Source organism: Diadema antillarum, unplaced genomic scaffold (genome assembly GCF_040938485.1).
Source record: "Diadema antillarum isolate AM-2024a unplaced genomic scaffold, OU_Dant_1.0 seq00001186_RagTag, whole genome shotgun sequence".
In the NCBI taxonomy this organism is placed as follows: Eukaryota; Metazoa; Echinodermata; class Echinoidea; order Diadematoida; family Diadematidae; genus Diadema; species Diadema antillarum.
In genome coordinates, this window is record NW_027271985.1 from 534,363 (window position 1) to 595,285 (window position 60,923).

The following is a 60,923-nucleotide window of genomic DNA, read 5'->3' on the forward strand; positions in this document are numbered from 1 at the left end:
CGTAATGTATTGTAGTCCCATTATTGCTCACGCACACACGCACAAGCATACAGACCGTCAAAATTAATTTATGGTTCCCCCCATGTTTCGACCCACCGTTCGCCACTTTACATATTATATATATATATATATATATATATATATATATATAACAGATGTGTGTGCGTGTGTGTGTGTGTGTGTGTGTATGTGTATATTGTGTAACATAATATGCATGGTCTAATCTTGAGCCCCCTCCAATGTTTGCCCCCCCCCCCCCCAATCCAAAACTGCTTCCGGCGCGCCTGACCATTACACACTGCCAGTGGACCAACCCATCCTATAGTCTAGGTGCGTTACAGCCGCTATAGGGATTAAGTACTTCTTCAAAACTCAAGACAATGGTAACGGTTTCCTATTAGGTGAATGGATTATCACATGAGCTTACGAATGCTTGATGCTTCCATACTACACACTTCATTTCTTATCTCAAACTATCACAAAGATTATTGTGACTTGTTGAGCGCATTGCCCTGTTTTATTTACTTTAGCAGAGCCATTTGTGAAACATTCCACCCTTGTTTAACTCCATAATACTATAATATACCTAAACAACATGTAGGAAAGTATGAAATATTTGGCCCATCCTTTTCAAATAACACAACATCAGCAGCAGCAACAGCAAGAAAAAAAAAACAAGTAAATAAAGAATAAATTAAAAATAGATTAAAAAAACAATGACAACAACAAGCACACACACACACACACACACACACACACACACACACACACACACACAAGCACCATAATGTTGGTTAACATAGTGACTGCGCAGATTCGTCGTTCACTCTAGACTACTCGCAGTTTGACTACGTTTTCCTTGAATCCCTCCCCCCTCCCCCATGTTATATCTATTCTCATAACTTGTGTTTTGGGTGGTATTGGTAATAGCTTTCGTGTACGACAACATCAGATGGTATGGTGTTCACGTCCTTGCAGCCTGTAGTAAATGATAAAGATGGAAATTAAGAGAATATATAGAAATATCTGAACGAGCATCTTTAAATTGCGATTCTACGTTATGGATGGTCAAGTTCTCTTCGTTAAATTGTGTGCAAAGTCAGACAAACAGACTAATACAAATTAGATCACAATCTAATACAAAGCTAAGAAAAAAAGTTTTGGACTTTTGTAGCTTCTAGTGAATGGAACGAGTATATATGACCATGCATCACAAAACGAACAAAATACCGCACACCCTGATTTTACACGAAGACTCAAAACAGGTACAGTGAGTCAATAATCAACCTACAGTAGTCAATATTGCATTTTTCATATTTTCTGAAAGAGCAATTCTTGTTCGACATTATTCTAAAGATAAGGATCATAAAACGAACTGGAAAATGTGTTTGTATCATTTTTTCCAGGACACTTTTTGTTGAATAGTGTGATAAGTGTGTCTTGAGACCCCTTTTATTTCCCTATACAACCCTTTACACAACCATTATTTTCAAGTCTAATAACTTTTGAAAAGATGACGCCACTACTTTGAGAGTTGGTATTAGTCGTAAAAATAGAGCGTGTATCAGAGCATGCTCAAGTGCAGCTTTATCTGATAATTCTTTCATTGTTGTTGCTTTGGAGTTTCACATCCTTTTTGGGGTCCCATTCATTGCACATAGCACGGCGCTTACATTCTATCAATGCCTATACTTACACATTTTTCGAGAGTATGTGTGCCTTCTTTAATGAGAGTTCGTTTGAAGTAAGTTTACATCATTTTGATGCTTAAAGTCTGTTCTTTCAGGATCTGCCCTTTTTAATTAAGAATTATTTCTGACGAGTTTTTGTTGGCTTTGTGGTGCAGGGTCAGGGGATCTATAATGTACGGAAAAAGTACGCACTGATCATGATGAGGAATCAAGCTGTTCCAGAGTATGAATCACGAGAAAATTTACCTTGATAACAATATCTGCTGAGACCTACGGGCATATGACAGGAGTTTTAATGTTTGCAAGAGAAAACAAACACAATCACTCTCAACGATGGTTTCTCTTCATTTTTCGTCCAATACATGTATCAAGTTTTGAATATGTTTAATATGCTATCAACAAACGAATACCATCGAGATGAATGAACAGAAAAGTGTTTATTGAACTACTCCTACTACATGAAACAAAAATCTTGCTCTTAGATTTATTGAATAACCCAAATCTAAGAAAATCTTATAAACAAAGAAAAAACAGAAGGCATTACCACATAAAGCCATAGCGTAGTCTAGTTCAGATCGTAGAATATCCAGCACGTGCTTCACCCCAACGTCTCCCTGTAAACAAGTCACGAAAGACAGCTTTTACAAATACAGTCAAAGTGAAATACCTCGTGTTGAAATTGTACGTAAAGGTTCTCTGAAATACAAATATAATGCATGTTGATTTGTGTTGATTTATGTTATCCTCAACATCACTTTTGTGGTGAAACGAACACCTAGAAACATTCGATATCTTTTAAACTAATTTTCTTCTATTTTTTTTCTTCAGGTTACTTGGATACGCCCACACACACACACACACACAAAAATCCTTGCACACCAATCTTCATGTTGTGACCTCATCTGTCAATCATTGATAAAGTATTGATATGTTTAACAAAAGACATTGGACTGCACCTTCCCCTCGACTCAGCATAACTTGCATGTTCCCTCGCCATGTCTTTTGTTAGTCACATTAATATCACAGAAACCTGCAAGTTATGCTGACACTCACGAGTCGTACAGCCCACAAGCTCGACAATACAGGCAAATAATGCCTATGAGTCAGACACTATACACACACAAGACCCGCGAGTTTGACTCATAGGTAAAAGCCCATAAGTCCGACACTTGGCAAATAAGGCCCACAAGTCCGACACTCAGTACATTAGGGGTACGTCGTCCGACTAGACCGACACCCACGAGTCATACAGCCCCCGAGTTTGACATTGAAAACAGGTCCATGTACAGCTCACGAGTCATACGGTCCATGAGTTCGACACTAGGCAAATAAAGCCCATGAGTTCAACACTAGGTAAAAACAGCCCATGAGTTCGACAGATACATCACGGGGCTTGATGTGTCGGTCTCGTGGGCCTTGTTGGCTTAGTGTCGAACTAATGGGCAGTATGACTCGTGAGCTGTATAACTCATGGGCTGTATCATGACTTGTGAGCTGTATGACTAGTGGGCTGTATGATTCGTGGGTGTCGGTCTCGTGACGTGCACTCGTACATTACGGGCCTAATAAACGCAGTGCCATTCTCTCTTGGCCCTCTTTGCTTTGTGTCGGACTTATGGGCCTTATTTGCCAAGTATCTAGCTTATGGGCAGTATGACTCATGTATTTTTTTTTTCATTGTCAAGCTTGTGGGCCATTCATAAGTCTTGAATGTCGCGACCCAGTTTGGGGGCATTACAAACTTCAATTTCATATTTAGAAATCGACGACAGGGGTAGCATGGGGATGTGTAAGACATGCTACGAAGCATAGCATTGACACCGGCTGCACTCACTTTGCAAGCTAATCCCCAAAGTATCGGTCTGCCAACAAACACTGCTTTTGCTCCTCTAGCTAGAGCCTTTAGTACGTCAGCTCCCGTCCTCACTCCACCATCCATGTAGACCTCCACTTTGCGACCACGGACCGCCTCCACAACCTCGGCCAGAGCGTCGATCTAGACGACATCATACAAAAACGTTTTCTCATTATCACTATTAAAGGCAGTTGTAACGGTCAATCATGAAACAAAAGAATCCATAGAGACATCACTAAAGATAGAGTGGTTTTTGAACAGCCACACGACACACGATGGTAGCAATAGGATCACAAAGTACATTATTCACCCAATTCATTTCAGTTCAAATTATACTATCATATCTTTTTTTTTTTCTTGACAGAATATACGACGTAACGATTGAAATCAGTCATACATTTCAATACTAGTACTGTAATAAACAGAATTGACAGCAGATCACATCTGTAATGATAAAACGAAGCACTTACATCTGCGAGAACCAAAAATATATGGGCCCAATCAGTAGCTAATACTTTTCCATCCGAAAGAAAAGTGAACAATAGTACAAGCAAAAAGCGCGGGAAAAAAGAGGGGGAGGAGATAACAGAGTAGAAGATGAGGAAAGCGAAAAGGGGAGAAGAAAGAAAGTGGTGGAAAAAAACTCACTGGAGCAGGCAAGCCGTCGAGTAGTCTACCACCGTGAGCGGATACCAAGATACCGTCTACTCCAGCATCAGCCGCCTGTCTAGCTGCCTTTGCTATTTGAAACCGATAAATATATATATATATATATATATATATATATATATATATATATATATACATATACATACATATATATATACATATACATATATATATATATATATATATATATATATATATATATATATATATATATATAAATGCCTGCACAATATTTAAAACCCATGAAAACTTTGGGGTTTTTTAGTGTGTTTTTTTAATAAGTGAATGATGGAATGGTCGTATTTCGATATAACTTTGATGTATTTTGTTGCCATCTACATAATTATGTAGATGTACCATCAAAATAAATTGTGGGTATGACTTCATTTGCATAGCAATAGAAACATTTGGATTTCTTTTTGGGGAGATTTATCTATTTGACTAAGTTATTGGAATACATGTACAATCCTTGCTGGGAAAGTGGTGAAATCCACTGTGTTGAAAAGCTAAGTTACTAAAGAAGAAAACAAATTAAAACATGTCTTGAGATATGTATATTATACGAATGTCCGCGTTAGGATAGAATCTGTATAATGCCTTTTGAATGAATATCCTCACATTTCTGTTGTTATGCTATTCGAGATGAGACTGGAAATGTAAGGATTTTCGATATGAAAATTAGCTGCGCTCAGACTGGCAAACGATCAAGTAGTTTAAGATGGCGAAGTCTTCGCGATCTTTTGTTTTCCATTCACACTGGCAGCAAATCTTGTCGATCTTTGGATCGAGAAGTATTTTTCCCATAATTTAAAACAAGTGAGGGGGGGGGCAATAAATTTAGTGTCAATTTCTTTGGTCTCTGGGGTGTTGTTACTGTGCTTGTTGAGGGATTCCACTAGAATTATTCTATGGCTTTAAAATGTTTGTATATAGTAGTGAGTTGTTATATTACATGTCTTAACTTGCCTTTTCAGGGGTTCTTATTATACAAGCTTGCTTTTCTAAGACCCCTCCACTTTACATCTATATGCATCTACATGCATTGTCAATTTATATTCAAATATTCTGCAAATTGTTTTAAATCGCATATATTCAACAATGTATTCCCTGTTACATATTATCGTTCTTATGTAATTTTTGTATTGTGGAAACTTTGAATAAACTTGAACTTGAGCTGTCTTTCTCTCTCTCTCTCTCTCTCTCTCTCTTGTTAAGTTGAGACATTCATGATTAAAGCTGCTAAACACAAAGAAAATGATAAGAAAATACAGGATATTTTTTATCATAACTTCTACAATATTCCTTGTTTTGTCACAAGTAAGGTATTACTGGAAAGGTCAAATTTTGACATGTGTAAAAGAGGCGCTTAGCTCATTTTGCTATAAAGCATTTCATTTGGCTCTACAGAAAACCACTACTAACTGGAAGCTCACTTATTAGACTGTTTGTAGTTGCCAGTCAAACTGTATTGTTTTATATATCATATTATGTTGCATTTATTTGTACCTGAATGTTGGTCAGCGAATAACATTTTTGTAAAAAAAATAACAATAATCACGATACATGATTAAACGTGACCGTGCATCTCAAAACAAACAAAAAGTCGCACCCCTTGATTTTACGCGAGGACTCAAAAAAGGTAAAATGGTGTAACTAAGTCAATCTTGATTTTTTCATAATCAATCATTTTCTGAAAGAGCTATCCTTCTTCTACATTATTCTTCAGTTTGGTATCTTAACATGAATGGGAAAGTGTGCTTTTAGCCGTTTTTCTACAACCCTTTTTTGGGGGAAGAGTAGAATGATCAGGTATGTCTTAAAGGCCGCTTTTCATGTCTTGGAATCCTTTGCACACTCTTCACTTTCAAGTCTAATAACTTTTGAAAGGATGACGCTACTGATATGAAAGTTAGCATTAATTATGGGCAGAATATGCTTATAAAACATGTCCAATTTAAGCTTAATCTAATAATCCCTTTATTGGTGTTGTTCCGGTGGTTTACATCCTGTGTTTTGTCCCTTTCAGGGCACGGCTATAGCACGGCTTGGTAAAGATTAAGCTCTTGAATAGACTGTGTAGTTCAGAGCCTCTTTACTCAGTTCACACTTGTCAAGAGTGTGTGCATTCTTTCCAGTATTTAGGTAGGTTAGAGGAGTCCATTTGAATTGAGTTAGACTGCTCTTTCAGAATCTTTCAGAATCCATGTCTGGTGACTTTTTGTTGGTTTTGTGGTGCAAGGTCACATATATAATGTGAGTGTATGTGTGTGTGTGTGCGAATGTAAAATAATGTACTTGTTATTATTGTCAAGAGGAAGGGGAAAGGTATGTTTTCCAATCACAGACATTACAGTTGGAAGAAGTCAAGCTATTACTGGTTGAAGAGGGAGCGTTGGGTATTTTCGTCTCCACCAACATTAAAAGAAATACTCGCCTGTTAAAATACCCTTGCACACAATTGGAAGGGAGGTGATTCTGCGGAACCATCTGACGTCATCCCAGGTGAGGCTAGAGTCAAATTGCTCGTTATAATAATCCATGATACCAGACAGCCCCCTCTTTTTTGCTTCCTCAAACTCGGCCAATCCGAACTCAAGGTTATTATGTCTGAGTATAATGATCAACGATAAACTTCGTCAGAGGACGTGCGAACTATATTGAACTATAATGACAAATTAATATTAAATGAGAATGACCTTATGTCTAATTTTCAGACCCTCGAGTGGGTTGCAAAGAGCAAAAGAATCAAAATATTTGGCTGGGGCACGATATAGTGAAGGAAATTAGAACTTTTTATTTTCTCCAATGTTATGCAAATTTGGGAAAACATGCAAAAGCTTTTTGATGGAGACCTTGAAGACTCCACAGTTTATCTCTTCCAAGCTACTTTTTTTCATAATAATGAAGCTGCAAATGGTACAATTCATTCCCATTTTCATCAAAACTTTTGTCAAAGCAGAATGTGAAAAACAGCTCATAGCTAGATGTATAAGTATTTGTAAATGTGTGGAAAGTGCAATTTAAGAACAACAACAACAAAATAATTTATAGGACTGTAGGACGTGTCATATTTGCAGAATCGACAAAATATGGGCAAAAAAAGGTTTATAAGACAATGAAACTATAGCAGAAATTATATATATATATATATATATATACATATATCAAGAATACAAAATAAGGACTCCAATAAAAAAAAAAAAAAAACACCGCAGGAACAAAAAAATCCTGGCTCCTGCGGTGTTTCTATAATATAACATTTGTACTCCTGATATTATACACACCAAGGGCGTACCGGGGGGGGGGGGGGGGAGGGGGGTGTTTTGGGTGTTCAAACACCCCCCCCCTTTGCCAAAAGGGGGGTGTTTGAGGTGTTCAAGCACCTCCCTTGGGCAAAAGGGAGGTGTTTAAGCTGTTCAACACCCCTCTTCAGCAATGTTTAGATGTTAACAAATGAAACAAAAGCTGTCTTTACCGCTTTTATTTCCGTTTTGAATTCCGCCTTTCCTTTCTTTTGCGTTCATTTTTTTTCTCTCTCTCTCTTCCTTGTTTTATCTTAATGTTTGTGTGGACGATGACACTTTATGGAGTTACATAATATACGCACTAAAGAACTCGTGTACAGTACGTGTTAATACTACGTTACCGCACCGCGCGCGAAGCTGACGCGCAAACAGTAGACATTCCCGATCCCTGCTTTGCTTTCTGACCGAATCGCGGAGATACACGTACATTGCGCATAATGTTCAGCGTTTACCGGTATTATACCGTACGCGGTACCGTAAATTGTATATGATGCATAATATTATGTGTGTACAATGCATGCTGCGCTGCAGCCTATTATAGGCACATTGCATGCTAAGTTAGTAGTATCAACTACCAACAGTGGCCATGGTGGCGTATCTAGGGGGGGGGGGGGGGCAAGGGGGCACGTGAAAAAAAAACGAGAAAAAGAAGAAGAAGAAGAAGAAGAAAAAAAGCCGACGAAGAAAAAGAAGAGGAAGAAGAAGAAGAAGAAGAAAAGAAAAAAAAACCCTCGCCCGGACGGGGGGAAGGAGAATGGGGGGGGGGGGGGGGGGGGGGGGGGCAGAATACCAAATCAAACAAGATGAAAACAAAACATTAATTCCATGTTTTGTAACGCTGAAATATAAAAATTTTCGGCTCGCTCGCTGCGCCCGCTCGCCAAAATTTATCAAATAAAAAAAAAATAAGAAGAACAAACGTAATGATGACGTGGAAATATAAAAATTTCGGCTCACTCACTCGTAGTAATTCAGAGTATTTTTCCAAGTCCTTAGTTTGTTGGCATAAATCGTTATCTATGAAGCCGTCACTATATCTTGATTAGAATTGTAAGATTTAATAACAAGAAAATGACAAGAATTCCATATTTTGCAAGGTGAAATACAAAAATTGTCGGCTCGCTCGCTGCGCTCGCTCGCCAAAATTTATCAAAATTTATCAGATTTTTTTATATCACCCTCAAAAAAACCTTTTAAGTGCTCGAAAAGCATATCAAGTGGACTTTTTTAAGTCCATACCGGGATGGGATTGGGCTTGAACACTGCTAGTATAAATCGTTATCTATAAGACCGTCACTATATCTTGATTAGAATTGTCATTCGAAGATTTAATAACCAAAAATGACAAGAATTCCATGTTTTGTAAGCTGAAATACAAAGATTTTCGGCTCGCTCGCTGCACTCGCTCGCCAAAATTCTTCAATATCTATTACATTTAAATCACCTTCAAAAGACCCCTTCTAAGTGCTTGAAAAAGCATATCATGTGGACTTTTGTTAAGTCCCTATCGGGATGGGGTTGGACACTGTTGGCATAAATTGTTATCTATAAGGCCGTCACTATAGTTAGAATTGTAATTCGAAGATTTAACAACCAAAAATGACAAGAATTCCATGTTATGTATAAAGCTGAAATATAAAAATTTTCGGCTAGCTTGCTGCGCTCGCTCGCCAAAATATATCAAAATTTAGGGTTGCCTATTACATTTAAATCACCCTCAAAAGACCCCTCTTAAGTGCTTCAAAAAGCATATCATGAGGACTTTTTTAAAGTCCCTACCGGGATGGGGTTGGGGTTGAACACTTTTTCAGAAATTAGGGGCGCAATTTTCGCGCTTGCCCCGGGCGCCGTTTTCCCTATATACGCCACTGACTACCAAGTACAGTCAGTATAGTAGCACGTGCCTCCCCCCCCCCCCTTCTCCCCCAATCCGCTGGTTAAAAAAAGAAAACAAAAGAAAAAAAAGAAAAAAAAGGGAAAAAAAGAAAAAAAACCTACGAAAATGGTAATTCAAGGGTTAGTAACCTGCTTTTGAAATCGACATGAAAGAATGATTAAGAAAAAAAGATATTTTTCTAAGCTTTCTTTTAACCATAATAAAGAGGTATAACATTGTTCAAAAAGCCCGGAGTCGACAAAAGATTGTGATTCAGCGTGATTCCTGGTTGGCATTTTGAATACAAGCAGGATGTGCGCAGTGACTCAGAATATCGGAATGGCGAAAAGAGTCGCTGCAATGTTGCGCAATGTGATGTTTGATAGGTTGTACACATTTGCTATCAAAGCTTGATCATTGATTATGCAGTGTTGCTATACATACTAGTCTACTAGTATATTAAAATGCCTTGCATTGCCAATAATAAAACTTGACCTTGGCTATTTCCTAACTTTTCCATCTATATGAAACACACACACTCACAAACACAAACAAATTAGGGGATGCTCTATATAAAGTACAGATTTTGGACATCCTTCTCCCGCTTGGTCACTTCGACGCCCCCTCGCTGGTCATACCTCCCCCAATCATGAACATAAACCGACACCCTTGACTACCAGTGGCGGATCCAGGGGGGGCACCGGGCGCCCCCTCCCTGCAATGCGAAAAAAATATACATGTAGCTACAAACGACAGTTTTTGGACGGTAAAATGTCAAAATTTTTAAGCTCGCTCGCCTCGCTCGCTCGCATTTAACCGTTATATGCCATTCTCCTGATATTACTGCCAGTAATTGCCAGCAGTTGCGCCCGGTGCGCCCCCCCCCCCCCCCCCCCCCCACCGAATTTCCAAAGCGAAAAAAATATAGCTACAAACGGCAGTTTGGGGACTGTAAAATGTCGAAATTTTCAAGCTCGCTCGCTTCGCTCACTCGCATTTAATCGTTATGCAATTCTCCTGATGTTGCTGTCAGTAATTGCCAGCAGTAATTACGACCGGTGCGCCCCCCCCCCCCCCACCGAATTTCCAAAGCGAAAAAATATAGCTACAAACGGCAGTTTGGGGACTGTAAAATGTCAAAATTTTCAAGCTCGCTCGCTTCGTTCGCTTGCATTTAATCGTTATGCAATTCTTCTGATGTTGCTGTCAATAATTGCCAGCAGTTGCGCCCGGTGCGCCCCCTCCCCTTAATTTCCAAAGCGAAAAAATATAGCTACAAACGGCAGTTTGGGGACTGTAAAATGTCAAAATTTTCAAGCTCGCTCGCTTCACTCGCTCGCATTTAATCGTTATGCAATCCTCCTGATGTTGCTGTCAGTAATTGCCAGCAGTAATTACGCCCGGTGCGCCCCCTCCCCTTAATTTCCAAAGCGAAAAAAATATAGCTACAAACGGCAGTTTGGGGACTGTAAAATGTCAAAATTTTCAAGCTCGCTCGCTTCGCTCGCTCGCATTTAATCGTTATGCAATTCTCCTGATGTTGCTGTCAGTAATTGCCAACAGTAATTACGCCCGGTGCGCCCCCTCCCCTTAATTTCCAAAGCGAAAAAATATAGCTACAAACGGCAGTTTGGGGACTGCAAAATGTCGAAATTTTCAAGCTCGCTCGCTTCGTTCGCTCGCATTTAATCGTTATGCAATTCTCCTGATGTTGCTGTCAGTAATTGCCAGCAGTTGCGCCCGGTGCCCCCCCCCCCCCCCTCCCCTTAATTTCCAAAGCGAAAAAATATAGCTACAAACGGCAGTTTTGGGACTGTAAAATGTCAAAATTTTCAAGCTCGCTCGCATTTAATCGTTATGCAATTCTCCTGATGTTGCTGTCAATAATTGCCAGCAGTTGCGCCCGGTGCGCCCCGTCCCCTTAATTTCCAAAGCGAAAAAATATAGCTACAAACGGCAGTTTGGGGACTGTAAAATGTCAAAATTTTCAAGCTCGCTCGCTTCGCTCACTCGCATTTAATCGTTATGCAATTCTCCTGATGTTGCTGTCAGTAATTGCCAGCAGTAATTACGACCGGTGCGCCCCCTCCCCTTAATTTCCAAAGCGAAAAAATATAGCTAAAAACGGCAGTTTTGGGACTGTAAAATGTCAAAATTTTCAAGCTCGCTCGCTTCGTTCGCTTGCATTTAATCGTTATGCAATTCTTCTGATGTTGCTGTCAATAATTGCCAGCAGTTGCGCCCGGTGCGCCCCCTCCCCTTAATTTCCAAAGCGAAAAAATATAGCTACAAACGGCAGTTTGGGGACTGTAAAATGTCAAAATTTTCAAGCTCGCTCGCTTCGCTCGCTCGCATTTAATCGTTATGCAATTGGGGACTGTAAAATGTCAAAATTTTCAATCTCGCTCGCTTCGCTCGCTCGCATTTAATCGTTATGCAATTCTCCTGATGTTACTGCCAGCAACTGCCAGCAGTTGCACCCGGTGCAACCCCCTTAATTTCCAAAGCAAATATATATATATATATATATATATATATACATATATTATTATATATAGCTACAAACGGCAGTTTGGGGACTGTAAAATGTCAAAATTTTCAAGCTCGCTCGCTCCGCTCGCTCGCATTTAATTGTACAGTTATGCAATTCTGATGTTGCTTCCATGAGGTGCCCCCCCCTCAATGTTTTGACCCACGGTACGCCACTGCACACCCCCTTTAAAAAATCCTGGGTACGCCTATGATACACACCCACGAAGAACTTTCATATTTTGATATATTTTAAACAGGGGGGGGGGGCATGTTCTTACATTTGTTGGTCCTCGGTGAAGAACGAATAATCATCTTCGAGTCCATAATTCGGCCCAGGAACTGGAGAATCGATAGTGAAAACGATAGCCTTATAGCCAGCTCTCTCTGCTTCCTTTATGAGGTGTTCGGTTATTCGGCGGTCTTTGAATAGGTACGCCTGAATCCAGCGTAGTCCTTTCGGGGCAGAGGCGGCCACTTCTGATACGAGTTTATTGGAAAACGAGCTCTGGACCAGAATGGTGTTTGCCGCAGCCACACCTTGAAAGTGTTAAAGTAGAAATTTCAGCATATGGTCTATTATACATGTAAAATCATTTCTTGTTCCGGCCATATCAGTTTATGGAAATTGTAACTACACGAGTGCTTTCGACCTTGTCCTCAAGCAATTATTCGAATAATTTTGTAATCATTTGGATAATCAAAACAATTTGTATTAGTCCATAGTTGGACATCTGAGTTTTTCATTTTTCATTTCTTCTTTATATTAATGATATTTGCAATGTCACAGATAAAATACAGTTCATTTTGTACACGTTGTACGCTGACGATACCAGTATGTTTATCTCTGAAGATAATACTGATGTTTTATTGTTACGTTTTAATGAAGAGATTGAAAAAAAAATATGATTGGCTTCTTATGAACAAATTAATTTTGAATGTGAAGAAAACTCAATGTATGATTTTTACTAATGAGAAATTATTTATATACAGAATTTAGCAGTTTATATGAAAGACAACCATACAAGAATTACGAGTTCGCTGTCATTTCTTGCGTCACTATCGATAATGAATTATCTTGGCATAAACATATTGACTCAGGCTGTAAGATTTCAAAATGTATCGGTACTTTATACGAACTACGAGATTCACAATAGTTTACGTCTGTTTTATAACGCTATCATATTTAGTCTATTTCCGTAATTGTAGAATTGCTTGGGCAAATACACTGAACTATTGTAAGATCATATTTTTTCGTCTGCAGAAGAAAGCTGTAGGAATTAAACTTATAAACTCAACTGTCTACTTTATAAAAGTTACACGCCACGTAGTACCACGGGATGTAACCTCTGTGGGCGTACACGTAAGTGTGTGTGTGGGGGGGGGGGGTGGCGTGAGTGAGAGAGCGAGAGAGAGAGGGGGAGAGAGGGAAGTAAGACAGAAGGAGATTTATTAATCACAAGGAAAAAAACTTACAATTCTTCTAAATTTGGGGGAAAAACACAGGTTTACATTGAGATTCTTACATTACACTATGTTTTCTATCTTCTAGGTATTTTATATTCGCCTGTAAATTCAAGAATAAAACCCTTATTTTGGAATCTTTTCAGACATACCTAAACAATAACAAAGAAATATACTATAGAATTTTCAAAGAGAAAGGTAAATTTTCCACTCATGGAGGTTTAGAATTTAATTTGATACTGTATAATTTACATACATGATATTTTTTGTCACAATTTGTTGTGCAATATTCTATGTAGGCCCTACTTGTTTTGTTATATAGTGCATCTTCTATCCTTTATTATGTGATTTTGTAATTCACTTACTTTTTTATTCTTTGCAGTAAATGTCATTCATTTTGACCGATGAATACTAAATTAAGAAAAAACAGAATGATTTTTCTTATCTGACAGAATTACACAGAGAGAAAAAAAAAAACCCACAAAAACCTTTAGCTGTCGCAATCTCGCCATCTTTATGGGCGAGAGTGTGAAGTGCCGTGGGCGACGCGCCTACTGGAAAACTGATCGTTTCACCCAGCACTGTGGTCGAGAGAGAACGGGTGGACACGTCAGCCAATACCTGGGGCCGGAATCTGTAGCTGCAGAAACCAACAAAATAAAACAAAAAGGCAAGATATTCCCAAAAGTCACCGCCGAAAGTACACAGTTGGGGGAAAACATCACTTTTTGATTTTCTTGATTTAAGAAAGAACATTGCAACCAATAAAAAAGTTTCCACAATTACGATTATGCTACGATAATCATTCATTAAGCAGGCATGGACTTTGCACGACATATAAAGCCTGCACTCTTTGACGTGAATTCAGGAAATAGTAGTATCCTTAACATTTTTGATTTTGCAATGATCCCACAGTTGTTACTTTGTGGTCTATAGGCCTACTAGTTTATGACTGCTGTATCATAAAAAATAAATTAAGCTGTTTTTTTTTTTCTACACGCTCATTGGAAAAATTGTGATAGGATGTCATCATTGTTTTCCTAATTTACAGAAGTTAGTTACTGCGATACATTGTAACGCGAAAATATGTTAAAACTCAAAACTGTAATAGAAGATACGGACATTTTTTCATCAGTTGGGGATGGCCGTACAATAACACCCAGAATGATAAGAAATTAAGGTTTCTACCAACCTCAGTGATTTTGCAGGAGAGCTTCATGAGTTCACTTCTGTGACCCTCCTTAGATAGGCCAAGTGGACACACCGTTTCTCTTGCACTGCCTGCTTGTTTCCCAATCATGGCTAAAAAAAAAAAAAAAAAAAAAAAAAAAAAAAATCACTTTTAAAGGCTAGTACTGGGACATCATTCCATTGTGTCCTGTGTTGAGGGCGTGTTCAGGTAAAGCTGAATGGGACGGGTTGTTTAACAATGGGTCCGCTGTAGAAGAACTCTGTTGTGTTTCTTAAAGCCGTGGTCACAACTCGCCGTACTTGCAAGTGCGCGTTGTCTACTTACAAAAACGTGGACAAAACTTGGGGATCCGTAAGTAGTAAGTACTGCCTCAGTACGGATTTTGAAGCACGCAGACACGCCGTATCACTTTTATGTTACGAGGAACTTTCGCTGCGTTCGGGCTACGGATTCACCCCAAGTACGGGCAACGTATGTGCCCTCTACAGTAAACGTGCGTACAACGCTCTGACTCCGTGCGTCTTCCTACCGTCACTTGCTCGACGGACGGCGCACGTAGCACTTGCGTGTTGAGCACGTGATAAGTGCGTAGTCCGTGCTTATTAGGCACTTCGTGAGTTCAACTGTTCAACAGAGCACGCAGATCGTACCGAATAAGCACCTGCTCCGCACTTACAACGCAAGTTGTGCGCACTGATTTCTGCAAGGCACTCAAGCCAAGTCGACGGACGAGTGTCATTAATTTTCGTCTCCAAGATGTTGGCAATTAGATATTCGTAATGTTCTACTTCAACTTACAAACTAGGGGGCAGAAATGCCCCATAAGAATCGTTGCCTCGAAAAAAACAATTGCATGCACAGAAAAATGATTGTTATATTACATGAAAGAGCTTTCAAAACTCTATCGAATTGTCATCATAAACCAAAAACCCATGCTATAGGACCTTTCTGCCTGGCAGGCGATGAGTAATGACATATATATAAATATTATGTTTTGCAGAACATAAGAGACAGTCAAAAACTGCTTGAAGAAGAGAAGTCTTGAATTCTGAGTGGTCAGTGCATGAAGTAACCAGGTTTTTGGAGTTCTGAAAAATTTTTACATTCAAGGCTTGCACAAGCTTGGTTAAAATGCATTGGTCATCATTTTTTTTTTTTTGAGAGCAGTGATAGTGTCAGTACAATTTCAGTTGAGCTGAAATTGAGAATGTGTATATTTTGAAATTAAGCAAGGAAGAAATTACTATGATGACAGTATTACCTTATATGAATTGCAAACGTGACACCTTCAGACTCAGAGAAAATGAAAAAAAAAACCCATAAATCTACATTCATAGTACCAGCAAGATGCTGTTAATCTAGCTCAAAATATGCCTGGATGGATGAAATAACCACTGGTCACCTCTGAAACTGGGTGTAAAGATGGCAGACCTCATAACATCAAATCATATGCATCTGAAATAACAAACGAATATTCTCAGCTCATCTCCAGTACATTATAGATACAAATTATTGTATATTACAGATACAAATTGGAAAAAAATGAGCAATCAAAACATAAATACACTTCATATAAAAATACTCTATGATTTTACGTTCCGAAAAGAAAAAAATATTATTTTAAGCAATTGCAAGGTTTGATATGAAAAACACTTGGAATGTTTTAAAGCAAGCTATGAATATTTCGAGTAAACATTCAGCCGTTGATAATATCAAGTTGAATGATGAAATCATCAGTGACCCTGTTCACATTGCAAATGTTTTCAATTCTTATTTTTCAAAGATAGGTGAAAATTACGCTCAAAATATTACTGTGTCAGAGCATCATTTCACTGAATATTTAGGTCAGTGTAATCCCAATTCTGTTTACTTTACTCCAACTAATAGGCATGAGGTTATGGATATTGTATTTTCCTCTAAGAATAAGAGGAGTTCTGGTTATGATGATATAGATAATTGTATTCTTAAAGGTGTTATATCTTCAGTTGCCGATCCACTTGTTCACATTTTCACTTTATCAATTGCTAATGGTGTGTTTCCTGATAAGATGAAACTGGCCAAAGTAATTCCATTATCTAAGAAGGGTGACAAATCTGAAGTCAGTAATTATCGTCCAATTTCATTATCATCATCGTTGTCCAAAGTTTTAGAGAAACTCATTTATAAGAGAACTATTAATTTTTTGAAGTTGCATAATATTTTGACTAATTCTCAATTTGGTTTTCGAGAGAAGCATAATACAACTCATGCTCTTTTATATTTTGTTGATAAAGTAGCTCACGCAATTGATGATCACTCTCATTTAATTACTATTTTCTTGGACATCTCCAAGGCCTTCGACACAGTTGATCATGATATTCTACTCCACAAGTTATCACATTACGGAATACGTGGGAAGGCCTTGGAGTGGTTCAAGAGTTATTTAGGAAATAGAAGACAATTTGTTACTATTAAAGATGATTATTCCGTAATAAGAGAAGTGATTTTTGGCGTTCCACAAGGAAGCTTATTAGGGCCACTATTATTTATTGTTTATATTAATGATTTTTGTCAGGCATCTGATGTATTGTCCTTTATCCATTTTGCAGACGACACCATTGTATTTTTTGCCCACAATGATGTTAATTTTCTTGTTCAAAAAGTCAATACTAAATTACAAAAAGTGAATAATTGGGTAAGAGCCAATAAATTATCGTTGAATGCCCAAAAAACGAAATATATGATTTTAGTAATATTGTTGACACTTTGAGTACAGCTATAGTTTTGAATGATTTTCATTTAGAACGAGTTTCACATTTTAGATTCCTTGGAATTATTGTTGACGACAAACTTTCCTGGAAGTTACATATTGATTTTATATCCAACACAATCTCACGTAATATAGGTGTTATAAATAGAATGAAATTGTATATTCCACAAAAATCATTACTTATGTTATATTCGTCATTGATATTGCCTTACCTTAATTATGGTGTTTTAGTTTGGGGCAACACTCACCAGAACCTACTGGATAGAGTGTTCCTTCTTCAAAAGAAAGCTCTCCGTGTCATCAGTCATCCTTTCATACCCTCCCACTCAATTATGTTATTTGCCGCTAATAAGCTGCTAAAAATTAAAGATTTGTATTTATTTAATTTGGGGCAATTTATGTATACGTACAGCAACAACTCACTCCCCTCCATTTTCGATTCTATGTTTCAAAGAAATCAATCATTCCATGACTATCCCACTCGACGTTCCAATGAATTTCACTTACCTCTTTTACGAACAATTCTTGCTAAGAACACACTTATCTATACTGGCCCAACTTATTGGAATTTTCTGAATAATGACATAAAAATTGCACCCTCTATATTTTCATTTAAGAGGAGATTAAAGTCTTTCTTATTGCAATGTTATGTTCCTACAGAATTGAATCAGCCTGTTGGCTCATTTTAATTTCTTTTCGAAGAATTTTGATTACCAATGATATACTGTCACATATTTTCTCGTCCTTGGTGTCCTGAGACACTTACAGAGTAGATTCGATTCTACTTGTATTACTTCCGCATCTATTTCTCTCTGTTTTTCCATAATTCCGTATCCTTTCCACGCATCCCATTATTCTTTCGATATAATTCTGTCGAGGATCGCTGGATCTGTTTTGCCTTCCTGTCCGTTGTATCGTCTTCCTATTATGACAGTCTTGTCTCGTTCTGTCTTGTATTTAAGTCCCCCTTTATAAGTTTTGTCGTCCCAGTCTCGTTTAATGTTCATTCGCCTGTGTATGTGTGTCTGTCTGTTACTCTGTCTTCTTATTGGGCTTCCAGACTTTTTTTTTTCATCTGACTCTATTCCCAATTTTTCCCCTTTTTGCATCGGTTCATTTTCTATTGACATTCTGTACCTGAGGGGCCCACATTCTACAAGCATTGCCTTTTTAGTGGGTCCCTCCATTTTTCGATATTTTGTGTAATGTTATATCGTCTATATCACTTCAGTCAATTTTCATTACAACATTATTTGTTACCCCAAGGTTCCACAATTATGTTTTCTCAATTTACTCTGTTTTGATTATATGTAACCTTATTCTCTGTACCAAAGAAAGTGAAATGTTTATGTTCTTTTCGAAAAATGAAATAAAGTTTGAATTGAATTGAATTGAAATGTGTTAGGCTGTTTAAACCAAAATAATTACAATTTTACAATGTCATTGTATACACTGTAATATGTTTATACGTGTACCTGGGCCCCATTTTATAAATAAGTTAGGATGGCAACTATTGCTGGAATGGCAACTTCCAATAGCAACAGCCAATCAGGAAGCTGGATTCTTGTCGTTACTATGACAATTGCCATTCCAGCAAGAGTTGCTATCATACAACAGTTTTTTATGAAATATATAGGGCCCATGCAGATGTATTAACCCTTTCTCTGTCAGTGAGTCATATATTCACATATTCCACATATAAACGTATGGACATGAAATAAATATGGTACACAGAAGATTAAACTGCCATGTACACGTATGGAGAAGACGTGAGATTATACATCAGAAGAATCTCGGAAGGTGGTCCTATATAGGCCTATGGATACCCCCAACATCTGACGGGGGAAAAAAAACACCGCACTTGCACGCACTTCCAACATGCGAGAGAGTAGGGGTATCGTACGTGAGCAGCACGTGTAATTACAGTCTCCGTAAGATAACGTGGCAATTGCACGGAGATTGTACGTTGTAAGCACGTACAACGTACGATGCACGTAACCCCTCACGGCCAGACGTGGCGTGCGGGCCACGTACTTACACCCTACGCAACCGTGCGATTGTCGTGCGTTGACGTACTTCCTCCCTGCTCTAGTCGCTCCCTCCCCACGTTTTCAGAAAAACGTGAATGCCGTGGCCTCCGCCAAAAACGTACGGACTAAAAGCACGCACGGCGAGTTGTGACCAGGGGCCTGTTGCATAAAACTCCAACCGGACTTTTTTCCGGTTGAAATCACAAAATTCCGGTTGGAAGCTCCCAACCAGAGTTTTTATGCAACGGATTTTACATTCTTAGGTTAGCAACCTTAAAAAATTCAGGTTGGGCAAATCCCAACCTGAATTTTTTAAGGTTGCTAAAAAAGTTTTATGCAACGGGACCCAGGGCTTTAGTCGGTCATGGAGGGTTCTGCAAGTCTCCCCAACATTGTGCTAGAACAATCTTAGAAGCGAGTCACCTTACAGATGGTGCCTGTCGTACGTTTGCTCTACCGATTCTTTGGATGGAAAGATGCCATAATACTCGCCTTTGAAATGAAGTTTTGGCCAGGAAAAGTGAAAGAGTCCATCTGGATTTAGAGAAGCCAACCTTATGCTCTCAATAGGAATTCGGGGTGCGCTTTATTACCGATCTTCGGTCTAATGATCAGGAAACAAGCAGGCAGCGCAATTAGAGAATCCATGTAAGCCATTGGCCCGAGGTAATTTACAGGAGTGGACGACAGCTCGCCAGCAAAATTACCAAAGGTCGGTAGAAGCTTTAAAGTCCTATTGTGTGACAGGAGATGTTGAAGATGATGCGATGATCCACTGCAATACATTTCAAAAAGGAACATGATTGTAATATGAGGTGCAACAGAGAAGGTTTATACTTATGTAAACTAACATGCAATTCAAACTTAGGTGCAAAATTGAATTGAATGGGTTTATTCATTATCAAACTTGGCAGCCCTATGGCTGAATTGCGCCTGATTTATATGCAATGATTAAAATGCAAAGAGAGAATAATAATGTACTATATACACAAATGGAACGAAACTGCAACTGCATGTGTACGAATGAAAAAAAAAGAAGACCTTATACATTATGATAAAAAGACAGTTGCATTCTGTTGAAACAAAAATGACAACCTGATTATAAAACTGAATACACATCATTATTAATGGTTATCCTGTTGACAGTAAGATATCTCAGCTAATGGAAGATGAATACACTGTACTTCTTTTTTTACCCTTTTCTATTAAAAAAAGACATGCAATTTTCTTTTTTAATCGAATAGATACAAATTAGTCTGATTTCTGTCACGTTTGTGTATAATGCTTAATTTTCATGTAAAAAATGACATGTAATTGCCACAAATGGCGTAGCAATGTAATTAAGACTAAAGAAAGAATCAAACTTGCAAATTGTGTAATAATGTGAACTCGAAATCAAAGTCACCACGATTTTCCAACAAAAGACATGTGAGCATTAATGTAATATTGTGATTATCTTGCACACAAGACAAATTATATACATTGTATATCTGAAAGGTCGCAATGGTCGCAGCAGAAACTGCTCAATGGTTTCATCATTCTATGTTTTATACGGGCGGCTAGATTGGAAGCTGTCTCACCTGTTAATTAAGTAATTTTCTCCTTCCGAGAAAACTCGCAAGATTCGTAATCTGCACACAACAGTAATCTCAATCGAACATGTTTGCGTAAAACACCATAAATACATTTTATCGATATGGATTACATGACATAATTCTTAAAATGCTTGATTAACCGTTTACAACCTTCTTGAGAATTTACATTCATGCAGAAAATCATATCAGCATGGGGAGCTATGCAGGTCCTTTAATTTTTTCACTCCATACAAAGTATGATCTCAACAATATCTTCTGCACATATTGATAACAATAATAACGATAAGTGGATGTTTGTATAGCACAGTCCAACCTTTTGGTGGATCATTAGGTTAAAGTGAAAACTAAGTTTCGGTAAATGCTTGAGAACCCGTCTAGCACCATTTCATTTTTGCTTGCAATATATCGAAAGAGTCCACTAAGAAACTTACCTGGCTGACGCGGTTTGCCGGAATGATGAGTCGGTTTGGAGTATTTTGAGAAAAATAATAATAGTAGGAAAACCGACTTTTATTCCAGAAGGCTCCAGACTAACTCGGTCTCGCGAAAAATTCGACCCTACTTCAGACAATTCATACGCAGTAAGAGATCGCCACATTCTACTGGCCACTGCATAATACCAAATGAGGCCTAACTGAATGGACAGGAAAGTGCGTGCTAACGTAATCCTGTACAAAACAAAACAAAAATGACAGCGCGCGGTCCTCAATTGCTGAGACGCGCGGTCTTTGGAGTTTTTGTTGTTGTTTATCAAGCGCCTTGTTTTAGAGGTGCTTGATAGGCGCACAATAATTTTGCATGCGCGCAAAAGCGGTTTTTGATGCGCGCGTTGTAACAACTCGGACCATTACTGCGAGTAGCCAGAACACGAAGCGCTAGTTTATACAGGCCGCTCCCATAGGACAACATTGTACAATCAGAGGGACAACCATTACAACTCATCCCGCCGTCAAAGCGAAGTCGAGTTATCCCCGAGTCCGAGTTTAGCCTGACCCCGTTCGGGTAAGTTCTGAGACTGAACGTTTTTGGTTAATATTTCCCATTTTCGTCGTTACCCATCGAATATCTTGTAATAACATCGCTATCCTGCACATTTCCTAAGCATACGTTCACATTTGGGAGCGAAATTTGACAACTTTTGCAGGCGTACCAGTGCTTTGTTTGGGCTGTAACACTACATATATGTCAACACTACTTTGTAAATCGCCAAGCCTGGTTGTACGTGAGCACAGTCTCTTGTATGGTCTGCCTGATGCGCAAATCAACAAACTGCAGAGAGTTCAAAATTCAGTTGCCAGGCTTATTGCTAAACGTCGTTCACGTGAGTCGGTTACCCCACTACTGAGAGAACTGCATTAAGTTAAGAATCCGCGAACGAATAAACTTCAAGATTCTTTTGTTAACTTTTAAATGTTTGCGAAATATTGCACCGGTTTATCTTCAACAGTTGATAACTGAATACCTACCCTCCCGGAACTTGCGGTCTAACAACAAATCACTTTTAATACCTCCTCCTGTCAATACACAATCTTATGGTTCTAGAGCTTTTCAGTCTGCATCACCTCAACTCTGGAACAGTTTACCTGAATGCTTGAAACAAACAGACTCAGTAGACAAATTTAAATCCATGTTAAAAACGTATTTGTTTATTGAGTAGTATTATGACTGTCTCATGTCTTATACTGTTTCTGAAACTGTACCTTCTTCTTCTTTCTCTCTTTTCTTTCCTCTTCTTCCCTTTCTATTGTTTTCTTTTTCCCATAGCGCTTAGAGACATTTTATGTAATAACGCGCTATATAAATGTTGTGAATTATTATGGGAGAATTCATTCTGTGTTTAGCAATGTTTTAGTGTAAATTGTTAACTCACACGCCTTTCCTATAACGAGCTCATGCAGTCTTCAAGTTCTTTTATTTCTCACATAACACACCCCCAACACACACACATCCTCACACACACACACACACACACAAACAAACAAACACACACACAGGCATATAATTATATACTGTATACAACAATGTTTGTGAGTTTAAGCCCCATGTTGCCGCTATATAATGCTCATGCATGTCTATATTGATCACCTATATTATTCTTCTTTATGAATTTGCATATGTTTCAAGTATAGAATATTCGAGATATACATATTGAATATACAAAACAGCACAATTAATGTGACCCTGCACCTCAAAACAAACAAAAAGTCGCCAGACATGAATTTTTAGTTGTGACCATATTCTGAAATCTATTGAGCAGACTTTAAGCTTCAAAATGATGTATAACTCAAATCAAATGGACTCTCCTAACCTATCTAAAATATTGGAAACAAAGCACGAACTCAGGAAAAGTGTGAACTGAGAAAAGAGGCTCTGAAGTACAGTGTCTAATCAAGCGCTCAATCTTTACCAAACCGTGCTGGCTGTGCGATGAATGGGACAAAAAACAGGAAGTAAAACCACCAGAGTAACAACAATGAAGAGATTATCAGATTGAACGGAAATTAAAGGACAAGTTCACCTTCATAAACATAAGGATTGAGAGAATGAAGCAATATTGGTAGAACATATCAGTGAAAGTTTGAGGAAAATCAGACAATCCGTTCGAAAGTTATGAATTTTTCAAGTTTTTGTGCAGTAGCCGCTGGATGAGAAGACTACTGCAGTGTATGAATAACTTAGATGTCACATGCGTACAACAATATAAGGAAAATATAAAGAGAATTTCACAAAATTCCATCTTTTGAAAAAAAAAATACACATTCCCCCTGACTCGTTACCGACAAATGTTATGGGTAATATTATTCCCCCTGCCTTTAGAAAGAGGCAAGTCAAGAGCTCCTTTATTATGCGAGAAAAGTGAAAATATGTTGAATTTTCTTTTACATTTTCTTTATACTGTTGTACGCATATGACTCACAAGCTGTAGTAGTCTCCTCATCCAAGCGGTTCCAACACAAAAAATTTAAAAGATTCATAACTTTTGCATCGATTGTCCAATTTTCGTCAAACTTTCACTAATGTGTTCTACTATTATTGTTGCATTCTCTCAATCCTTATGTTTATGAAGGTGAACTTGTCCTTTAAGCATGCCTCATTAACACATTTTGTCCATAATTAATGCCAACTTTCAAAGCAAGTAGCACTATCCTTTCAAAAGTTATTACAGTTGAAAGCGAAGAGTGTGGACAAGGTTTTTCAGAAATAAAAAAGGGATTCTAAAGACGGGTCTAGGGCAATTACCCCCCTGGGCAATTACCCCCGCACCCTTCCCCCTGAGCCCTAATCCTAATCCTAATCCTGAACCTAATCCTATCCCCTAACTCAAACTCCTAACCCTAACCCTAACCCTAACCCTAATCTTTACTCTAAGCTTACCACTAACCAGTATTTAGCCGGGGGGGTAATTGCCCTCTGGGGGTAATTGCCCCGGATACGCTAAAGACACACCTAATCACACTATTCTACCAAAAATGTTCGAGATAAACTGCTAAAAAAACACACTTTCCTGCCCGTTTTATGATACCAAAATTTTAGCATAATGTAAAAGAAGACCCGCTCTTTCAGAAAATATGAAAAGTCAATTAAGTTCGGCTAGGTTGACCCATTTCACTTATTTTCAGTCCTCACGCAAAATCAGTGTGTGCGACTTTGTGTTCGTTTTGAGGTGCACGGTCACAAATCATTCTCCAGGCTGTGCTGCCAGGTGGGCCTACCTTTCATTACGATCGCTTTGTTTTTACCTTTTCTTTTGGCTATTTCAGCCATTTCAAAACTGATTTTCATCAAATAAACTTTGAATTTCTCTTGGAATTGTATGCTCTTTAACGTGTCTTAAAGCGGTTTCTAAGTATCTCGCAAAAAAAGTCCAAAGCTGAATTCTCATCTCAACCAATTCTATACTTTCCCTTTAAAGGTATATTTTGTAGCGAAGAACCGACATTCATATCACAATTTAATCATTTGTAAGTGGAGGACTATATTCCCTTGGTGTTGTAAGATATCATCACCTCCAGAAAATTACAAAAGTGAAAATATGTTATCGAGCCATGTCAAAACGGAAATTGAGTGATTTTCAAATGTAAAGTGACGTTAGACCTAATTATATTATCAATGTTGGCAAAAAAAAAAAACACCAACAGGTGAGCAAAGAGAATCGAATTTGGAGAAAAGCTGAAATGAAAGTCAAAATAGGGCCCAATGATTGTTTTGCTAGATATGTATTGTGCGTGTACCTCGTCACCATGGATACTTACCAGAATCAATTGAAGGATAAAGAGAATGTCTTGATTTTCAGTCTTTGTATTGACTACAAAATGTCAGTAGCTTATAGGTTTACATATTTTTCAACTCTCTCTTTTTGTTGTAGATAAATCTAAATATAAAAAATAGGCCTAGTTAAAAGTTCAGTTTGCTTGATGATTGATGCTTACTACAGTCCCTCTGAAATGTACATAAAATCTGAAGTACTGGATGACGATGCGACATGAAGAAAAAGGAGTTTATGTACTCACCGACTGAATGATGCGATGGAGTCTTTATAAGTCTGTGATGATGAACCAGGAAATGCGTAATAATGCATGTTTGGCGCAGGTAACAACTGTTCTGCCAGTTTCTGATAGTCATGGACGCTCCTCAAAAGGGGTCCCCAGAATAAGCCATCTTTTCATCGAACCAAAAAAATAAAATAAAATAAAGAGAGCGTATCCGAATATGGCAGAGTATACATCGGTGATCTATCACTTGGTCTACTCCCTCTCTGTCTAATCGCCGTTTAGTCTCAACCCACGTGGTCTAATCCTGTTTCGTCTACAACCACTTCGTCTCATGACCATTTAGCCCAATTGCCAACTTAGCTTCAATACCAGTTGGTCTGCTTCATATTGGCTATGCCCATTTCGTCTAATTGATATCCACAGTTTATTAGACAAATGGAAAATAGGGATTGCACATAGACCATCTGGTCATTTGACAAAATGATAATTAGCAAAACGGTACATAAGACCAAGTGAGGATTAGGACATAAAGGCCACGAGACGAAATAGATACTAGACCAAAAACAGTTTGGCCGCAGTGGTGTTAGACGAACTGAGAAAATAGACTATCTGATATTAGACCAAGTGACAATGAACCCTATACAGCTACTCCCGCTCACTGAGTAGAATAACGTAAATGCATAAAGATGAAAAGAATTTAATGCCTGTGCACTATTGAACGTATTCAACCAGTCCTGACTAATATTCCCCCCTTTGCATTGTGTGTAGGCACTGAACACAATTATCAACATACACGTAGTTGCTCTCAGTTTAATTTCATGCACCGTTTTACAATCGATGTGCAGTTTTCTTTTAAAAGTGAGGAGCAAGTTAGAAAAAGCAAGGAAAACTCCAATCATCTGTGGCAAGTTCAAAAGACAAAGACATTGTTTACATACTCTGTGCCAACAAGATTATTCATGTTGGCTGCAATTAAATAAAAGAAGACGCGGTAGAAAAGTAATGAAAAAGTAATAAACACTGTAATATCACAAAACACATGTACTGCCACCATTCAAAAATGTGTTGTTGGTTTTTTTTTATTGCTCAGTCGAAATAAAGAAGAACCAATCATGCCAAAAAATTAGCGGACGTATTGAAGTTAAAGGTTGCAGTGAAACCTTATATGAAGTTAAAAAACAGTAATGGGTTAAAAGAAAAATATGTGATATCACAAACAATCGCATTGCTGCAATTGTTAATGATAGTCATTATCTCAAAATCGGGATACAGGACAAAAGCTATATTGGATTGGCAGTCATAAATTCATGATGGCAGCCAATTAAGCTCGCCAAGGTAGATTAAGAGGACATGATGAACTCTTTGGCATATATCAAAACATTGGTATTGCCACCATTTGAAATGATTTGACGGCCATATTGAAATTCAAATGAGGTATAACAAAAGTGATGATTTAAATGAAACATGTGATACCATAAATACGGGTATAATGTACAAGTTTACTTGACCTCATCCCTTACAAGTCGAGATATTAGAAAAAAAACATTTTCTGAATGGCGGCTGAAGATGTGCTCACAAAAAAAAAAAAGAAAAAAAGATATGTACCCTAAATCTTAAATTCGAAATCAGCACCCCCAAATTTACATAGTTATCCAATAAAATCAATTTTGGCAAGTAAATCAAAGAGGAAATGACTTGTTCCCCACGTTCAAGTCTTTCACGTTCACACACACACACACTACAAAAAAAACACCCGTACATTCAAAAGCTCTCCATGCCTTCGAGTGTTCGCACGAGCCACAACGTAACCGTGAACTTCGCATTGACACACATTACACAGTATAGATCATACACGCGCAGAGCGATGTATTTAGTACGGAACGAACTGTACAGCGAGGCCATCCAGATCCACTACAAGAAATACAGTCATGTACTTAGAAGTACGTTGAAAACCACGGACAGAGTCACGGGTTCAGACAACGCTACACACAAACATCGGCTTTTAAACATGACGCCCATGATAGTAACCACAACCTTCACGATCAGACTGTCCAATCCTTTATATTCCACAATAAACAGGCAAAAGATTTGAAGAAATAGCGTCGTATATGGCAGAAATAAGCCGCACGCAGAATCAAGCTCTGCGCTTTCTATGTAGGCCTACAGATCATGTGAAGCGTGTCCGTGTATAAAAGCGCTGTGAACGGACTACAGTGCACGAAGTACACGATTAAATCACGAAGGTACTTTTGTGTAACGAAAACAAAAAAAAATGAAATTGACGAAATCTTTAATAGATAAGAACCTTTATACCAGATTAGATGAAATGAATTCATTATGGCTTTCTTCCAAATTGAAATAAAGTCGTAAGTATAACTGTATCATCGTGAACTCTAGCATTTACAAGTGCAATACCGTATAGAGGATCTATGTCCCCCCCCCCCCCAAAAAAAAAAGAAGAATAATACAATCGAACTTTCTACAATATAAGGGTGGGATTACACGGAGCACGCGAACGATTTGCGAAGGACGCGAATGACAAAATCTAACATTCGGAAAAGTTTTTCTCCTAATGCGTTCCGACAATGAAGCCGAAAACTATTCTTGCGCAATTTGTGCGAAGTTTCCACGACGTATGTGCGAATGTCGTGTGTATCATTGCTCAAGTACAGCATGTTACCTATGCGAAGAACACGCGACGGAAATGCGAACAACGAACAATTTTCAATAATCATGGGATAAAATGTACCCAAGGAGAGGTGGAAGCTGTCTTGAGTTGATTTTTTTTCTTACCTCTATTTCTCCTTTCTTTTTCTCTCATTTTTGTATCGTGTGCTTGCCTACATTTTCTTTTTCCTAGGACCTATCTCCACTAGTAAAGCATTTGATTTTTTTTTTTTGCAGTTCCTCCAACACATAGTCTCTATACTTCAAATAAAATTTTGCATACTTTAGATTAATACTAAGTGTATTCTGCGGTTTTTTTTTTTTTGTATATCAAACATTTCTTTCCCTTTGCTAGTCTTTAATTTTTGTTGTTACTGTAGTTGTTAATAATTGTTTGATGTTTAGATGTATGGTATACGATTTTTATTTGTAGAAAACGTATGACAGGTCATACATCCCCAAACGTGCGCCAAACGTTCGCGAGAATGTCTCAAAAGGTACGCGCACAGTTTGCGATTACGTCGTAAAATGATCGGAAAAACTTCGCAGATTTCGCGTAACATACGCGAGACATTCTTCAAAGTTTCGGAGTCTGTTTGGGGTTTCATGAACATTTTGCGAACATCGCGCGTGTCTTGCGAAGGTCTTGCGCATATGATGAGGCTTTAAAGACACTTTCGAGAACAATTCACGAGCAAATCACGACCAAGTGTGCGGAAAAGGTTCGCAAAAAATTTCAAACTTTTTTGAAATTATCATCGAAGTAAAAACGACATTCGCGATCATTGACGACGCTTCCGAACCCTCATGTTCGTTTGGCGATCTTTTGCAGACTAAAATACGAATACTGGATTTTGCCATTCGCGTCCTTCGCAAATCGTTCGCGTGCTCCGTGAAATCCCACCCTAACTGTTAAAATGATGAGTAAAAAACAGTTTCAGGGTATGATGCTCCAACTCATAACCTACAATCGTTGCACAGAAAACCTCATTCGATTTGCTTCAGTGGTCGTGGAGAAGGATTGATCTTTGTAGAGCATGGTAGAAATATAGAAGTCCCTTTCCTTCAAGTTTGTAAAGAGACGTGTTGTCCGTTGTGTTCATGCCTTACAAAGACGAAGTTGTACATTGTGTCGTCGCAAAAAAAAAGGGGGGGGGGAATCTCTTTGGAAAAATGATTACTCGTTCAATGTCGTTGGAGTATGAATTACACCGAAAACGATTTCTGAGCTTTGCAGTCAGATATTTCTGAGTATGCACAAGTGTGCAATTTCGGTCATGTGAAACACGGCACGACACTATCCGTGTCCCTTACTCTGACTTCGTCATGGATTCTTGCCTGGGGGGGGGGGGGGGGGGGGGTGTGCTCATCAGTGTTCATCGGAGGCAAAAAACAGTGGAATGAGGTCAAAAGATGATAATATCTAAGCTGCATGTCATACAAAGTAGGGAACCCAGGCCAAAGAGGAACAAAGGGCAACTACAAATGTCGCTATGGCGACTGGTATGCCTCCGCCATAATGCATGTTTCTCCTAATAGGTGTATATGTGGACAATGTGTGATTACATTTTCACAAAATTGGCAAAATATCAAAATGACAAGTTTGTCACAAATGTGTTGAATGTTCACCTTCCTTGACCTAGGTTTAATTGGATGAATAGGAGAGCATGTATTTGGAGATTTAAAGACTTTTACTTGACTTTGACTCATTCATAAGTTTATGCATTGAGTAATTTTCAAGGTGTGGAGAAAAAGCGCAATTTCTGTATTGAAAAATACATTGTTGCCATTTTCATATGGCCTTTGGGAGGCGGAAAAAAAATGCGTGCATACTGTATGCATGCACATGTAGCGATTCTCCTTTGCAACCTTTCATCAAATAAGATCATATTTTTTGAATATTTCACTCAAAGTGTGCACCAGATTGTTGAATGTCAATTCAAAATATGCAAAATCTCCCTCTCTGTGCCTCCTTCCCTAGCTTGGTACACTTTTTAGATTTACAAAAAAATTATGAATAATTCTGAGTGCACAAGACTTATCACTTATATTCCGAAAACTCAAGGTTCCCTCGTGTATAAGGGGAATTTCCCCTTCTAATCGACCCTTCCTCCCTCAGTCCCCCCCCCCCAAAAAAAAAAAAAAATCAGTTTTGTTTGTTTTGTGTGTTTTTTTTTTGTGATTTCCCAAATGTTGATTTCATCAAATAATGCGTATACGAGATATCTCAATTTCAACCTTAAAAAGGCAAAACCTCCATCGGAAGGGAAGGGTGGAGATAACACTCGCCCACGCCTTCTCCCTGCTCGCCCGCCCCTCCCCCGCCATGCATTTTAATTCTTAAAACGCAAATGCTCCGCGAGCGGGAGGGGGAATCCCACTTCCCCTAAGCTCTACCTCACTAGACTTTATACATGCACACAGATCGTGCACATTCGGAATAAGAGCTAAATTCTGTGATTTTAACACTTCGGTGAAAAAGTATTGCACCAAAAATGTGCACCAGATCGCTGAATTTCAGGTCTGAAAACGCAAAATCACCTTCGCGTGGGAGGGGATATGCCCCTATAATCTACACCCTCGTGTGCATGCTTTTTCTGTATGATTGCTGAACAGACAGCGTTCATGATATTCAGTGTAAGAATTGATACAAGAAGATTATTCGAATGATACCATTTTATAGGCAAATTGTTCAATAATAATCTACACTAAAATATATAATCATACTGCAACTTTAAGCAAGTGGGACTGTTTCAACTCGTTAAAAATACGCAAAAACATGCATCAAATTGCGCCATTTGCAACACCAAAATGCCAAAAGTTCTAACAGTGGGAGGGGGCACACCCCCTCCACCCACCGATCGACACCCCCACCCCCCGACACCCCCCCCCCCCCCCTCCCGCACCCTCCCCTCCATCCTTGCTCTGAAATTTCACGTTGGGATACGAGGTATAAAAAAGCGAATCAATACGTGTTGCTTCGCTTGGATGCGATAAGGCCACGATTGGTCCATTTTAAGCAGTACGATCTGTCATGATCTTGTCTCCCGTTCAATTACGATCCGATACGGATTGTCCCGAATGAGTCCATGATTGCTTCCGATCTACCACTATCATTACGATCGGGATCTCCGATTTGGTGCGTGCAGCTACGTTCTGATACGTCCAAATACGAATACCGCGAACCAATGCGGGCTGTTGAGATAAGATACGATATCTTTCACGATCGGGATCAAAAGCGACCCCCATTTAAGTTGCGATTGGACCCGAATGGGAATATTATAGTCCGGCTGAAAATGAATGTCATTGTTTCCTCAACTTCTGCAGTGTGTGTGATTTGGCCTATACTATCCACAATCACTGATGATGGCAAGGGTTGACAGGTTGAGGATGATGAAAACGTGACCTTTGCAGTATTGCGAATGGCGATTACGTTATCATCAGATAGAAAGCATCACCTAGGCCAGCCACAACCTCAGATAGTCCATCCTCTAAGTTAACCTATAGAAATTAATAGATTATTGAATCAACTTGCTCACCCTCCCACCCCCCCCCAAAAAAAAAAGGGTACATAAGATCAGATTATTGCCCCACCTATCTCAGAAAAAAAAATCAAGACAAATGCTGTCACCTTCATTTGAAATACATAAAGAAAATATGATGAAATTGAAACTAAAAAGGAGAATGGGATCATTTTGAATGCTAACATAATAAGTCTTAGGTCCTATATACGCTCAATATATATAAGAAGGTTGGCCGAACTGACAACATTGCCTGTATGTTTGATTTTATATAATCATTCGCATAGTATTAGTACGTATCATATGCATTCTTATTTCAAAATGTTGTTATCTCATGGGGTATTGAAAGTTTGGTTGGTTTGGCTTGATTTATTGCTTTATTTAACAATGTTTAACAAAAACACACAACAGACTGACAGAAAGGTAACTCCCCTACGATGATGTCATTTACAAAAAAAAAGATCATTAGCAAAATTACTTCGCAGGGGTATTGCTACATTTGACTAACTTCTATGTAAAAAATAATAACAGTGATCTTTATAGTCATGCACGAGTGAGCTTACGTACATGACAATGGTCACTTTTCAAAAGTCACAAAAGTTACTTTGTGGGGTATGTGAAACATTCTGCTTGTGGTGGATGTTTCAGTGGGGTTGTTATTTTGTATTTCATTGTGCCACCCTTCCCATATTCAGCCTCGCGGAACACAAAATACATAATATAAAATAAGGGCAAATGTGCACAATAAGCAGAAGGAAAGTGAAAAAGTCGACACGACTAAGAAACACGATTAGTTAAGATTTGCTGGGTTTTGATACGATCCAAGACAATCTGATGCGATGATCCCGATCAAAAATTAATCGTCTTAATCGTAGAAAATTTTTGAACCGTCCAAAAATATTCTACGAGTAACGCGATTGCCATGCCACGATTGACCTCAAGATCTGATATACTCTAATATGATCTGATAAGATCACCGCGATTGCTTCACGATTAAGACCACGATTAAAATCGTGGCGCCAATCGTGATAGTGGGAACTCCGCTTAAGAAGGTCTTTATTAAGGAAACAGGACATTCAAAACTGTGCAAGAATGTATAAGGCCACCATAGTAGAGCAATTTAGCAGGAGGTAGGCCCCCTAAATGGGTTTTTATGAAGACAACTTGTAGGAGAAGTGTTCCACTTTGCCCCAGTGGTCTGGGGCAGAATGCAATTTTCATTTTTTTTCCTAGCTCACAGTAATTGATAAGACTAATAATTCTAAAACAAATTTTACTGCCATTTTTAACGGTAGTCCTGAGGTAATATGTATCATTAACCAAAAATCTCACTTTACTATGCTTTGAATTATCTTTTTGGCTGGACAAAAAATTCTGGTCCACTTTGCCTTTAACAATCAATTCCGTCCATGACTCCTGAAAATCATTCTGCAATTGATGAAATATAAATTATCCAAAATGATAATTATACGACTCCCTGACTTTCAAAATATGCTGTAAGATCAACTCATCAGTATGAGAATGCTAAGAAGCATTTCATATTCTACTAAATGTCTTTTTTATTGAAGAATCATTTCTGATGCAATGCGTCAATCTTTTACTTCAGATCCATTATATCCAGATCCTTTAAATAGCTATTTGCTTAAATTAAGAATGCACCAGATTATAGTCACACTTTCAGATATTTCTATTTCAGTAAGTTTTATTCATTTTTTCCACCTGTACAGAACAACAAAAAAAGTATGACATTAACATCAAACATATTCGGAAATCATGGACATATAAACAAAAATGCTCAGTACATAATAATGCAAACAACACATTGTCATGACGACAAATCTTTAAAGTATACAGGTGGAGGAAACCGTTTGTCGATTAACTAAAGCAAAACGCTTGACTTGGACAATGGCCTCTAGGCATTACGGCTTGGAACAATTCTATTTTTCAATTGAAGGAACAGAATACATTGCACACATAAACATAAAACTTTCAAGTATTTTGAATGTCATTTGACCGAAAGGGACAACACAGGTGGAATAATACAAAAGGAAAATAAACAAGAATAGGAGGGTACCCGAATAGCAAAAGTACAGCGAAGAGAAGAGAAGTAAAGGGGAAGAATAGTGATACCTGTATTACAGTGTTCAGGAGTTGGGAGCTATAATCCAATGAGGGCAAATTTCTAGTTTAAATTCGAGTAATACACTGCGAGAAGAACTGCGTCGATAAGATCATCAGTCGATGAGTTCCATATATCTGAACCGTGAGGCCTTATGGACTTTTGAGCTATAATTAGTCTGAGATTTTCTAAATGATAATCTGTTGCATGGTGGGCAGAATATGAATGGATACTAATATTTGAAATATACACATCTTTAAACATTTCAAGGAGCTGATTGTTAGTATATTTATACATAAATATTGCTGTTTGCCATGTATGTATATCCGAAATTTTTAAGTGTTTTTAAATCATGAAACAAATTTTCAGTGTGTGCTTCGTAGTAAGAACCACGAGTAATAAATCTCACGGCACGTTTTCGACAATTAATGACAGTATCGACTTTATTGTGCTTATACCACAATTCCCCAAAACAATATTACAGTAGGTGACATGGGATAATATGGTGTATAAGCAAAGGTATAATGAGATCCATTAACACTCGTAATAGATTTCATTAATCTGCTTTGAAGAGTTAGCAGAATCTCAATATTCAAAATTTATCCGATCCGTTACTGAACTGATTATAACCTATTTATCATAGCTGAAAGATCATTATAGCCAAGTCGGACAAGACATTAGGTAATCTTAACCCAACACTGTACACTAAAAACACCCCATTTTGAAAGGCCGACCACCTATGCTGACAGTGAAGCAGCAGATATTCTCAAACCTTATAGTGACATGATTTTCCTTTAAAATTTCCCGTTCATTCAATTATTTATCATTTCACAAACCAACTACAATCCTAATAGACTTTCTTTACACCCCCCACACACACACACATAAGCAGCGAAACACACATTTACTCAATAAATAACGCATTTATACATACTCATACTCTCTTCGTACATACAAAAGCATGAGAAAAAAAAAGAAAAGTACACGGAATGGTTTATATTTGGGAAACGCATGTCAATGGTCTTCAGTAATAATAACAACAACAACAATAATAATAATAATAATAATAATAATAATGTCTTATTTTCCAAGGGTAGCCTCTTCAGTGTTACCACTGCTGCCCTGCTATCATTATTACCCTAGCATTGCCAGGTACCCATTATACACCTGGGTCTAGAGGGACATGGTGGGTAAAAACCTCTTGTCCAAGGACGTAAGAACTGGGCTGGATTCGAACTCGGGTCCTCCGATCGGGAGTCGGGAGTCTTATCCACTATTACACAGTAACAAAATGAGCACACGTGAAATTGCACTTAGTCTGGGTGCCATGGTTAGATTTTGGGCCTAAACTTGTTTGACCGTCTATATACCCGATGTTTTTGATGGTAACAAGGAAATTATGAAAAGGAATCGACTTCATTTGCAAAAGTGGCACTATTCCAACTATTTGATAACCTTTCGCAAAACTCACTTTACCAGCCTACTCAATTACGACCAATTATATCACAGCTTTTGATTGAACACTTAACAACAACGGGTGATAACTGCATCAGTATAATTATATATTTTTTTCATAATATAGAACGTGCAGTACCTTGAATAACTATGCATTTTGATGTGGACTAATCTTTTCACAATGAAATATTGTCATGACTCAATCTTGTGATTAGAGGAAGGAAGGTATAATGTTCCTGCAGTGTGACTAGATTCAACAAGGACCATTGCTATCTACTAATTCATCGTCAGTGGTTGTTATACTTAAAGTTTCTTGTAATACAATTCTTTTCACAGTTTGTGTTTAGGGTTATAGTGATAGAAGGTCTCGTGCACGACCACGTCAGGAGGTACAGTATTGACGTCCTGGCATCCTGTATTCGTTGAAAAAGGAGAAAACCATGATACAGCTTTTGAATATCGGAACAAGACAAACTATTACAATCAATTTATTTTTAAAAGCTTACACCAACATGTGCGCAATTTTAGTCCAGTGATTAAGAGAAGTGACGATTTAAGGGGAAGTCCAGACGATTTCATAATTTCACATCATACAGTACATATAAAAAGAAAATAGATAGCCTCATGTTAAGATTTGTAGAACTTATTTTGGTCCCTACGCAGAGATAACAATACTCTGAAAAACGCAAAAAAAGAAGAAGAAAATACACTGAACAAGGATGATGATTACAGAGGCTCACATATTTCAGAAATGTAGCCATGTAATTTCATTACAATACCACTTGCTTACACGTGTGATATAAGTTCACCTGTGTAGAATATATTATGCATGCTTTCGTTCTTCTTCTATTCTGCTTCCTTGCGCCCCAGTAATAAAGCTACAATGTCATAATCCTTGTTCATTGTGATATGTTATATATGTTTGGAAAACAATCTTATTCCTCACCCAAATCACGATAAAACTGAACTCTGTACCCAGTACAATGTCACTGTATAACCAATCTATGGTGTTCAAAATATTTTAATACAACGTAGTTTGAAATCATCCGGAGGTCTCCTTCAAAGGGAACATTGACAAAGATGTAAAACAATACGAGGGGTTTTCAAGGATGTAATTATTTTCTGTTGCCCGCAATATACTTTCAAATCGAAAGAAAGAGCGAGAGAGAGAGAGAGAGAGAGAGGTGGGGAAGGAGGGAGAGACTTGTGGGGGGTGTCTGGTGTCTATGTGTTTGAATACGTGTAGGCCTTTCTGTTTTTGTGTCTGCGATTACAGTACAACAGCTTCAGTTTCTTGTAAAAGTCTTCGGTTGTGCTCGCGATCATAATATTGACGTAATCAATGTTACCATTTTATAAAGTTAACAAAAAGTAATAAGATATATTACGGGCTTATGTATTTTGGGTAGGCATATATCAATAGCAATATTCTTCTTTGCAGAGACCCTTTTACTGCATTTCCTTTCACGTTCTCTCAACGACTTCTTTTTCAAAACTTACATGAAGAGAGACATCGCGGGAAATTAAAAACACCACGAAACAAACAAACCTGTTCTATAGAAGGACCTATACACACAGTCTAGGAAATGAATTCGGAGCTACCTATTGTAAGAGTTAGAAAGTCCTCTCCATCTTGACTGTTTTTTTTTTCAAATCAAAGTAATGACATGTTGAATATTTCTAAATCAACATACTTACAAGATGTGATAGGATGTAGCAAGTTTAGGCACCCTACTGCACATGATAGCTTACATCCAGTCATGACTATTCAAAATGAAGGTGTGGAAATGTGTTTTTAAAATGGAGTACTATAATATGGTATGCACCAAAGACTGTCATTTCTTTTTCGAAAATTGTGTAGGCTACCTGGGAATGACTTTTCGTTACAAACTTGCAAATGAAAGAAGCAAACAGTTTGACTAGCAGTACATTACCACATAGCGCCATAGCATACTCCAGTTCAGTCCGTAGGATTTCTAAGACGTGCTTTACTCCAACGTGACCCTATAAGACAATAATAATAATAAAAGAATCGGGGTAAATATACGACCTTTGATCTTTTATTTTTGGCAGTATTGCAATAGTTTTCGATGTGTCTGTACTTTCAGTGATTTCTTCATATCATGTAAGATGTACAAATGAAAGATTGTGGAAATGACATTATTACGTAACAGAATAAAATCATGCAGTGAGTTCATTTGATCATTGCTGTTTTTCTCAAAATCCGATTTAATGTCTTAATTTTCTTTGCTCTCAGGATGTCGGTGAGCCGCAAATGCGGATGTTTGTACGTATGTACAATATACATAATTACATATTGTTTTGCAACATAAGAGCAAACCCGGCATTTCTCACTTTGCAAGCTAGTCCCCAAAGTATAGGTCTGCCAACAAACACGGCCTTGGCTCCTCTAGCCAGAGCCTTTAGTACGTCAGCTCCCGTCCTCACTCCGCCATCCATGTAGACCTCCACGTTGCGACCACGGACAGCCTCCACCACCTCGGCCAGAGCGTCGATCTGGACGAACGTCATTACAATAACATTTCACATTATGATAGCTTGTTGTAATTGCTCATCCTCCCCCATGCAAACATACTGAAAGATGACGATTTAGCATATTACACGAAAACTAGAAGCAATTGCCCTTTCCTCCCTCACTCTGCAAATCAGAGCATATAGTTTATAAAAAGGATGAACCTTTTAATACGAGATCGACCCCCACAAGTAATACAGCCCACGAGTAATAAAACCCATGAGCTCGACAGAAGGCAAATAAGGCTCATGAGTCCGACACTATAGGCTGACAAGGGCCACGAATCGACACTAGACATAAGAGGCACACGAGACCGACACAGTAAGCCCCGTGCAGTGATGTCCGTCTTGTGGGACTTCTTTTTCTCGTGTCGGACTCATGGACCTTGTTTTCCTATTGTCAAGCTCATGGACCTTATGACTCACGGGCTGTATGACTGGGCCTTATGACTCTTGGGTGTCGGTCTCATGGGTTGACCCCATAAAAAGAGGGAATAGCTTCGAGAAAGAGACAATCTTGTTCAATTTTCAATTTCAACTCTCAATTTCAATATATTCAAAACAAAACATAATAATCAAGATCAAATAAATCACTGATACAAAAATTTACATGAATCAAATATGAATAGTTTGAGGGATCCTTAAGAAGCAAGATTTGTGAGTGGAGCCCTTTTACAAAGTACAAGTAAGTCGGTTCTCAATGGGCAACATCCAATGATGTCAAGTGACAAAAAAGAGAGGAAAATATTGTACGGTGCAACAGGGTGACATACCGGAGCAGGAACACCGTCGAGTTGCCTGCCACCGTGAGCGGACACCAAGATACCCTTAACTCCAGCATCAGCCGCCTGTCTAGCTGCTTCGGCTATTTGGATTGGAACAAGGAACCAGTTTTTTAGTTTTTCTTTCCAGCGAGCCCTGTTGTCTAGCACACAATTTAAGAATTGGTTCAGTGTATAGGTAATGATATTACAGGTCATCTTTTTGGATTTGTCATTTGCATAATTACATGCAGTAGTTTCTTTCATGACCATGACAGATATTCTTAGAAAGGAAAAAAAATGATTGGAGTTAATTTACCTTTCACTTTGAAATCTAAAATGAATTGACTTTGACTGTAACTGAGGAACCAAATGACTACGTAATGACGGTTTTGTTACGCCGCCTGTTTAGTCACCATTTGCATAATTCGGTACAGCTTTACTGATAAATGTTATTGTATTTGTATTTGAAAAGTGTAATAGGCAATACCATGCAATACCCTTTGCATGTGAAGTATAATCGACAGTGCTATTTTAAAGGTTACATATCGATAGACGTTTCTTTGGCATAGCTCCCAATCAAAAAAAAAAAAAATGAGGGCAGAGGACTAGAAGTGTTTCCTACCTGTCAAAATACCTTTACATACAATGGGAAGTGATGATATACTTCGAATCCAGCCAATATCTTCCCACGTTAGGCTGTCGTCATACTGCCCAAGGTTGTACTTCACTATTCCAGGTATACCAGCTTTTTTAGCTGCCTGCATCTCCGGTTGTCCGATGTCCATTTGTGGGTATCTGTTTGCACAAACGAATTAAACAAACAAAAAGAGAAAAAGAAATACTACAAAAGCTGCCTGAGATCGAAGAGCAACAAGCAACTCATTACCATCCATGTTATGTATATCATGTGCATTATTAGATTCCTTGACCATCAGAATATCCCCATAATACCGCTTGGAATCACTTTCATATCTTTGGTAGTTTGATAAAGACGTATTCACAAAATCTACATTTAGATAACCTGCGTTTTTCTTCTGATTCGAGCTATTTTATATGATTATTAAAGATACAATGAGCAGGTCAATTCCACACATATTGTGATTTCCACCCTATTTAACGGTCCTGCCTTCTCATTATCTTCACGATTAGATTCCTTGATGAATAACACATACCAATAATCATCACATTGGTGTGCGAAGGAGTAATGGCAATTTTGAGTAATCTGGCTTTTCATTGTGAAGTTATTTACATGTACACATATCAGGCCAAAAAGCCCTATTTTCCTGAGATAAAGAATAATTTTACAAATCTAGGAAGGAAAAGTAAAATCCTGGATCCAAAAGATGATCCGGATCGCTACAAAAATTCAAACATCTGTTCCTTCTGTCATTTTCAACTTCCGATAATATTCTACAACATCCAAACAGTAATCTATGATTTAACCTCTTTTCTCTTCCATGTTTTCCACAGTCATACTCGTAGGCATGAAAAGTAGAAGTTTGATAAGTGATCGCATCGAAATAATGGTAAGATATTTTCCTTACGCTTTTAAGTTAATCAGTTCACTTTTCTTATAATACAGGAAAGAAATTACCATTCTTCACAATAAAAAACACTCTAAAATTAAGTTTGATTCTTGTAACCCTTCCAACCAACCTCTTGTAAATGTTAAATTTGTATATGACTCAGAATGATGGATTAACAAGTTCATTATTTTAAGCTGAATAATAAAGATAAATCGAACATTGTTAGTGTTTTACAATTTAAAAACGGTTTAGGGACTTACAACATGATTATAAGAAATATGAGAGTTGTCATTTTTTAGAATGCACATTGCACTATACTTTTTATCTTCATTTTGTTAGATTGCGAAGACCCCAAACTGCATCACACAGCAGAGATATAAACATCTTTGCATTTAGTAGATGCTCGTCAACCTGCATCCTTTATGTTTTCTCAGCGTGAGTAAGGTGAAACATTTACTGGGACAAAGTTCTGTACCTGTTCATTTCTTCAGAAAGGCGAGCAAAGTTTCTGGATATCTCGCTGTCGAGCCCGGGAACTGGTGAATCAATGATAACAACAATAGCCTTATATCCAGCCGCTTCAGCCTCTCTCACCAAGTGTTCGGTGATGCGGCGATCCCTGAAGATGTAGGCCTGCATCCAGCGGAGTCCTCCCGGAGAACTGGCGGCCACGTCCTTTATGCGCTTGTAGGAGAATGTGCTTTGAATCATTACCGCTCCTGCAGCTGCTGCTCCTATGAATACATCAGGTAAATTGATTTCTAGTAAACATTCACGCTTGAATTTGGTTTACATACTAACGACAAATATGATGGATACCCACGACATAAAACAGCAAATGAGTTGATATTACAAAAGGATGACAAGTCAAGAACATTAATGCGGAATTTGTATACAGTAGTTTTGATTATCTTCCCAACACGATGAAATACAAAGTTTATCATATAATGACTTCCATGTCTTATTGTATACAGTCGTTTTGATTATCTTCCCAACACGATGAAATACAAAGTTTATCATATAATTCTTTGCATGAGCTTCGTTATGCATAATATTATTTTCATTTTCCCAAGGAAGGGCTGACATTTTAAAAGCATATTTAACATTATTTGTATAAACATGTCCGCCAATCAACAGTAATGCGAAATGCCAATAACAATGGCTGAAAGGATCATGCAGGCATGAATCAGTGTAGCACCAAAAAAAAAAATAATAATAATGATTAAAAAAATCCATCTTTTCCATCCTTCGTTTCGATGGACAAAAATAGTAATTCAAAGATAAGCCGTAGCCGTACAATGCCATAAGTGCAAATTTAAGCGAAGACTCAACGACGACCATACTTCTTTTTGTTGTTGTTCTTGTTGCTGTTGTTTTTTCCACTCTTGAGTGAGTGAAGTGAAAACATAAAGACCGGGTTCATTCATGACTAGTGTTTGTCATTTTCATTTCTTTTATCATAATCATTATCTGCAGTTAGTTGTGAGATTCGTATTGCATGAATAAGTACTGTTTTTTCTTTGTTTTTTGTTTCTTTGTTTCTTTTTGGTTTAGAAAGTATTGACCAAAACAGATTGAGATGGGTTAAGGAGTCGGACCTTGTCAAACCTCGTCAATTTGGAATCTTGCTCATCAAAAACGTTTCCACTGAATAAATTTAAATTGATATCCGTCGAGATTAAAGTTTAAATTCCTTTTTTTTTAATTAAAGAGATAAGCTCATCATGATTGTGTCATTCAAAGAGGCTCTTACCCTTGTTCCTCTTTCCTTCATTGTCTTTAAACCATATTTTCTAAAGATTTTCTCACCTTTAGCTGTCGCTATCTCTGCATCTTGAGAGGCGAACACGTGATTTGCGGTGGGGGAAATCCCGATGGGTATGCTAACTGGTTGACCGAGAACAGTCGTTGCCAGACGACGTCTAGATACGTTTGCCAAGACCCGCGGTCGAAATCGGTACCTGATTGAGTTTTATGCATGAACCCATGAAAATAATGACAGCAATGGTAATGACGATGATATAATAATAATAATAATAATAATAATAATAATAATAATAATAAAAACAATGATAATATTGATGATAATGATGATAATAATAAATATCATCACTATAAATGTTATAACAATGTAATTGCATTATAATGATCACAAGTGGAAACCTAAAAGCACACTTCTAGCTGTATTTCTTCCTTTCTTTACGAGTTGGATGCTTCCAGCTGTATTCCATCCAGCGAATGTAATAATTTTTTTAGTCTGAAAATGAATTCTTTTAAAAGTACAGGTGAGTCTATCCCGAAGATGGACTGAAAATGAGATTAATCTCTTTGTTGCTGCAATTGCTTCCACATTCAAAAACTCTGTCACTTATTATAATGTTTAATAGTAATGATTATGTCCTATCATTCTGACTGCTCCGAAATAATCTTCGATTAATTCAATTTCAACTTAAGTTCAAAATCATAATAAAGAAAAAAAATGTAATAATGACATAGATATTTGGTAAAATTGGATTATATAAGACTCAAGTTTACAGTTTTGTTTTATTTAGTTTAGTTTTGTTTTCTTAAATTCTAAATACAGGTAAATAGTGCGTCTCCGATGACATGTTCTGTGTTTCAGGGGACGTCACACTAAACATAATTACGTAGTGAAGCTTGATGAACGGAAGGCCCTAACTTTCCTCATGGCAAAATAATTAAACACCTGTTCTCTTGGAATAACACACAAGAGAAGGGGGATTGCAGGGGTTTTACTTCTTACTAAAAAGTAAAAAGGAAAGTATTAATAATTATGGCTTTGCTTAAATTTACTGATCATGAGTTAGCACAACTAGGCGTTTCTGTTTTCCTGTTTGCAAAACTGTAGGCCTATTTCAGAAATAACCTTTTAGTGAGTTTAGTTTTTCATGTAAGAAACAATACTTACCTATCATTATTTCGTTAGATACCATTATTATTTTTGTTTCTTTTCTATCTTTTTTTTTAATTTTTGAGACGAGATTTCCCCGTGTTTTCTTTTCATAATTTGTCATTATTTCTGCAGGTTTGTGGTTTTCTTGTCGTGCACTCCATTGTCCCAGACGGATAGTATACTCTGCTTGCGAGACAGCCGCTGCGGCTCAAAAAAAAAAAAAAAAAAATGAAAGACTGTCACATCAAAATCATCATACTGCCACCTGTCGGCGAGGGCTATACAGAAATATGCTATTCATGGTCTGCGAAATGCCTTCTTAAGCCTTGACGGGACAATGATGAACGTAAAAGAGAGTTATTTTCCTAATAGAGACAAGAAATTAATTGATGGAATGGATCATCGCTTATGCACTTCAGTCAGATGAAAACCACGCAGCAAGATTTTCAACTGGAATTTCGTTACAGTTTGGTAGGTCTATTTAATCGCGTAACCTCCCCCCTTTAAAAAAGGATTGTTCTTCGAAACACTTTTCTTAATGACTATATTCAACGTTATCACGATGTTATTACTATCATCTAAGACAAGGTGTTGCTAAAATGTAGCTTTAAAAAATCGGTCTTTTGTGTGAAACCATGTGCACACTATGCGTCATGGTTGTGAAAGGACCAAATCGATACAATCGATACAATTCAAAATGATTCCGTGAAAAAGAAACACAAGGTTAAATACTACGTATTTATAATGACTTACGGATTTCTTATACGGATAATTGAAAGGAAGTAAATATAGAGATAACTGCCAAAAGGTAGGAAGAATGAAGCATACCGTTTAAATGCACATATGCTGTCACTTGCAGTCTGCCTATTGGGTCCAGGATAGTCATAGATGTTCCAACATGGCTCTGGTAGTATTTTCTTCGCCATCTTGCGGTAATCCTCCACGCTACGCATCTCATGTGCGTCCTCCATTATTACGCAGCAAGTCTTTGAGTATTGAACGCTTGAACTTTACTGCCCACGGAAAGGAGAGTTGACGGCTGTGGACTACGAAGTTATCACTTATCATTAAATACGATCATAAAGAAGGTAACCAAAAAGACGAAATTATTTAAATCACAATGATATATACAAACATGTCATTAGTCCTTGATATTATGTCATTGTTCCATACATTTGTTCAGCCATAGACACGAATGCTGGACAAAGAAGGACAAGTCTGAAAAGGGAAGCATTCACCACGTTAAAACGTAACTGATGTGAGAAAATAAGAAACATCGAAATCACAATCCGGTATGATGAGAAGGAAAAATTATATGTTGTTGTACACGAATCATTTTGCTGTATTGAGCCAGTCTCATATACCTGCCAACATTTCAAGATGAAATATCTTACTCGTGGATTGCAAAAATCTTATTTTATATGCAAACTGAAGTTAAAAATCTTACTTTCAGTCAAATCTTCAGAAAATACACATGAAAGGTATATCTAGATATTTTTCTAAAAATCTTATATCTCTGACAGAAAATCTTATTTTGCTATTTTTAATGTGAAAAAATCTTACTGAATCTGATAAAATCTTATTAGTTGGCAGGTATGCGAGTCTGAGCTGATGCAAACCTGTATGTGTGTTGTTGCTGCTGTTTTTTTTTTAATGATTAAGAATCGTATCAGAGGGAACATTCGATATTCCAAAAATGCCTTTCAAGAGATGCGTTCTGAGGATTTCACATGAATAAAGATAATAGCCATCACTTGTTGTGTGTCGTAAACTTGGAATGACAACACACCACCAGAATCTCCCCCTGTCGACTTGGCCAAAGGGAACCAGAGCCCAAATAAATTGACTGAGTGAAAGAATTAATACTTAATCATCGGCGAAAATTTGAGGAAAATCGGCGATCGCTTCAAAAGTAACAAATATCTAAATTTCGGTGCCGTTATCGCTGGATTAGAAGACGACTTCACTTCGTGACCTGATTATTGACAACAATATAAAGAAAATTCGACATATTTTCACTTTTCTGGCATTACGACAGAACACTAGACTTTTTTTAGAGAGCATGTGATATGATATTAACGTATATCAGTAATAAAATGATGAAATGTAAACTTATCCAGCAATGAGGCACTGAAACGTCATAAACTGACTTCTTAAACCTCATATTCATGAATCGATTGTCCAATATCCCTCATACTTTCACTTGTTTGTTTTGCTGATATTGTTGCTTTTACCCAATCCACATTTATATTAGGGCTGTGGGCTGTGTATTCCGTGACAATGAAGCTAAATCAAGAGCAATATTCCATCCATTGTCAAACCATCGTCTACTGACACTGACTGAGCCTTTAGTACTTCCTCTGGTCACTCCAAACAGAGCGGCAAACTTTCCGGTGTATGGATTTGTCAGAGGTCGTGACCCGTCCAAAGAAGCACTCTGCCCTCAGTATACTTTGACAAAAGGAAGCAAGTGACATCGAGTACAAATGCTACAAATGAAGATAATATGGTTTTGGGTAGGCCCTTCAGCATGAAAATTTATGAGAAATAATGTCTGTATTTGTGCAAGTCATATGGTGACGCATGGATGACAATTCGAAGAATTTTGATATTCCCATAGAAGCTCACTATTATATAACTTGCTTCTTTTTGCCAAAGTATTGTAGATTTGTAGCAAACATGAAAAATTTGGCCAAAGAAAGCAAGGGAAAATCATATCATACAGACGTCACTTGTTCCCTTTTGTCAAAGTATTATAGATTGTGCGTAAATAAAAATGATTTGGCAAAGGGAAGCAAATGACAATCATAAAAAAGTTGTAACTTGCTTCCTTTTGCCATCCGAATATCTCAGAAATGGGCCAAAATTGTAACTTTTGGATTTTTCAGTAAAATAGAGCATGCCTCAAAAAAATATGCCAAATCAATAAAAAAGTAAATATCCATAAAAAAATGTTAATTGCTTCCTTTTGCCAAAACAGGAAAGCATAGTTGTATAAGGTGAAAAACCCAGACGAGATGAAATATTACTGCAAAACAATCTGACAGCGTTTCAGGCTGGAATGTAGGCCGAAAATAGTATGTCTCATTACATATAACAAGGATTGATATTCAAAGGACGAATTACTTATATAAAAGATATATAAAAGTGAGAATGAAAATAACTTCTGGTGACATATAGATTAGAGATATATTGTTCATATTATGGAACCTATTGAAGATGGGCGTTTCGACATGATTGATCGATCTGAGCTATATCTCTACTGTCAGTATGGACATTGGGACCTTCATTTTTTCCTTCTATAATTACATAGTTGTTTTTGTTTGTTTGCGAAACCCCCAAGCTGTATAAACGACGCATCTCTACATTGGTGGATGTCCATCATCATACTAGTGCAATTAGATTATATAATATATTATAATACTATAGGTTTGTATGTACATACTTTTTTTCTTATCATTAAATTATGATGTGAATGTCAAATCGGAAATGAGGAGGAATCCCGCCACAAACTACCACAGGCGGGATCTATCAAACGGACACCCTTTTAAAATGAATGTACCAGTCATGCCAAATTGGTAGGGCTCATACGCCTAGCAGCCTTCTTCTGCATGGCATTGTCATAGGCCTTCTTTTTTATGCGATACGTTCTGTTAGAATTTCGCACACACACACACACACACACACACACACACACACACAAAATGAAATATTTGGAGAAAGTCGATCAATATTAAGTAATTATGGAAGAGCATGAAGAATGATGAACTCATGACCTACAGTACAAAGGTTAAATCCGCTATTCAGATCTTTAGCTCTTGTATGACCTGATGATGCTGGAAGAGTTTAACAACACTGCTATAATGTATAATGTCATGTTCTTCAATGTCAAAACTCATTGCGACCAACGTGCATGGACTTATTTTTTTAAGCTTATTGGTAGCTGATACTATAATGTGCATGTATGCATATATCGATTTTTTTTTATCAAAGTGACATGGCCCCTGAGGAAAAAACGAATGCTTGTAAGGAAACAACCACGTGACCCTGTTAAAGTTCTCTCCCAAGGACTATTAAGTTCATAGGCAATGAGACTGAAGTACCTCAGACCACCACTGTTTCTCGATCTCGATTCGTACCAGGAACCTCGCGTTTAACCCGTTGAGGACAAGGTTAGTCCGGAGTAGGCCATTAAACTATACTCAGGCAGGTGTCTATGTGAAATGCGTGTGGTAGCAAAATCTGTCCTACCTCAACGGGTTAATAGTCCACTGTCTTATCCACTAAACCACCAAGAGCAAATGAAGAGTTCCACACCTATCATATAAGCTGAGAGAGAGAGAGAGAGAGAGAGGAAAAGAGATGACGAGAGAGCTAGAGAGAGGGAAGGGGGGGGGGGGCAGAGGAGAAATGCTCATAAGCCATTCAGCCATACTTCAGCTAGGCCTATTTATGATACAAAACACACTCACAAACGCATTCAATACGATGGAAATACAATGTGTACCAGTGCCTACGTGGCTGGCTGAAATACACTCACGAGCACCTGCATAGTTATGAGCTTCATGTACATTATATCAATCTGGTTACATTTATCATTATGTGTTTCTCTCTTTGTTTTTACTCTTTAACACAAACGCCTGTAGACATATCACGCTGTGTATAGCTCGCCTATATCTCACACACGTTCCCACAGACTGCACATAATAAGGGAAAAATATACGAGCACATTATAGACAAAATTCAGTGAAACGCGCTACTTATGTTCTGCACACTCACGAACGGATGCTACGCTGCAAACCAATGAGAGTACATTGTACTTTTATGTGCGGTCATGAAATGAACACAAACTCATGCATGCACACAGTCATGACTTCCGTCATGATACTCTCCCCTACCCTACCCTACCCCCCCCCCCCCCATCTTTCTCTTCTCTTCTTGTTCCCTCTCATATTATGCACACAAACGCCACTGACGCGCATGTAAATCGGCTGGTGTCTCACACTACAGCTCTATTGACAAAACACGTGCATAAAAAGGATACAACATGAAAATATGACACATAATATCAGCCCTACAGTTACATCAGTTCTAGATTGTTAAGTGTATACTTTCACAATCTAACATAATGATATATAGGAGTCTATACAAAATCTACTCACAGCCTGAGAATAGAAGTTGCCAGAATCTTGATGACCCAGTGATCTCATATATTATGGTCTTTACTTTGGATAAGTGGCGCTGAGGCTGAATTTCTTCGACGGATCCGCTAAAAGATTTGACCTACACACACTCCGGCACACACTCAAAAATACAGCTTCCTATATACTAACTAGCCTATAGGTACACCGCCACTAACAGACACTGAAAGCCATGCAGTTTAATAACGAAACGTTGGCCGCAGAGTATCCTATTTAAACACACGGGTCACAAACGGGTCAATGTCAAATGCTTCTGTTGTTGTTTCATTGGTGTGTGCTGAAGCAATGATACGATGTAGGGCATTTACTGTTCAATAAAAAAAAGAGAAATCAGTAATTGAAACTAAAAAAACACAAGTAGTGTTTACCAGTTTGCGATACCAGTCTGCGAGTTTCAATAACAGATTGTCAGATGTTGATACAATGCACATTTAAGATACAATTTTGAACTTTAACCAAGCACAACATCAACAAGAACATCTATATTTAAGTATTCTGTGTTTCATGCGAACTCTGCAGGAGAGACAGAGGTGGGGGGGGGGGGGCGGACAGTTTCTATTTTGCAGGTCTGATACAATGTCCTCCTTGCCCTGGTGTTTTAGAGAGTATAATACGTATACAATTTCATAAGCACAACGCTTTACTGTTCAAGATTCAAGATTCAAGATTCAACTTTATTTTCACCTCCATCAAAATGAACTTAAAGAAATTATGTACATTGCATATGCACGGGATATTTGTGATACAGAGCAAAATTTGAAAAGGTACATAAAAAAATTATGAAAATGAGAAGTAGATGCGATTACATCTTTGTTAAATACATAAAGCGTATAATACAAGTCAACTAAGGATGAGGATGGAAGTGGAGGGTTCCAATAAGAAGCAAAGCTTGTACGATATGGGACCCTCAGAAAATACACAAAACATCAATATAAAACACAATAAACGAACCGATGTCAACTGACATCAAGATGATTGGGAATAGAAAAAGAGAGAAAAGGAAAGGAAAAAAAAAGAGGAAAAAAGAGAGAAAAAACGGGAGAAGAGGTGTTCTCAAAAAGAAAGAAGAGGTGTTCTCAAAAAGAAAGAAAAGGAAACTTTATGTTTGGAAGGAAGCGGAGCGATAGAGCTCTTGAAAAATGTCTCTTTTTCAATGTACCTTAACATATTAAGTAACTTCTGACATCTTGACAGTGAAAAGGGCACTTGAAGGTCATCATGTTGATTTGTTATACAATTGTTCTTCTAAAGAATATAAGAACATTTAAGGTATAATAGTTCCCTCAGAAAGATCTATTTTGTCACCTTATGAGTTCTTTGTATTCTTTTTATTTCTCCTTCACTACCTTTATGTGGGATTACAGATGAGGGGTTTAAAAGAATGGTATAGTATTGGTGGGGAATGAAGATTGGGCTTTTAACTTTTTGTGAGCTATGAAGAAACCACTTATAAAATAGAACGGCGCATACTGTTTTAGGAGGGATTCAAAGTTCATTTGATAAAAATGGTTTTGGAATGGCTGAGACATCCAAAAACGAAGTAAAACAAAGTGATCGTACCCATCTTTTATTACGATGTAATGTAATGTAATGTACTGTTTTGGGTATCTCAGCCATATCAAAACCAATTTTCATGAAATAAACGTTGAATTCCTCTACATGCTCTTTCATTTTTCATAAGAGGTCTCTCATTATCTCACTCAAAAATGTTAGAAACCTGAAGTTAGGTCAACCAAAACTATTATGATCCCTTTAATCTTCTACATTATCACTAATCATGTGCTCATTCACCAAAGGACTAACAAACTCTGTCTCCTCAAAAGGAAACAAGAAAGAGGCACACAAAATCACCTCAATTAAACCAACACATACAAAGGAGAGAGAGAGAGAGAAACCAGATGTTTACAAGTACAAAGTGTCATTTCGTAGAAGAAATAATGGGCACGCTCAAAACAAAAAGAGCATTGTTGATTCATTTATTCATTAATTCATTCATTCATTCATTCATTTGTTCATTTATTTATTTATCTATTCATTCATTTATCTATCTATCTATCTATCTATCTATCTATCTATCTATCTATCTACTGTCATGACATTATTCTGTCTATTTGCAGGTTGAAAAGTTGATGATGGGCAATAACCGGAGGGCCAAACCCCAAAAAGTCGCTTACTTAACGAGTGAGTTGCACTCTCTCTACAAACTAAGTAGACCATGCTTATTTTCAAGTTTTTATCGTAACAAACATTATTCCACTGGTCTACCTCAAAAAAATTGTTGCGAAAGCCTCCAAATCCAAGATGGCGTCCAAGATGGCCGCCATATTTACTGAATTTGTTATTTGAAAGATAGAATTTGATTGAAACATCAGACTTCAACAAATTTGATGTCATATGAAAAAGAATAAAATTTTTTACAGGTTGATACCATTTATGTGGGTTATTGTGATAACTGGATTGAGATTTTGAGGAAAAATCACTCATTTTTTATGTTTTTCTGAAAAAAGGAAAATCATGAAAATGCTTGATTCAGCATAATTCAAAGAAAGACTGAAGAATTATCTTGAAAAGTTTCAAGAATTTTGTTTGACATATAATTAATATTTGGAGAAAATTAGGGGTCAGTACCATTTTCGGTTCAGGAGTTATAGTGTCTCAAACTTGAAAACTCACTATGTAAAAATGGCCACTTTAGTTGTGACAAGACCTTGTTGGTCGTAAAAAAAGTCTGCGCGCGCCAAGACTACTACACACACCACTGGCACTGGCGCGTGTAGCAGTGCCAGTGGTGCGTGTAGTAGTCTTGGCAAACGCAGACTTTTTCTTTGACAAACAAGGGTTTGTGCCTGCAAACTAACTTTTCATACCAAGTGGTAGCTCAGGTGACGCTGATTGCTATTGTTTCAAAGTAGATTGTTCTGAAGCAGATGAGATGAAGCAAAAAATATCTTTCAAATAGAGGTAGAAGCTTGAAACACTAACCTTGCTATAGAAAGTTTAAAACAAAATTTGGATCAATCACTCAAAAAATTCAAAATTAACATGCAGGCCATCAAAGCTGACATAGTGTATTGTGCCAAAGTAAATGTATCATTTCGATTTTGATACAATTTTGTGTGTTTTGCTGTCTATTTATATGGTTTTTATATATTCTGAACATTTGAATGGTATTTCAAACCATCTTAGGTTTTTATGGAGATATTTTTCAGAATGCACCATGAATATTACTCTAAAAAGTAAAAAAAATAACATTAAAAATGTTTATGTAAACCATGCAGAAATCAACCTCTGTCCCATAATATAATCAATATTTGGAGAAAATTAGGGGTCAGTATTGTATTTGGTTCAGGAGTTATAATGTCTAAAACTTGAAATCCAATTTTACATAATATATATTTGCACGCATCTGTTCCCAAAGACGTCACAGAGGGTCAAATCCAAGATCGTGCTTACTTTTCGAGTTCCACCCTCTCTATAAACAAGACCATACATACTATTAAGTATACTAAGCAATGTTCCGTAAGTACACCTCAGTAGATTTGATGTAAAAACCTCCAAAGTACAGATACGGTCGAATAGGGCCGCCATTTTTATTGAATTTAACATTTCAAACATAAAATTTGATAGAGACATTGGATTGCAACAAATTTGATGTCGTATGAAGGAGAGCAAAACTTCCTAAAAGTCGATACCACTTTAGCTGTGTATTGTGATAAATTGGGGGGGGGGGGGGTTGTTTGCTTCTCTTTTTTTTTTTGGGGGGGGGGAATACATATTTTTATATTGTTTTGAAAAAAGGAAGGAATGTCAAAATGCATGATTTAAAATTTATCAAAGAAGAACTGAAGAATTCTTTTGAAACTTGCGATTGAGATTGAGATTTACTGAGATTGAGACATAATTCATATTTCTGGAATTATAGGCAATATCATACACTGTTGACAAGTTAACATCTAAAACTTGAAAAAATTATATTTATACATTATAAGTTTTGCATACAATGTGTTTACATGGTCACACGTAATATTGTTATGGTCTAGTGACTTGCAAGTACCTGCAAACTAACTTTTCATGCCAAGTGGTAGGTGACGCTGGTCGCTATTACTGTAGCATTTCATCATAGTAGATTGTTCTGAGGCAGATAAGATTGAACAGAAAGTATTTTCCAAAAAGAGATAGGAGCTTGGAATTTGGCACAAATTTTGCCAATGTGTAATATTTAGCGATAAAAATAGTATCCACACAAAATTCAAGATGGCGGTAATTAATCGAGGTTGTCGTTCAAGGCATTATTTACCATTAGTGCACGTAAAACGAAAACCCAGCTTTACTTAATTCCTCAAACTAGTTCTAAACTGTGAGTTAGGGATAGAACAACTAATGTACAAACTTAAATCAGTATAATAAATGCTAAATATTGTTAGATATACTAAATAGCTCTGATAAGAATGTTTTTTTAATATACTAAATTGTTAACAGTTATCATGGTTATGGTTTCTCGAAAAGAAATGGTGTTATCTCCGTATGTTTTAGGCTTTATTATAATTTTTTTACATGGTAGAATGTTTTGTGATACAACTAACCTGCACATATAAATCGAATGTGATATCTCTCCCAATGGTTAACAATACCTTTAGTGTGTTGTGTGAAAGTTAGATCTCAACTTATAACTTATAATTTGATATATTAGTTTAATCTTCTTATATTGCTGTCTACTACATGTTTCTATACATCCGAACGATATTGTACTAGTGAAAACCATATTGAGGGTCTTTTTTTTTGGAGCTCATTCCAGTGTTTGGGTAAGGCCCAATCTTTGATAAAAAAGAAATGCTTCTGTATCAAAGATATGCTTTTTTTACTTGTATGTTACTCTGCCGTCGTAGAAACGTGAATGATGATGGTATAGTTGTGTAATTATGTCTGATCCGCAGGTCCTTGAAAGCCCCCCCCCCCCCTCCAAAAAAAAAAAAAAAAATCTGACATGGCGGCAATTTCTCAACTTTGCTCTTAAATGTGTTGTGCGAAATTACTTTTCAGTATATTGTTCGAATAAAATTGTCCAAATTGATTATTCGTGCTGTATGTTCACATTTAAAAATAAGCATGCTGAAACTGTATTTACTGTTATCGGATTTTTCTTACATTGTTTTAGGCTGATTTCATGTGGGTTATAGTGTCACAATTGATCTGAACTTGTGCCATTGGTAGATGTTTTCCCATATTAGATATAAGGATCTCTCGAGAGTGAAAATGTTAATTTTCATTCATTTTAGAGTGACCTCGGGGATCACTCGAAGAGTGACGAGTGATCCCTAAGGCAGGGCTCGACACTAACGGTGGTCTGGTGGCCCAGGGCCACCAAAAACGCACGTCGGGCCACAAAATGTCAGAAATGAAGAATTTGGTGGCCTGATCGGGCCTCCGAAAAAGGTCGGATATTTGCCTTTGGGCCACCAAAAATAAAAGTTAGTGTGAGGCCCTGCCTGAGGTCACTCTAAAATGAGTGAAAATGAACATTTTCACTCAAAAGTCACTCCAATTTCACTCTAAATTCTCCATTTCTGTCATTCACTCCTCACATCAAAAGTAAAAACTTCCACTCGATTTATTTTTTTCTTTTTCGGAGAGTAGAATATCACTGGTTTTAAAAATGTGTCCATAAAAACCTAAGACGGTTTAAGATAGCGCAACAGGCAAAATTGTATCAAAATCGAAATAATACATTTAATTTGGCGCAATACACTATGTCAACTTTGATGGCTGTCATGTTGATTTTTTTTGTGAGCGGTTGGTCTAAATTCTGTCTTAAACTATCTATAACAAGTTTGGTGCCAAGTTTCAAGCTACTACCTCTATTTGAAATTTTTTTGGCTTCATCTCATCTGCTTCAGAACAATCTACTTTGAAATAATAGCGATCAGTATCACCTGAGCTACCACTTGGTATGAAAAGTTAGTTTGCAGGCACAAACCCTTGTTTGTCAAAGAAAAAGTCTGCGTTTGCCAAGACTACTACACGCACCACTGGCGCTGCTACAAGCGCCAGTGCCAGTGGTGCGTGTAGTAGTCTTGGCGCGCGCAGACTTTTTTTTACGACCAACAAGGTCTTGGTCACAACTAAAGTGGCCATTTTTACGTAGTGAGTTTTCAAGTTTGAGACATTATAACTCCTGAACCGAAAATGGTACTGACCCCTAATTTTCTCCAAATATTAATTATATGTCAAACAAAATTCTTGAAACGTTTCAAGATAATTCTTCAGTCTTTCTTTGATTTATGCTGAATCAAGCATTTTCATGATTTTCCTTTTTTCAGAAAAATATCAAAAAATGAGTGTTTTTTCCTTAAAATTTCAATCCAGTTATCACAATAACCCACAAAAATGGTATCAACTTGTAGATAATTTTATTCTTTTTCATATGTCATCACATTTGTTGAAATCTGATGTTTCTATCGAATTCTATCATTTAAATAACAAATTCAGTAAATATGGCGGCCATCTTGGACGCCATCTTGGATTTGGAGGCTTTCGCAACAAATTTTTTGAGGTAGACCAGTGGAATGTTGTTTGTTACAATAAAAACTTGAAAATAAGCATGGTCTACTTAGTTTGTAGAGAGAGTGCAACTCGACCTCTGTTTTTAGCCTTTGGCCCCCCGGTTAAAAGAAGACAGAGGCAAATGTCATAACACGTGTAAATTGCATCCCTTCAAAAGGGTTTCCCAACTGTGAGGCTTTCCAATAAATTTCTCCCCGTCAAGGCACGTCAGAGAGAGAGACAGAAAGACAGACCGACAGATAGGAAAGAAAGTCACTTTCACTTTCATGTAACATGACAAACTACAAAAGTTTCATTTTCTCAGTATCGGCACAACACATTTAGTCCATGGGCCAGGCCAGATATTGGTACCATCTGAGGTGGCAAAACCTTTTTGGTGTCATTTTGTTTGTCGGGCATAGATATGCTTATCAAGCTATGATAGCATTTCCAAATGAGTAGCTTAGTCATAGTAAATGAATTTTGAACCAATTTGGTCTCGTTGTTATATCCCTATACTTCTGAATCGAAACTAACCGCTATACACAGAAGAGCACTGTCTTCTGTATGTTCCATAGGAGCTGTAAAATGCAGCTCTATGGTATGTTCACAGGTGTTCTATTGTAAACGCGGTGCGCTTAGTCTTTATTCAAGGCAGCGAAGGGAATATCCAAAGGTTATGAGGTCCACAGCGCTTAGTCTTTATTCTAGACGGCGAAGGGAATATCCAAAGCGCATGATGCAGTGTATATGCTTTTATCTAAAAACAACAACAACAACAAAAGCAATTCCTCGTGAATTTTAACGTATCTTTCAATTATTTATCATTTTCCGGCGAAAACGCTACGGTGAAAACGCTGATACCAGCCAATGTCGCTTTATTTCCCTCCAACAATATAAGATAATGCAAAAACAATGTACCGGTACACTATGATACATTATAATGAATGATATTGTAAATGAACAGAGTGATTTTTGTTTAAAACTGATGTATTTGTTGATAGGGTAGTATAAAAACAGTATAGATGATCCCTTTTATGAGGAACTTTAGATATGATAACGGTACATTGGTTTAGATAAAGACTAAGCGCACCTCGTGACAGCTGTGGACATCATAACCCTTTGGATATTCCCTTCGCTGCCTTGAATAAAGACTAAGCGCACCGCGTTTACAACAGAACACCTGTGGACATACAGAAGGCAGTGCTCTTCTTTGTATAGCGGTTTAGTTTCGATTCAGAAGTATACTGATATAAAAACGAGACCAAATTGGTTAAAAAATCATTTATTATGACTAAGCTACTCATCTGGAAATGCTATCATAGCTTGATAAGCATATCTATGCCCGACAAACAAACTGACACCAAAAAGGTTGTGCCACCTCAGATGGTACCAACAACCCATTTTTCGGGTCTTGGCCCATGGACTAATTATTGTGTACACACAACACACACATACACACACACACACACATACACACACACAGAGAGAGAGAGAGAGAGAGAGAGAGAGAGAGAGAGAGAAATACTCATAAAAGGGAGGGGAATTTCGATTTCGGTGCCTAGGTTCTGTGAAGACAGTCAGTCCACAGCGCGAGCGAAAACGCACGTATTTATTCAAGTCGTATGCACGGTTGAGCGGTGCTTGCATACGTAATGAGCAGATACATGGTCATGAATAAATTCGTGTAGAACGAGTATTTCTCGTCAGTTTTCGACACTTTTAGTATCGACTGAAAGAGAAAACATTAGCAAATATGCTCATGATCAAAATAAACGGAAAAGAAGAATATAGAGTATCAAAATACCTCTCAAAGTTCGGTATTGTATTCAAAAACATTCCTTCACGTTTGACGCCAAAAAAAACTAACCTGAAATATTTCATGCCCCTCTAAAATATGGTGAAGACTATGTCCGCTAAAGTATATAGTATCACAATAAGGGCACGTTTTCCCATCTTCATTTCAATACGGGTCAGGAACTAGCAAAATTCAGAGACATGTCCAGCGTCGAGTTTAAAAAGATTATCCTCGCGTTCGCACCGTAATTCCGGGTCTGTGATTGGTCGAAATCTGTCGCAAGACGCGGCGTGTCGCATTGCGTAGTATCCATTGGCTCCTGACTCAATGCTGTGAGTTCCAAAACTATGTATCAGATAAAAGTGTCATTGATATGAGTAATAGCTGAATAGTGTACAATTGAGTTGGAGGTAATTTGAAAATGAAAGCCTATATTAGTTTCATGAAATCCATGATTTTTTAAATGTTAGGTTCCAGATTGTGATCGAATTTTCACTCTCTATACAAACCTTGAACTTTACACAGGAACCAATGATGTGTATGTGAGTGTGCACTTACAATGACCCTGAACAATGGACCTGGCTGCCACCTGTCCTGAGCTGTGCTGCAAGGCACATGAATGCTTAATCAATTATTCATGTGGATTGCCCTCACCACTGCTAGTCTGAATTCTTGACACAGGGTGAAATGCATGCACATGAAAGAAATAAGCACAGATTTTCATGTGCTTGCACACACCACATTTCAGAATGAACAAAGACTAGCTGCGATAGTGGAATTCCTCATGAAACATTCCAATCCTGGCCATTGTCCACGACCATTGTCTTGGTATCAACAACACATTGCACGCGTGTTCATTCACCAGTGTTCACTACCCCACTTCCAGTAAGAAAACATAATTTGCCTTGTTTTCAACAGGAAAATTCACAACCTTAAAAATGGTGCCCCTCTTCGTTTTCTAATTGATCATACTCGCTCAAGTTTCACGATTGTGAAATCGAAGAAATTATTGAGATCTATTATCAATACCAGTCAGGAACTAGCAAAACATCAAACTATGATCTAAAAGCTTCTTGAACATTGGCAAAATAATCGTTTACTTTGATGCTAAAATGGACTACTATATTGACATCAAAAATAGGGAAATTAGGTATCAAATTAATGAGCATAATCAGCTCTATAACTTACTTAACCATCCTGGATCAAACAATGCACTGCGAAAGCTATGAAAGCTGTTAATGCGACCTCTGCAAAAACTCTCGCAAAGTATCGCGAAATCTCGTCAGTCTCACGGGCACAAACTGCGTAAACGTGATTCTGAATAAAATTGTCGTTCGTGCCTCATTATCGTACACGCTGCGGACTGACTGAAGAATGTAACGCTCTTGATATGTTTCGGCAGTCGGAGACATAATCCATTCCGCCTTTCCCCCCCCCCCCCCTCCCTTAAAAAAAGAATGGAAAGACAAGGCGAAGCAAAGCTTTTCTCTTAACAGGCAACAACAAAAGGGGGCACGTGTGCTATAAAGGCTGAAGGACTCGCACAATAATCAACCCACAGTTGGATAGAAAAACATCACTATGAAAAAAAAGGACTTCCACAGAGGCAAAGTGAAGTTTACCAAAAAAGAAAAAAGACACTCTGAAATAGGGATACTTTTATGCATGTCATTTTTTTTTTTTTTTGGGGGGGGGGGGGGTACGGGCTTTTTGCAGCATATATAGACGATAATGATGTCACTAGAAAGGAATGCGACAAATGCCAATTGTTATTTATTGAAATCCAAACTTTCTGGAGCCTCTCCCTTCGTCAGGGGTGAAAATGCTAATTTATCTTCACATTGATATCAACACCGAGTGGAGATAATACACTGAGATTGCGCACGCTAATAGGGTATTAACACCATTGTTAATATCACTGTGAATATCAGTTTGCGTTTTCATCCCTGACGAAGGGAGATGCCCTTAAACACATATTCATTTATTTATTTATTTAGTTATTTGTACATATATATAGATAGGGAGAGCGAGAGACAGACAGACAGACAGACAGACAGACAGAGACAGAGAAATAGAAATACATAATAGATACAACACTAGTTTTAATAGAAGGGGGAGTGAAGGCCGGGGGAGTCATGCTATAGGTGGCAAAGCAGACCTTTCAGACTCCATCAATAGCTTCGAATCTTTTGAGAAATACGGTAGTATCGCATCATATTACTTTCCCATCGAAAGTAACTGTCACGTTTGTGAAAGTGTGACAAACTCTTCATCGTGTCATCGGGTGGGGAAATTCTCATCCATTATATTATAGATCGCGGGTTTTACACGCACACGAACCAGGTAAACATTGAAAGCACAGGCAGGGAATTATTGTCTATATTCTGTTAAACATTTTAGTAGCGAATTAGGATTCGACTTTATGTCCAAAGTTTGCCGCCTATTGTGTTTTTCTTAGCACGGTTAACGAGTCCATTATCTTCAGGAAATGTAGTAGTGGAAACTGAGTGAGGTTCTGTCACCTTTCTACAAAGTTGGAATCTATCATCACTTGTCTTTCGAGTGACATGAGTCACGTACAACATAATTTAAGAGTGCTCTCACATCTCATTCATCAATCTCCATCGGACATGCTGTCATTTATTCTTCTGGATTTCCAAGACATAGTTTTCTTTGCCCCTGCTCCTACGGTTGGATTCACTATACTAATACTGTAGTGAGACTATAGAGCATCAATCGGGAGAGTTTCGATCCTGTTTATTTCTACTTTCAGTAATCATAGAATAACGTATATGATCCAGTTGCAAAATGATTTGTCACATTTTCTTTTAATTGTTATTCACCAATTGTACAGTGTCCATCGGTTCGCGCCACGTGACTTGTGGGGCGATTATTTTTTATTCTAAATTCATTTTGATGAAGAAAAAAAAGTGTTTCAATCGGACATTATCTTTTTTTCAATAAAATATTCGAGGCTTTCTTTGTGAATTTCTTTTCTATCACTGTCTATGTCAAAAAAGAATGCGAAAAATTGTACTCTTAGACGATTCATTGATTATTCAAAATGTTTAATAGCAGTATTCGTGCGATAGAGTACGAAGACTATAAGGAAAAGTCTCAGGGCTTGTTCACGTTCTTGCATCCATTTTTAATGCAGTTAAATATAATTGATAATCATGAACATCAAAATTCTATTATCCTCTACCTATGGTAAACAAAAATAAGATTTAAGAGTAAATAAGACCTCATTACTCATCATCTTTATAAAAGTAATTTGCAACTGACTTCATGCCATCGTGATACAGTTCTTGATTGAAATGTGGTTATTATGTCACGCACTTCATAATCCACAGTTTCATGAGAAAGTTCCACCCAAAAGTCATGACAATACTCCAATCACTATTGATTTTAAAGTTATTGCTATTAATGATGGCACCATACTGTCTGCAGTTCAGATAGGGGAAAGGAGGGGGGGGGGGTCCAGTGGGTTCGAACACCTCCCTACCCAAGTTACCGTTTTTTTTTTCCTTCGATCGGATGTTAGATTGTAAAATAAATTAGGTATAAAAAAATACAAGCAAAAATTACTAAAATAAGTAAGTCTATTAATACACTCTCTCCTCACCTGGTCTTTGTGCTAACACATCCAATCAACATTACAGCATTAAATTTTGCTCTTTTTTCTTGCATCTTAGAAATATATAGCACCACCATATCGTCTTACTTTTTTATTGCAAGTTTCCCAAATATTTCAATAAAAGTGTGAGCCAGATAATTAAATTTTAGTTCTAAAAATGCAGAAGCTCCCTCGTTAGGAGAGAGGGTATTTCCTTCCCACACTTTCCTCTCACTCTTGTAAGTGTGCACCGGCCACTTCGCTGAATTTCAATTCTACGAATGAAAGAAAATAAAGCTACTGTGGGAGAGGAACCCTGAACAAGCTCAAGGATTAGATGTCTTTCATGATTACAGACATCCGTTATCTATGACCCTCATCATCGGAACATTTGAAGAAAAATCAACAAAAAGATATTCAGATGGCGTGAGTCATCTTACGTGAATGTTCCTTTATGAATCATGTAGTGTCATCATAAATCAAGTCTAAAAAGATGTTGAATCAGATCTGTTTCGAAATGAAACACCGAGAAAATGGAAATGAAACAAGTCCTAGAGAACGTTTGTGTAATGGACATAATGATGAAAAAAAAAAAGAAGGAAAAAGTTTCCCAAACACATTAAAGAAAATTCAGAATTTGTCAGTGATTGTTCCAACATTTCAGACCTTACTTCCCAAATTCGAAGGGATGATTACCTTACATCTCACAAGTCATCAATATGCAGTAGCCTGTAATACAGCTTTAGAAATTGAGATATTAAGCGCGCAGTGTCTGGAGCACAGGTGTACCGTCCTTTTGCAAGAATTATTTCAGAAGCTTCA

General features: G+C 37.6%; 2 protein-coding genes across 2 annotated transcripts; both read right to left on the reverse strand.

Moving 5' to 3' along the window:
• Window positions 1-896: 896 nt before the first annotated feature.
• Window positions 897-25,534, reverse strand: LOC139744519 (2-Hydroxyacid oxidase 1-like). Its single transcript, XM_071654952.1, has 8 exons — window positions 25,467-25,534; window positions 13,878-14,029; window positions 12,207-12,465; window positions 6,650-6,822; window positions 4,195-4,286; window positions 3,526-3,687; window positions 2,236-2,305; window positions 897-979 (listed from the first exon to the last, which is right to left on the reverse strand). Exons 1-8 carry the CDS (start codon window positions 25,532-25,534, stop codon window positions 897-899), a joined length of 1,059 nt encoding a protein of 352 aa, XP_071511053.1.
• A 10,006-nt stretch (window positions 25,535-35,540) lies between these two features.
• On the reverse strand, window positions 35,541-43,917 carry LOC139744520 (2-Hydroxyacid oxidase 1-like). Its single transcript, XM_071654953.1, has 8 exons — window positions 43,775-43,917; window positions 41,842-41,993; window positions 40,508-40,766; window positions 39,129-39,301; window positions 38,516-38,607; window positions 37,566-37,727; window positions 37,145-37,214; window positions 35,541-35,623 (listed from the first exon to the last, which is right to left on the reverse strand). The coding sequence occupies exons 1-8, from the start codon at window positions 43,915-43,917 to the stop codon at window positions 35,541-35,543; spliced, it is 1,134 nt and encodes a 377-aa protein (XP_071511054.1).
• Window positions 43,918-60,923: the final 17,006 nt, after the last annotated feature.

Bases quoted from the DNA above. Each gene is read 5' to 3' on its own strand.
- LOC139744519 (XM_071654952.1), bottom strand. From the start codon at position 25,534: ATGCATTATTACGCATTTCCTGGTTCATCATCACAGACTTATAAAGAC. The intron at 14,030-25,466 runs GTGAGTACATAA...TGGTTTCTGCAG, and splicing joins TCCATCGCATCATTCAGTCG to CTACAGATTCCGGCCCCAGG. The intron at 980-2,235 runs GTAATGCCTTCT...CATTTACTACAG, and splicing joins CTACGCTATGGCTTTATGTG to GCTGCAAGGACGTGAACACC.
- LOC139744520 (XM_071654953.1), bottom strand. From the start codon at position 43,917: ATGGAGGACGCACATGAGATGCGTAGCGTGGAGGATTACCGCAAGATG. The intron at 41,994-43,774 runs GTATGCTTCATT...AAACTCAATCAG, and splicing joins AGCATATGTGCATTTAAACG to GTACCGATTTCGACCGCGGG. The intron at 40,767-41,841 runs GTGAGAAAATCT...ATGTATTCATAG, and splicing joins AGAGATAGCGACAGCTAAAG to GAGCAGCAGCTGCAGGAGCG.